This window comes from Aquila chrysaetos, chromosome 12 (assembly GCF_900496995.4).
Source record: "Aquila chrysaetos chrysaetos chromosome 12, bAquChr1.4, whole genome shotgun sequence".
In the NCBI taxonomy this organism is placed as follows: Eukaryota; Metazoa; Chordata; class Aves; order Accipitriformes; family Accipitridae; genus Aquila; species Aquila chrysaetos.
The window spans coordinates 21,795,205-21,861,483 of NC_044015.1; the positions used below are offsets into that span (position 1 = coordinate 21,795,205).

At 39.9% G+C, this 66,279-nt stretch overlaps 1 protein-coding gene across 1 annotated transcript; it reads right to left on the reverse strand.

Annotated features, from left to right (window-relative positions):
* Positions 1-17,844: 17,844 nt before the first annotated feature.
* On the reverse strand, positions 17,845-53,744 carry PLPPR4 (phospholipid phosphatase related 4). Its single transcript, XM_030032680.1, has 7 exons — positions 53,470-53,744; positions 38,295-38,480; positions 33,809-33,938; positions 31,925-32,120; positions 26,182-26,239; positions 24,709-24,882; positions 17,845-22,686 (listed from the first exon to the last, which is right to left on the reverse strand). Exons 1-7 carry the CDS (start codon positions 53,545-53,547, stop codon positions 21,349-21,351), a joined length of 2,160 nt encoding a protein of 719 aa, XP_029888540.1. The 5' UTR covers positions 53,548-53,744; the 3' UTR covers positions 17,845-21,348.
* Between the last annotated feature and the right edge of the window lie 12,535 nt (positions 53,745-66,279).

The window sequence follows — 66,279 nt, forward strand, 5'->3', positions numbered from 1 at the left end:
AGGTGATAATATGCTCACCTGTATGGCAGCTGAAATCTTTTTGCATATCCTGCTGCTCACTCAAGGACAGAGACTGGGTGATTACCTCTGGTTCTGCCTCTTCCTCCTGTTCCTGTGATGACCCTGGCTCACCTTCATCCTTTGCTAAGTGAACTGATTTTTTTGTATATTTCTTCTGTATGGGGGCAGCTGATACTGGTGCGGGTTGGTCCACTGGTTCAGTTGCAGTACCGCTTGCTGAGGTTTGGGTAGCTGCAGTGCTCATCACCAGGGCTGGAGGAACCGCAGTGCCCGTCACTGAGGTTTGAGTAGCCGCAGTGCTCGTTGCTGAGGCTGGAGGGACCGCAGTGCCCATCGCCGAGGTTTGGGTAGCCACAGTGCCTGTCATCTTGTTGTTAGATCCAGAGACCTTCTCTTCCCCTTGAGGGTACTGAGTGGTGTTGAACAGGGCTCTATAGGCATGGGCCAGGCCCCAGCACATTGCAGTAATTTGTATCTCTCTGGAGTTGCCAGGGTGACAGCATACCTTTTCCAAATATTTTACTAGTTCTTCCGGATTCTGCACTTGTTCAGAGGTGAATTTCCAAAACATTGGAGGTGTCCACAGTTCTAGGTACCTGCCCATACTACCCCACATACCCTGCCAGTCATAATTATCCAGCCTTGGGGCAGATCTCTGGGTGATCTTAAATAGTTGTTTAACCTTAAACAAGAGCTGAACCACATTCAGGAGCATGCTAATTCCTAGCAGTAGGACTAGGACCGTGCTGGTCTCAACATCCCAAGGGTATCCAAATTTTTCAAAGTTCCCAAATGCCATTGTAACTGGACCGAAGGAGAAGGGAAAGGGGAAGAAAGGGACCCCACCCATAGATTGGCTCTCCGAGGAGGAAAGGTAAATGGTGTAATTATTAAAAGTTTCCTACAGATGGCTCCTGAAGTAGAGAGGTGACAATGCTGAGTGCAAATACTGGATTAATCCCACAACCGATAACTTTATCATACCATAAACCAGTGTTACACAATACATCAAAGCGAAAACCTTAATCCACCTCCCACGGATGATAAGCAGCAGAACAGGGACTACATACAGCAGGTGAGGTGGTACATAACAGAACTTTAAAAACGAGAGCAACAACTCTAAGAACACATAAAACAACATAGTGGCCAGCAACTATTAGACCAATATAATGAATATTTGTAACAAATCTGTTTTAACAAGCTCTGGTCAGGTTTGTCGTTACCTCAACCCTTCGTGCCCCATGTTGGGCGCCAAAAAGGACTGTCATGGTTTAACCCCAGCCAGCAACTAAGCACCATGCAGCTACTCACTCCCCCACCCCCCACCCCAGCGGGATGGGGGAGAAAATTGGGAAAAGAAGTAAAACTCATGGGTTGAGATAAGAATGGTTTAAAAGAACAGAACAGAAGAAACTAGTAATGATAATGATAACACTAATAAAATGACAACAGTAATAATGAAAGGATTGGAGTGTACAAATGATGAACAGTCTAATTGCTCACCACCTGCCGATCGACACCCAGTTAGTCCCCGAGCGGCGATCCCCCCCCCCCCCACTCCCCCCAGTTCCTATATTAGATGGGACGTCCCATGGTATGGAACATCCCATTGGCCACTTCGGGTCAGCTGCCCTGGCTGTGTCCTGTGCCAACTTCTTGTGCCCCTCCAGCTTTCTTGCTGGCTGGGCATGAGAAGCTGAAACATCCTTGACTTTAGACTAAACATTACTTAGCAACAACTGAAACCATCCCTATTATCAACATTCTTCTCATACTGAACTCAAAACATAGCACTGTACCAGCTACTAGGAAGACAATTAACTCTATCCCAGCTGAAAACCAGGACAAATATTCCTCAGTGATGACTGTGGGAACAAGCTATGAGATGGAGTTTTCATTTTTATAGCAGTCATCATGCTCTCAGCCTTGTCTCTTCTTCGCTGCACCAACCCTCTGACTATGGCATAGATGCTTTAATGCAAGCCAGTCTTTAGAATGAAATGGGATTTGTAATACTCAGTGGTAGACATTTCACTATGACTAATTCATAACAGTGTCTGGGTTCTGATGGGGTCTCTCAGACTTTTGTGACTGAGTGACAAGCAAAGCCAGTATGAGAAGTGTAGGTTTGCAACAATGCAAATGCACACACTGAATAACTGTATAGAATTAATTTGGGTTCCTGTTCAAACAATTAATGATGACAAAAATATCATTGAGCTAACCAGTTTCTTGAGTTCACACAGCTTTATCCAAAATTCCTTTAAAAAGCTGTTTCCTTTGACTTCATTGGACTTTGAATTGGACCTTCTTTGATACTGAATTACCTACTTATATTGAAAGTTGAGGATTTCCACGTGATCTCTCAGTACTCCTTATGGTTTCATTCTTACAGCTGGAATGGTTGCTGTTGATTTAGCACGGCCAAATTATCATGAATCATGAGACAAATCCAGATGCATAAGAGTGGGATCATGTTTTTACAAGAGCAAAATCCTACCCTCCTACTTGACCAATGTAAAGTGACTCAGACAAGAGGAATAAACATTTTGTACTTCTGGATTTTAATGGTAGATGTTTCTTTCTTATTTGCTTTTGTAATTGCTAAATTCCATCAGATAGAAATGACAAATAGTTTTTTTTTTCCAGCTGTCAATTTCTTCATTGTTTCTAATTTAAAAACCTGAGTACTTTATGCATGAAAGAGAATTAAGACTCCTTTCTTTAAAATGTAGTGACATGTTTAAAATCTTCAAGAAAGTTGAAAATAGAAATAGCGCAGCTGACTTCAACAAGCATAACCCAAGAGAAATAGAATAAAAACCTAATAGCTTAATAATTATTACAGCTTAGTAGATACCTGTGCTACAGTAACACCTAGAAGTCTCGATAAGGCTGTCACGGTCCACTCGGTGGACTCGTGATGGTTTGTTTGCTACGATCTCGAAAGTGCAAAATTAAGGTGACTAACACCAAAGGGGATAGTAGTAATCACACAGTAAAACTTTATTATATTGCCTGTGAAGAGGCACACGATAGTTAGAGATGGGTGAAAGAAAGGAGAAAAGTAAAGTTTAGAGAGAGGAGAAAGAGAGGTTATGGCTACCACCGCTGATCTCAAGACGTCCTAACGGTCCCGGGTCCAGCTAATGCTGCGTCGTCGATCGTTGTGGTCCTTGGTGGGGAAGCTTCAAATTTCCGTTGTTCAGAAGTCGTCTTTTATGCTTAGTAACACACCTTGCTTCACCTCTGCCTCAGGAGTCTCCACCCTTCTCAGAATACAATTATCATATCTCCGCCCTTCTCGAGCGAGGCTATCAAGCAGGCGCGGGGTCAGTGTCCGAGGCGTGGTAAGTCTTGGAGGCGGGTAGCCTTCGACCAGGAGGTGTGTTTTGGTATTATAATGAAGCAAAGTTCGTCTAAAGTTCATGATTTCTTCATCGATGTTATGGCAACAGTTGCAATCCATCCTTTTTGACAGTAATTATGCGGTTATTTCTAATGGCTCTAGCCAGGTACCTTCCAGGAGCCTTGTACCGCACATTCTGTCCTTGGGATTGGCCGCTGCGCTCCAAACAGGCCGTTGTTAGGTAACGTACTGTTCATGTTCCTGATGACAATGTTGAGACAATGCTGATTTTCTGACTCCTACAAAGGCTCATGGACTCATTGTGCAAATATAAGACAGACTCTGCTCATTCTTGTTCAGAATCTAAGGACTTAACTGCAAAGGGATCTTTACACCAAAGTTTCTGTGCCTTTGCAGAGTCCCTGCCTATGCACAGAGTTCCTCTGGTGAAAATCCAGTTGCAGGGTCAAAGTTTCATGGCTCACAAGCAAACCCAAGCGCAAATGTAAGGCTTGACACAGACAAATCAAATGCAGATAACTCTGGAAAGTTCAGCAATGCTAATAAGCAATGCCAAAATACTGGCCGTGTGATGCGTCTATATATTATAGCTACGTGAATGGGAAATTAGTCTCTGTCCAATGCTTCAGATGCTGCTGCTGCTTATCTTACTGTACTTCAGTGCTCATTCTTTCATATTTATTGTGTCTCACTGCATAATGTTGTATGTATTTTATTTAATTTTTCTATACCATAAATGCCAGAACTAGACATTTATTTCATGGGTGTTTGCTTTTGCAGGCAACCTAGACTTGAAGACCTACATCTTTCTCTCAAACCTATGTTCCTACAGGTTTTTTTCTTGTTTGTTTGTTTGTTTTTTTTCCCTCCTCCATCCCAATCTGTGGTTTTAAACTGGCAGATTTCTTGCAAGTGTCACAGGAGGAGTGGGTAGTGAAAAGAAGGGGTTAGAGGCTAAGTCAGGAGTTTCTGCCCAGCTCACATGTTTTTTACCTCCTTATATTTTAATGATTGTTTTAAGTGAAAGGAGCTATTCATTTTAGATTTTTCATCAAAAACGAAAATTTCTTTGCAGAAAAGGTTGCACTGAGTTTCTGCTACTTTAAACTTTTGTCATGTGCCATATCTTTCTGCAGTGCCAGTTAAAAACTGCTGCTGTTTTCTGTATAGAGGGTTACAGTGACTTCTTCAGCAGGATTCAGAACCCTGAATTAGGTAAACTCCCTAAGGCTTCTCAGTGTTAGCTGATGATCTGCCATGATTAGTTCTGCATATCTTTTTTTTTTTTTATTGAGAGAGTGAAAACCACCATTAAGTTGAGTAATGGCTTGAAAAAGCATGGCACTAAGTTCCTAAATGGTGAGGAAATAAGACGACTTAGAATGTGGGGTTCAGTGGCAGGAAGCCACTGTGTGGCCAGTACTCCAGGATTTTTTTTTTAAATTTTTATACCAAGTGCAGCCTACATTATACCTGTGTTGAGAGTTAAGCCTCTGAACTGCAGAAGAGAAACTAAATGATCAAAGGTCTGAGAAGACCCTGTAAACATAGCAAGCCTCATAGCTATTTCTTCTTGTTTATTATGTATATATTATGTACATAGTGGTATAATGATCCTTTTTTAGCTCACCACTGTGCTGCAAGGATCAAAGAATTATGCTACTCCAGTGCTTTGAAGATGCAACGTGCTATAGACATTGTGATGTGGAATTTGTCTGTTTTCATATATGGCAGTGTGCTCCTATCAGGCAGTGTGCCCTTTGTGAGTTCGTCTTGATTTGTGTGAAGCTGTCAGTGTCACAGACAGTACGGATTTTCTTTGGTATTTTTGTTTCTAGGGTTTATCTAGAACAAGTCTAGGGATGCAGAGAGGAGTTTTACACTGTGATCCTCAAGGGCAGACAGGTATTTAGGTAGTTACTTTGGTTAAGTGTTAAGCTTTCACTCTTTTGAAGGAGGGTGTAGACATTAAGATTTCTTCAGTTGGGGAGCAATTGCGCAAATAGGGGAGCCTTTCTGCCACCACTGAGTAGGAACGGATATTGTGGCAGAGATCTCCGATACCACAGTGAAGTCGTGGGTGAAGTGAGGAAATAAGCTTGAAATTGATGCTAAAATTAGTAAATGTGGGATGGAGATGTCAAGTCTGGAGTAGTTGTAGTTCTCCGTAAATAATTTAATCCTGAAGTAATGTCTTCTGTCTGAAAATAGTTAATTGGCTATTTTATAGCAGCAGACTAACCCATTCAGAAATGGAGAAATTTGATTTTTTTACTTTGTGGTAGGTGACTCTATACTCCTTACGAATGTGTGTATATGTATGCTGAAATTAGAGTATCTAGACTCTTAATGAAATATATCCTGAATAATTTTCCACCTTTTGACTTTCTCAGAAGGAATTTAGAAACATAAGATGGAAGAGTTGCTGATATAAATGAAAGAACAGATGAAATTTTAGTTATGTAAAACTGACTCAAGTTATTAGCTCATACACTAAGGGGGAAATCAGTGCACTGCAGGCCAGGCTTGGGGATCTCTTGTAGCCAGTTGGTGCCAAGTAGATACTGAGAGTCTTGTTCACCGTGCCGTATGAGGACATTCAGACAGTTCAAAAAAGCCATGCCAGGAGCTGTATTTTGGGTTTGTTTTATAACCAGAGATACTAACAGAGTAAAGTTTTTGCTGTTGAAGGATTATAATTGCAATAACCTTATATGGAAGTCCAGGACTAACTCCTAAATGGGAGATTGGCTTTGGAACAGGGAATTTGGAACGGAGAGATAAACCAGCCTTTGACTGCTTATGAAGAAATGGATGGGAAAACTATTTCAGCTTTGTAGATGTCAATATTCTCCCTCACTTTAAAATAAACCTTAAGGCAAATCTACATAAAGTAAGTCCTGTTTTGAGTTTGAAACTGTATTTAAGAAATAATCGAGTACCTGCTTCTCTCTTCACTGGAGAGAGAGGTGATTTAACTCCTCTACAAGTCCTCAGGCAGACTACTTTGCAAAATCAACGCTTGTCACTTTAACAGTAATATACTTACAGCTGAAGTATTCCTCTGCCTTTGCCTATACAAAGCCCTCTACACATCAGTGTGATTGTGTCAATGTAAACAAGAGCAGAATCTACCTCATTCTTGATTTAATAGGAAATGCTGAATTGCTTAACAGGAATTTTTTCCTGTCTCTACTTCCCCACTACCCTGCTAGTAAATTAAGAAATTTGCTTGAAAGAATGTAAAGAGTAGCCTCATCAGCTGTAGTAAAATAAGGTACTCTGAGATTTCCTATATTGCTGGAAGAAAGAATCATTAAACCAGACTCAGTAAGAAACTCTTTGTACTGGAAAACAAAATACTGCTATGAAAACTAGTACGGAATAAAAAGACAGAACTAGCCAGTTATAGGCAGTAATACGGCATCCAAGAACAGTCTGTGTCAGGAGTAAAATTACAGAATCTTGATCACATTAGTGTGGGCATAATTATATAAGAATTCCCATGGACTGCAGTAATGTTACTTGCATATACAAATTTTTGGTCTCTTGGGCTGCTACTGGAGTGATTCCTGTAGAGACACTACTGCATCTGGGCTTTTGGTTTCATCATAACACAATGAAGGGGGTTTTAACAAAAGCCACTTCTTTTGCATGAGATCTGTATGTTTGACCTAGTGCTGTAAGAATATAGTTTTGGGGGTCCTGAGAGCATTAGCATTCAGCTGAGCCTTTCTGTTATTGATGGAACAAAGTGAAGTGGATTTTATTCGATGAGATTTTCCCCATTTTTCATGTTCTCCCTCTCCAAAGAAGTAGAGTTATGGCCTATGGCCCCAGGACCAGGAAGTATTAGCCAAGTAATTAATAACAGCAGCTGTCAATAACACAAAAATAAAGTTGGTAAATAATGTTCTTAAGGACAATACCTTTTAGTTCTGAGGGCAAATGAAGCCAGTTTGCCTTTTTATCCTTGTTGCTTTCTTTATATTTATGTGGAAACACAGACCATTTTACAACTGAATTTCCTTTGCAATATCTGCCTCATCCTGAGCACTGGAACTTGGACTTCACTCTCATTCCTCCTTCCCATGAAGTAACTTCCTTTTCTGAGGTCTGGCTGAGCCAGTTATCCAGCCAAGTGGCCCCTTTCCTCCATCAGCCAGCCGTGTATTCTCCTTCATCATTCTGGGATGCCACGTTACCTGTGCCTGGCCCTGTTGTCACATTTCTTCCACAAGGTGAAGTCCAGGCTAAGATGTGCCTTGCAGGTCTCCCATGCAGTCAGCTATATTGTCTCCTTCTCTGCTCATTTCTAGTATTTCCTCGATTGAAGTCTGTTTCCTGTTTCTAGTCTGTAGCCTTAAAGGACAAGGGAGCAAAAATAGGCTAGAGTCCTCTTAAAAATGCCCATGCAAAAGCTCCTGTTGCTGAATTCACAATACCCAGCCCAGTGAATCTTAGGAACCTGTATTCTATTGACAGCTTATGTGTTATTTCAGCTCAAATTGATTTCTTCACAAACATGGAACAGAAGCCACTAAAATGTGAAAGGAGGAAATTCTGGAATACAGATTTATTTTCTTCAGTGTAGTTTGATCCTGTTTCCATTTATTTCAGTGGCTTCAGATCAGGCCCTATTGCTAATTTCTGTTCCATTCAGTTTCCCTGGTAACGTTTTATTTTTAGCATCATTATTCTTCAGAGATCTGGCATAGAGGGTTCATTTTGAATAAGAACTGTTATAATTTTATTTTAAATGTTTAATTTCATGGGCAAAAATGGAAAAAAAACCCAAATCCTAAGCTGTTCCACAAAATATCTATAAATATCTGAAAAATGTGGCCATATCAGATGGTTAAAACCTTTATTACATTTCCCCCCGCCACCCCCCATGGCTTCAGTGGAAGATTTTGGAAGACGGGTTCTTATGCATTCATGTATTTTTAAATCTCTTAAAAATCATTATCCTTTTGTACACTAGAGGTGTGTTATTCTGATTTTTCAGATCTGCTATCATAGCAGGCCCCAAGCTGTCAGCTGCACAGTGATTCTAAAAAGAATTGATCTGGCGGAAAAGGAAAAATACTTCTCTCATTCATCTTCAGCAATAGTCACCTTCTCTCCCTGCAGATTGGCAGGACAGAAGTAAAGAAGCTGTGGAGACTGCAACTGTTTCCATTTCTAGCTTCTGTTTAATGACATATACTTGTATAGTCATCCGAGTCCCTTCCCTAAAATTTCTTCAGTCTCTATAAGGAATGAGACTAGCTGAAATTCTTAGTTAGGACACTCCAGCAATCATTACATAATGGGATTATAGTTGGAGGCTGCAGATTTTTTTTTCTTTTTTCTTCAATATTACCTGCTTGTCATTTGAAATTAACACAATGACTCTCATTAAAGAACAAGTGTAACAGTTGGTAAGAAATTTTGGGTTTGTATATTTAATTAATTAATTATGATTAGTTTTAACCTGTTCTCTCAACTGAGAGAGTGGCCAGCCTCCCTGACAAAAAGCAATGCTTGAGAACTTAGGCTGAATTTAGTGGGAATGAATATAACTCTGCTAAACATTAATAGAGTGAAAAAGTAAAAAAACCATACAAACAAACAAAACCCCCACAGTCCTGTGTCAATATGATGCTTAGAATTCAGTGATACTACCTCACTGACAAAGAAAAAAATGTAAATTTACATTTTAAAGCTTTCAGTGTTTTTCAAGGTAGTTTGGATTTAGAGTGCTATTTGCCCATTAACAGATCAAGGACTTTCTGATGATGTCTTTTCACTCAAGTTGCATAGGAAAGATGATCTGTCAGAATTTATCAGCAGATGAATAATTGTTTATCCTCTTATGTAGGCTCTTATATATAGTATTTGTCAAGCAAGTTCTCTCTTAGGGAGGGATTACGATATGAGCACTTCATGATGTGATGAAAGCCTTCCCGTACCTCAGGCTTTGTAATTTCCTTTTATCTGACATAATTGCCATAATAAGACATAAGGTCTAAAAAGCTCTTAGGGTTTTAATTGAAAGTCCTGTGCTATTCAGAAGATGCCTTGGTTACAAGCAGATGCTTCTATTTTCCGGCAATCCTGAAATCAAGGCTCTTCTATAAATGAAAAAGAACACCTCATTTTCTGTGTTGCTAGGGAGATGGTAAGAGAGAAATAATCCTTCCTCTTCCTTGAAGAAATGACCAATTAATGTCATAAAATGTGTCATTCTCAGTATTTTTAAGCTCTGTAGCTTCATTTGTCCAAACAATCTTAAGTAAGTCTGAGATAAGATAGTCTGACAAGACTTAGATGCTAATTGGGCCAATAAGATCTCATCACCATCTCTTGAGAGGTTAAGTAAAATGATGAGAAAGTAGCTAGTTATGGCCATTGGCCCATCCCAGCTGCCATACCCAAGAGTAGTTGCTAATGGGAGCTGACGGGATGCTTTCTGCCAAATTTACTTGTTCTCTTCACACAGACACATTTTTTCACTTCTTACAGTGAGCGGGAATGAAAGGCTTTCTCAAAGAAGGAATTACTGGAGCTTATATAGTACAAAGGCTCATACAAATTGCCTGTCAGTCAATTGGATTTGATGGGCAGGAAAGACAGATTGGTGAGAGAGAAGGTTAGGACATTTGCTAGGTTCCAGCTAGACTATTTCTCATTTTGAGGTTTTGAATTTCATCACTAAGGGGAAAGCTGAAATGCTGCTGCTTTCATTTGTTAGCGTGGGTTAATAATTAGCCCCTGCTTACATTGGTAGTTTTGTTAGTGCTGATTATTTGATCTGCTTTGGAAGGCACTCTCCTGTTTTGAAAGCTACGCGTGATGGTACTGCACATTATTTGCACTTCCCTTCTGTAGAATCTTTTTGTCCTTTTTTAGTAGGGAGAGAAGGAATGGAGAGCATTAAAAATAGGTACCTTGAAGCAGTATCAGCCTGCCAGAAGTGTGTGTCAGTCAGCTTTTATTTCTGTAGGCAAAGGGGCATAACGCTGCCAGTGATTCATACTGCCAATACAGTAGGACCCTATAGTGTCTCAATGGGCTGTGGTATAGCAGTGTATGTTGGGTTATGCAGTACCTTCCCTGGTGTCCTGACTGCTAGCACATAAATGCTTGGCAGAGATTAGCCTCTAGGGTCATTTTTTGACATATATATTATGGCCATCTATATAGGTTACAATCACTACTTTCTCACTGTGTGACAAACACAGGGAGAGATTCTGCTTCCCAGAACACGTGCAATCTAAGGAAAAAGAAAAGTAATGATATGATAAAAGGAAGAAATGAGTAAACACAACCTATTCTATGGAGTTGAAGTTTTTGTGAGAAAAGAAGGGAGGGTACTAGGACATAGCATCAGTGCTATGGTGAGGAGAGCTAGATATTAAAAAATTTTAAAAAATACCTGGATTTCCATTTTTCTAAGAGCATTAAAGGAGAGTGGAAGAAATTGGAGACAGCAAACGTTTCCAGACCTCGTTGTCTTCTCTTGTCCTTGTTCTGTTGCTTGTCAGCAATTTCCATGCTGGTTAATCACTGACCCCTGCTACTACTACCCCAGGTTTGTAATTTCCCAGGCTCTTATTGCTGACAATTTTCAAAGCCCAAAACCTCACACAGACTACTTATGCTGGAACAAGGAGAGCCAGGGCTGCACTGAGCTTGTGTGAATCTATGTGTTCTACATAGTCATGCTAAGCATAGTGCATGTGGTTTCTTACTGGCAGTTATCAAATAATTCCGGTAATTTCAAGGCGATGTTTCTTTTTATTTTTTAATATGTTAGAAATTAATTTAATCCACTCATCAATCATATATATATGTCCATGTGTGTGCCATATTTTGACATTATGTCATGTCAGGATTGTTTACGTGGGCAGAGCTGTAAGTGTTAACAGCAGCTATAAGATTCCTTGTTTGATTTCAGCATATGAGGTTATTTAATCTTGGGTTGAATTGACAGTATAGGTTTCCCCCAGATTTATCTGATTCCAGTCAATTCAGTGGAATTCAGATCCTGAAAACACTGAGTGATTATGATAGCTAACATACAGAGTTGCAGAAATTTTTAACATCCACTATGATAGTTAAAAGATCTTGTTCATTATAACTGGGTCTTCACTGTCCAAGAGCCACTTCATCTTCTTTTTTTTTTTAAGGTGATGTAGATGACGGTTTGAAAAGAAACAGCATACAATATACAAACCTTCTGTCCTTTTCTCTCACCTTCTTAATTAGCACTCATTACTCTGATATATACCAAGCACTCTCAAGGAGTAAAAACAAGGCCAACCCAAATGGTAGAGTTTTCTTTCTTAAGACTCCTTTCAGGCAGGTAGGAGCAGAAGACTCATAGATTTGAACTTTGTGTTCAGTGGAGAGACAATGTAGTCAACAGAGATGTGGCATAGTATGTTCCCAGAAACCAACACTGCTGAGACAAAAGGCAGTCCTTTTCTCAGCAAGGTGAAGAGTCACCAGAATCAAATGGATGCTCAGCAAAATGTCTAAAAATGTGTATTGCTTCCATATTTGGAAAGTATATGTCTTCTCAAAAAGACATAGATTGAAAGTACTTTCAACACTTTTATGCTTAACATGATATATGTGTGATATTCATATCCAGAGGCTTCTGCTTGCATAGGTTGTTCTATGGTATTGGTACCAGAGTTGTGTAAACATTGCAGATATCTAAACTCCTTGATTAATAGCTTCTTAATTCAATTGAATTTCCTGTTCTGGAAAGATGAAAGATCTTTTCATTAATGCAGGAAACGATTACTGCAGTTTACATAAGGTCAATTCATGCTTTTTAATACAAAGCAGCATTACTGTGTAAGCTGCTGCCACTGGGTACCATTATGCAGTGAAATCCATGTAGGAGTGCATTTAAATAGAACACCTTATTTTGGTCTCACAGAAGAAAGAAAAACTGAATAGTTTTCAAACATATAATTTTTTTCCCATTTAAGTGATATCATCAGAATTCTACCAGGAAGTGGCAGCACTCAGTACAGATTAATACAGTTGCAGGAGATTATAACATCTACCAAATGTCATCTTTGTGCCCTAAATATAATGCACATAACAGATATTACATCTCTCCCTGTAAGTTATTATACTACTAATTTGTTTCATGTAGTCAAATCCTTTTAAGGAAGTGAGAATCAGGTGGCCTCAGAATGCAACATATCAGCTATATATCAATGTTAACTCTCTCTGGATAATCTAATGCTGCATGGTGCCATAATTTTAAAACAGAAATACATTTGCACTTCACTATAGAATAAGAACAATGAGATACTGACTACACAGAAAAAACATTTCAGCCTTGAAGCGTTGTCATTATCATTTTTTCTAAAAGTAAACGTTAAAGTGCAGTTTCTGCAGTGATTTAGACAGTGGCTTATTTTTATTTGTTCAAAGAGTTTATTTATTCCACATAAAGTAGTTGCACTTTAGGCTGGTAAGTCTTTACAAGACTGGTGCAAGACTGGCTATAACAGAAGATGAGATGTGCAGTGTTGTAGTGTATGATTCTGGCAGCTGGATTCCTTATGTACAAGAAAGTACCATCAATTGGAATAGGAGAGATGGTCTTGCATTAGAAATATGGAATTTGAACTTCATTCTGTGGGAAATAGGTACAAAAACTGCACATGTAAAGCACCCTGTAACTGCTATAGGGGTATTGCCTGGATAAGAAATGAAGGATCAGGCACTAGAGGTTTTTTCTTAATTTTTCTGAGGATGCAAAGATTAAAGCTTCTGAATAATATTTAATTTTTTAGAGTTTTTAATCTCCAGTTTTCCACTAGTTATTAAGTCCTGTGAGAAAGTATGCCAAGTCTGTGCAGCTATGTTGTGTTATATATAATAATTGATCATCATGTATCTGTTTCAGATTTTAAATTCTTATTGAACAAAGCAAGTTAGATGCAGTTTATGGTATACTGGTGATCCATGGTTTGTCCTTAGTGTAGCAATGATGCGGTGTATCTAGCAGCTACGTTTGTTTCTATGGCAGCAGATCTCTTGCCATGTCTCTCTACATGTTTTTTCTTTATAACAACAGACCATTTATACAGTCTAACACTGCTTAGTGGCACACAACTGCTACTGCCCAACTCACCATCCTTGCTAAAAATCCACTCTGTGAGCTTGACCTGGCAATATCTTCCTCTCACAAGTTCTGAAGTATTGTAGTTGTGTTAGTTCCATGTCCAGTGTTGAATTAGCTATTTGTCTTCCTTGTAATTTTCCAAATTTTTAATCTTGAATTTCATAAAGTATTCATGTAGCTTTTGTATCACTTCACAGATTAAAACATACTCTCATCAGTCCCTTTGCTTTCTTCCCTGCCCCCTCCCAATGACAAGAGCTTGGAGGGCTTTGTAAACTAGGCACATTTTGTATCTTAACTATGGAGGAAATTAATTGTTTTACAGTGACCCCGTATTCAATTATTTGATGGATAATTGAAGAGGGATTAAGAAAGCACTGATTGTACTAATCATCTGCCTACTCTGCTTGATAAACATCATGTACAACTTTACAAATGATGATTTTGTGCTTTGCTAAGTGCTACTTAATCTTCCAGTTTGGAAAGCACCTTAAACTTTCTCCTGACTCATTGTTAGAACTTCCTCCTGGCTCGTTTTCTTGTGTAAGGGTTTTTTTTTTTTTGCTAACTTGTATCTGCATTCTTCTACTTGCATCATAAAAAAGGTTAGTGAAAGGAGGACTCTTTCATAAATCTCCTTAAAAATGAAAGCATTTTAAGACACCTCTTCCGATGGACTGCCTTGGTTTAGCAGATTAGATCAGTCTGCAATCTGTTAGGCATACGGAGCTCACAGCACTTTTGTTTTGTATTACCAAGCAGAACGTGATACATAAAGTCTTAGCTGTCCTGATCATTTAAACCACATGCTTCTCTTCCATTTTTCTGCTCATTATGAAAGGGTGGAAACCTCATTGTCTCTGGTAGTAAACCAAGGCATTAATTTGGCATCAGACACATGGTAGTTCTTGCAAAACTAAAACCTAGAATTGGCCAAAGCCTACAACTATTCCCCTGCCAGGTTGGCGCACTCTCAGTGTTGTGAAATAGGGGCTGCTGGAAACACTTCTGTGAAAACTCTCCTCCCTGATAAGAGTGAAGATAATTGTCTCAGACTGTACAGAAAGATAAGCACCAGAGGAGACTGCAACTGATACTGTGCAGAGGATTTAGCTAATACTTCTTTTGGGCCTGGGAACAGATTTTCAGCCCCTGGTGATGCTCTGCTAAAAGAAATGTACACCTGGCACTCTGCTAAGTATCCACACCTCTTCTGGTCTAAAGCAAACAAGTTCCAGGGTGACTAGCCCTCAGTGCGAATTATGTAGCTCAGACAATGAACATCACATGAATATGTATATGAAAGAACACCAAAAGGATGTGTACTGAAGACTTTGATAAACATAGGCTGTACTAACTGTAAAAACATTATAGCTAGTTTTAGGGAAAATTCAAACATGGCTATTGTTTACAAAGTGTTGATTATATTGTCATATACTTTACAGGTAAAAATGAGCAAAGCTATTGCTCCCAATTGTGTGATGTTAGTCTCTTAGCAGAGCTAGTTTTCTGGCCCTAGTACATTGTAGGAACAGACATTGTAATCAACAAGCTCAGTTTGAAGCAGGAACAGAAATAGGGAAAGAATCAAATTCTGTTGATCACATTGCACCCAGATATGCTCCAGTCTCCTTTGAATGATTTGGTGAAAGAGCAGAGCTTTCCCTTATGCATCATTTAGTAGCTGCAGAGACTTCACAGATCCACAAATCCCTATGACTCTCATTTATCTCTGAGCATCACTGGAAGAGTGATACAGTTGGAAAAATCTGAATGACAGTTGGCCTTTGAAGGTAGGGAGATTTTTCTGGGGGTGGGGAGGGGGGGAGAAAAAAAGAAAAAAATTTTTTTTCTCTTTTTTTTTTTTCCTCTCAAACTTAAGAGGTGCTTTCTAGGTCTGAGGAGACTTGCTTGAGTTCTGGATGATTTCTCATCTTATCTCTTGTTTTTTTAGCAGGGCTATGCTGGTAAAGCCATGGAATGTGCAAGTTTCCTATTATCCTTTATGGCAAACCACTGGAGGAACAGATTTCTTCCATGGGAGGTATAACCAAATGATGTTTTTATGCATATTTGGAATGCCTGAAGAGATTACTGCAGGCAAAGCAGGAAAATTTTAGAGGTAGTATTTGTAGCCTTGCCACAATTTGTTCCTTGATTTAAATTATCTGTTTAGCTTTCTCTTTCTAAAGCCTGGCTTGAGTACATTAACTTTATGTTATGTGTGCGTGTGTATGTACATGTGTGCAGCTGGAGTTCCCTTACTTTCATTTTGAATGTGCAGTATGGAGACACTTGTTAGTTTTGTCCAATGTTTGATACAGTCTGTGCTATAAGGTTTGTGAAGAGATTTTATTCACAATTTTATGAACCAGGGTTGTAATGCCTTTAAAATGTTCCTGCCAAATTAGCTGTGCACTGATCTGTCATACAAAAGGTCTTCATAAATCTATAGCAACCTGATTACGGTACAATCTTGTCTTATGTGGCTTCTTATATCAAGACCTCTGAAGGTCTTTTAAAATCCAGCACAGAATAGATTTAAATTTCAGTTTAATCACTCATACCTTTGAAAACTCCTTTGCGTGATTAGATACAGTCATCAATCTGGATCACAGTGAGCTCTCTTAATTTAGTGACAGTGTTGCTGTAGCCAGAATGGTCTAAGAGAGTAAGACGAGGTTTGTCAGTAGAGGTAGTTTCTCATCTTAGATTGAGTTTTATAATATAACCTCTACATCAAACGTATCCTTCACAGGGGGACTTAATTTTTAGCCTAACTTTAGATGTTTAAAATGTGCCTTTTAAAATGTTTGAACTCATTGTCTAGGCCCCTTTGTAGTCCATGGAAAGGGCCATTCCCAGAGGAGAAGTCATCAGATTTGTAGTAGATGTCAACTGTCAGCACAGTCATATCCTAGCAGCATCTGTTTTACTCTCTTGCAGTCCTTCCCAGGGTCTCTCTGAGCCATACCTGGCCATGGCTGCCTGTAGCTTTCCCAAGCTACCAGTATGTGTCCTAGAGGGTGGGACACCGTAACCTTGGTCCCCAGCCCTCACCCTTCACACAGCCTCATTCAAGGCAGTTGTCTGCTGTGGGAGGTAATGGGCTGCCACAGGAGCATCTGCTCCTGGCCAAAGGAGAGGCCTCTCCTGAAACTGCCTGCTCATGCAGTGGGGTCAAGACATTCTCCAGTCCCAGCCACAAGCAGAGAGCTTCTTCAGTCACCACAGAGGTAGCAGCATCATAAATGTATGTACACTTCCCTTTCTCTGAGAGACAACATACTGTTTTCCAATTCTCTTTTGCCTAAGGGCCCCCGTCTTAAATTGTCATGAAAGTCCTGGGACAGAGATTGCCAAGTGACCCAGATCTGCACCACAGCATGGGGTGACAACAGTCAACCCCAGCATGCCTTCACTGGGAGCGTGGCACATGTATGACGTTGTACCACTCAGCAGTGCAGTGCCTGGCTGGAGCCAGCAGTGCCATCAGCTGCCCAGTCCCTCCACCACCCCAGCCGAGGCAGGTCACCTGCTAGAAGGACACGCAGCTACAACGTGGCAGCCTGCACAAAGGCCCAGGCACACGTGGGAAAGCTTCTTGCAGTCCGTTTGCTTTGCTGCCATGTATTGCAGGGGCCCTGCTAGTCCCTGTCGTCCTTATTATGCCATTGGCAATGTCCATGCATGCCTCAGCTACAGCAGTGTCTTCCATCCCAGGCACTTAGGGCCCTGCTGTTGTCCTGTTTCAGGGTGTTTCAGGACAGGCTTGGAGACTGCATTTGCTGTTACATACCTTGTGTGGCTTCTAGATAAGACAGTGTTTTTGACAGCATGCTGCTATGTGTATGTTTCTCACTGTTGCCAGCAAAGGGTGTATGTCAGCTGATGAATCCTGCATCCTAACTTCTTCCCCTGGAGAGAGCCCTTCCTCTCAGGTTTGCTCCCGACATCTGCCTTGTTCTCGTTCACAAATCCAAGGTGGGCCTCACCGTGTCCGGCAGCTCTACCTAACACTAGCAAGGTGGTTTAGAGGCATTAGGGGCTTAGCAATGCAGCTGGTCCTGCAGAATGATCTAGCAGACGTGTCTTCACATGGCCTAAAGTTCCCAATTCACTTGCTTCCTTTTTTTGTAAAGTGTTTTTTGGATAGACAAGCTTGTCTGGACACTGTTCCTCATAACTTACAACTATGCAAGGTTTTCAGGTTTCCCACTGATGACCACTTTTACGTGTCATGAGATACATAATATTGAAAAATAATCTCGGGGGGAATGAGACTTTGCTTCACCACAGAGATGACTGAACATCAATGAGGAATTTTATCTTTATTTTCATGATGTTAGCACAATAAACTCACACAGTAGCATTGATCTGTACTTATTTAACAAAATACATTTATAGCAATTTACAAATTTTTTTCCATCTGAAAACATTGCATAACATTTTATTAAACACAATACTTTATATAGAGAATTCTCATTTAAAAACATATTTTATTTTTGAGTATTTTCTTTTCTCAGTAAAGCACAGCCTAACAAAGAAATTCGTGCCTGTTAGCAAGTAAGAAAATCAGAACGCTAAGAAGATGTCACCTGTCAATTTATTTGATTAATTTTAAATTAAGGTATCAGTGGAATGTAAACAAAGAGTAATTTTTACAAAAGGCTCCTTATCAAATATACATGCCGAGGTCTGAGTTCCAATGTATATATTATTACATTTCTGCTCTCTAATGTAATATAATTTGATAAGCCATTATTAAAAAGAGTAGCCTTTGGCACTTTGAGTAAAAAAGAATATATCAATATTTATGTAAAGAACACAATTTCAATGATTACACAAGAGCTTTAAAATCTTTTGTTAAGAAATAGGAAACCTTAGGAAAAATATCACACTGCACTTGAAATAGTGCAGCAAGTTTTAGAGTAATAAAAGCAACACATATGCCAATATATATCTGACTAAAACCAAGGAATAAAGAACAAACACTCCCACCAGGAATCCTGCTGTTTCCAATACAGCTAAATTGCCAGAGGGAACATTTTCTAATCTTTGCTTTATTGCCATTATTCTCCATTTCAATTTCCCATTATTTCCAGGTTCATCTACTTATGTTCTTTTCCCCTGCACTTACAAACTAACAAATGATTGCATTTTATTTCCCTGCATTGATAGGCCAACAGTGATTGTATCTTGCCCATTCCTTTAAAGCTAATCCCGCCTGCTTTATCACATACCTAGACTAAACTAAATCCAAAGGGTTTTGTTTGTGACAATCCAAGTGTTTGTAATTCCTAGGAATCTTGTACAAAATTTGATATTAAATACCAAGGACTAAAGATTCATCCTTTTAAAAAGAAAAAAACAAATCCTGACTTGTAAATACTAGAGTCTGAGAACATATTTCTAAAAAATTACTCTTTTTTTTTTTTTTTCCGCCCTGGCATCTATGATTATTTTTCCCAGCTAATGTGCCTTAAACTCCACTTCAACATACTGTGCCTTTAACATACACAATATGCTGCAACCCTACTGGTTAGCTTCTTACATGTAACCTGCAGAATACTTCCTTCCAATCACCAAATGTATGATGGGGTTGTCTTCTATTACTAGCAGGAAAAGTGCAGTCATTTCCTCTAAGGACCAACACTTTTCCACAGCACTGGGTGACGGGCACGTGAGGGAAGCATTGCTTGACAGGGTTGGCTGACAGCACTCAGCTAAGCCTGGAGCACCTGTATAACTGGGAAGGTATATAAAGCTTTCTATTGGCTCTGAATCCCTTCTTCTATACAGATTAGCAAACACCATCCTCATACTTCTGAAATTACTTAGAATTGGGGGTGGGTTTGGGATTTTGTTTTGGTTTTGAGGCTTTTTTGTGGGTTTTGGAGGTTTTGGGTTGGGGTTTTTTGTTTTGGTTTGTTTTGGGTTTTTTTGGTCTGTATGTGTTGTGCTATTTATCTTCTTGGGATGGGATGATTCTTTCTTCTACCTCCTACTTGGCTGGGGTAGGGTGGGCTTTTCATCATAGTTCTGTGGGGTAGGGTCTGTAGACGGGTCCTGACTATGTAGTATGTATCTGGTTCTCTGAAACCCTACATCAGAAGAGGACTTAAGAGCAAAACACTCCTCTCGAGAAGCCAGAGAACAGACCTGATCTGCTACTACTTATTCTGTGAGGGGACTGCTAAGCCATTCCCTCCCCCTCCTAGCAGGGGAGCTGGGAGGTGTCTGACTGTAGTTCTCTTTCAGGTGGAAATTATGTAGGAGGGAATGAGGAGCTGCACTGGGCGAACACTGCCTGTGGCTTCCTTCATGGTTTAAGTTATTTAAGTCAGAGCCAATTGTAATGAGGCATTTCTTCTAGCATGCCTGGGACATGCTATGCTTATTCCTTTCAGAGCTTATCCTTTCAACATTTTTTGGCAATGGAGATTTTTAGCAGGCAAGTTCTTTCATTATATCCAAAGCTCAATTTACTAAAATAATCCATGTTCTCTCAGGTGCAGAGACCCTCCATATTCTTAAGTGGCAGTGGTGGGGAAAAAAAAAATAATGCTTAAGAAGGCTCTGGAGGGTGTCTCAAGGGAGGTGAACAGTAGTAGTGGCACAATGCAACACTCATTCAGTGATTCTGCAATACTGAGGCATTCCATTTTTAAAGCGAAGCATAAATCCCCTAAATGATGGTGATTGGGGTGAAACTTGTGATTGTTCTTGTGGCATACTAAGCAAGTGAGGTGAATGACTGCTTCTAAGTGTGAGCTATGATATTAATTACTGTCTCCTTGGAAGCCGGTCAGGAAAGTGGCCATTTATTTTTATTTACTCAGGGCTCATCTTTCACATTTGCACATCTTGCAGTTATTGGTGTCCTGCATTATAAGGTTAAAAACTAATAGAAAAATGGAAGGGTTGCTGAAGGACAGGATAAGAGGTTTAAAAATGTAAAATGTGAATTACTTGTAGTACTTTAAAAGACCCCTTAAAAAACATAATTTAAAACAATTCTACAAGTTAGCCCACTAAGAAGCAGCCTCTTCATTAGTAGCACCTGTTCTTAAACAAAAGTTGAGCAGTAGCAGCAAAACTATTCAAAATAGATAGTTATTCCATTCTAATGGAATGGCACCCACACATTTTTTGTTGCAGTAGACATCTTAAAGAACTACACAAAACCTTTGCAATCTTTGAATGTGACAGATCCACTATAACAAAGCTGTAAATATTTTCTATGCTAAATGAATGCAGCCAGCATCATCATAGTATTAGCAATATTACTTTTAAAGTAACTGCACATCAATATGTCATGTGTTTGTAGAATCTAATAAGTATGCAATTTTTCAAAACATGTAAAGTTATCATCAGCACCATCCTGTAGTAAAGATTTGGTGCAAATTCTGCAAAGGTGAATATATACCACTGATACAGCCTTTGCTGTGAAAAATTCAGTCGATTTTGGACACAAATATAAATAAAAAAGTTGGCACATTCAGGAAATAAAGTGTCTGTGTTCAAGACCATTGTTTTGATTGACATCATCACCCTCAGATAAATGTTTTGAGTCTGAAGAAACAAGTTTCATGAAAATGTTTCACATTAGTTAGGTTCTGGCATTGTGCTTTTCCCCCCACCACATGCTTTCCACAGGCTCATGCACATTGCACATCAGCAGTGTTCAACAACATTTGGGCTGCTGGTCAATAATTTGGCACATCAAAGCTAACTATCAGCTCAAAACAAAGAGAGCAGAACCTGTGTCAAGATGTGTTTACTTTGTGGTGGTACGGACCAGCTGATATGTTTCCTCTCAGTCCTTGTATGCTCGTGTGGGGGATGTGCCTTTATAGAAGATGTTTCTGGTGTTCTCTGGACTGCTCCCTCTCTCAGGGATTAAAATGATGTTACCTTTTCTTCGAAGTGTTGAGTCCCGGCTAGAAGAAATGGACAGAGTCTCTGAGCCAATCTCACTTCCCTCCACTGGCGTGACTCTTATCGTAGTGATTCCATGATGGTGATGCTCACTGTTGTCTATGTTGCTCCTTTTCCTGTCACCTGAACCATAACTGTCTTTTAAGGAGTCACAGCTCTCAGAGTCCCTGTTAAGATCATTTAGCTCATATGTCTGACGAAGGGTGACTTTTTCAGGACCTTTCCATTTCCATGACCCACTTCCTTCACCTTCTGATGGCATCTGAATTACAGGTCTGTTATTTTCTGGATGGGCCTCAACTCTGACAATGCTACTTGGCTCATGGTCTGTCAAGGTTTTATATCTGATGGCTCCTGTACAGGTGACTGTGCTTCCCTCTGAACTCTTTGGACTGCCCTGAAGCACTCCTTGCTGCTTAGACATGGCTATTACTTGCATGATTCTTGGCTGGCTATTGCTTCTACATGCAACACTCTTCTCAGCAGCTTTCAGCCATTTAGCTCTAGCTGAACTACTTTTGGGCGATGTGTTCACATTCTCCTGAGTCTCTTCAGGAATATGTACTAGCTGGGATGAGCCAGGACGTGACTGAATAGAGACCCTTGGCCCTCCAGAAAGACCTGAGTTGTTACAACCTGGTACGCTGCCAGGTTGAATTTTCAGGTATTGGCTAGTTGGGCCATGATGATCACCATTTACACCCACTCTGGAGGGTTCTGAGCTTGACCTCATTTCAATAGCCCTTGGTGGTGACTGGCCAGATTCAGTCTCTATTACTTGCAGTGACAACTTTCGACTTTCATTCTTGTTCTTCCACTGGGAAAGCAGCTGTTTGGAACGGGCAGAATCCATTGATGCATGTATTGTTGCATTTCGTCTTGCTGGATCTTCCAAGGATGGTGTGTTGACTCTTGGCAAAGTGTTGCTGAAAGTAACCATATTTTCCTTTCCCATTGGGCTTCGTGGTGTTATTATTTCTACATCAGCATTTGCTCTCTTGATATTGGTTAGAGACCCTGAATCTCTGTGGTTTCTATTCAGGATACTTTCTGTACGGTGAGAGACAATGCCATCACTGCTGCTACCATTTTTGCCTGGCAGGATTCTGTTAGCATCTTGACTGAGGTCTGTCAAAGACCTTAGAGGTTCTCTGTGAAAATTTGGGTGAAACACATTCTCGTCACTTGGTAAGAAATTCCCCACAGCATACAGGCCCTGATATTTGAACAGAAGCATCAGCAATCAGTTATGGAAAAAAGAGACATTTTAAGGTATTTTAATTATATTCTTCTGCCTTTAAATAAATATTGAGTGATAGAATTAGTCCAGCTTAACTGACAAGGTATGCTCACTTTCCTTTCCTCACCAGTATATCGTTACTCCAAATTCTGTCCTCAGTCTGGTACATCTAGATATGTATGCAGTAGGCTCAGTAGGACAACTAGGGCACATAGTTCATGGCAATAGATAGTTGAGGAAAAGATTTAGCCTCCTTCAGTTTTCTTCATTTTATAAAGCAACAGATACAGCTGAAGAAAGAACGTTTTGTTATGTAAATAACAAAGTAAATGTTTGCAGTCTTCTAGGCAAAGCTATTGTACAGCTACACTACTGTCTGCTCTGATTTACTGAACCTTGATACAGCTTGAGTTGTTCTCTGCTCTGTGATTCTGCCCTTTCTACTGCATAATAACCATGTAATACAATATCTACATGATAGAACAATATATCAACTTTAAATCCATTGCTTTCCAAGCTGTGCAGAACTGTAACAAGATTTAGTCATACAGCCTCTTCTTATTCAGCACTCACTATAAAATGCTGTCATTTTAAAAAGGCTCTACTGAGAGAGAATATTCCATGAAAGGGTCAAATGCCTGACTCAATCACTTAGGTTACTTGTTCTTTACACTCCTTTCAGAGTTATTTGTAGTTTCACATGATTTCCCCTCCCCTTCCTCTTATTGGTGTGTAGTTTTCAGGGCAGATTTACTGACTACGGGATATCCAGGACAATGTACTCTCTGATGTATGTTGTCATGCAACAGTATATGGAGAAGACCTAACAAAGAGCATACTTGTTTGTGGATTTCAAACATGGGAACAACGGCTCCATTTATGAGAGTCTACAACAGCTTAATCATTTGAAATAATATTCTCAACAGAGTGCCTTTCTGCTCACAGTGCAATCATAGAAACTGACTTTAGTAGCTCATGGGGTTTCTATTATCTACCCTGGTTGCTTTTTCTTCTGCCACTGTGAAAGCCATTTTCCCCCAGTCACCTTTGTAGACTCTTTGCATGTACCTTAGATTATCTTATCACAGAAAAAATGGGGATAGGATATGACCTTATTTTAGTATTATACTAAAATTCATCATTGTCTTCTTGGGGTCAAAAACATCCCACTGGCTGTTAAGACTCTTCTGTACACCTGCCCACACTAGAGCAAAAATGTTGTCAGTAGAAGTTCCTGACTGCTCACAGGCACCTGGGTTGACACTGTGCTGAACAGCTAGGGCAGCAGCAGTCATGTTGGAGGCATACTGAGAGCAGCAAGCAAAAGCAAATGCTGGATGAGCTTCCTACTGACAGACACAAACAGGCCTATCCTACTACTCCCTTACAGGACCCTTCCGAGGTGCTCCACCTGTTTCAACCAAGTACAGAGGAAAAGCATAGGAATAACCTGGCTTGGGCATCCTATTTCCCCTGCATAATTTCCCGAAGAGCTCCAAAAAATCATAAGGGTGTAACATTGCCTTTGATTTCTTGTAGGTTCAGCAATTTACTCAGCTGAGTTGCTGCATATTAATTCAACCATTTTTTTGAGATCATAAAGCTAACATTGGCAATATAAACTCAGGCTGGCAACAAATACCAATTAATCCAATATTTTTCTTGTGTTATGCTTGTAAATGTGGAGTAGAAAAGATGAGTATCTTTAAGTATTTAATGAAGCACATAATGTCAGAGCTGTTTCTGTATACAATGCCAGATCATTATATACCACTTTATGCACTGTTATGGCACTTTAAATTGAAAAACATATTTGCTTTTTCCTGTTTATTTTTAAAGCGATTACCCCTAACATCATCATCTTCAACACATTTTGACTGTATTTTTAATTATGGCATATGACCGTGATGAAAAGTTTTCATAAAAAATATCAGTACTCTTATTACAGCCCTGTCAGTTTTATTTGCTAAAACTTAACTACATGACTATTATATTTACCAAATAGAGAGCAATTCCTCCTCCTATGAGAAAGCCACAGTAAACATCAACTGGATGATTCTTATACTGAGTGATACGAGTCAGACCACATATAATTCCACAGATGATAAAAGCAAAGACCAAGAGTGGTTTCAGAAGTTTTGAGGAGTCTGTTAACGTAGAATTGAAGTACATCTTGAAAAAAGAAAGAAATGAAGAAGCAGTTGAAGAAACTTAAATTTACCTAAGAGGATATTAATTTCTCGCATTCAATGTTTCTTTCACACATAGATCACTATTACACAGTAATATTGCAAATGATAACTTTGATTTTATTTTACAGCCCTGTTAAAATTTGCTCACTTACTGTAGGAAGATCTGAAATCACAAGGAATGGATTTCCAGAAATAGGCAGTGTTGCTTATTGACATCAATTAGGATAAGGATTTTATGCCTAAATACTGTTCACAGTCAGAACCTAAATGTTCTGTAAATGTGACTAAGGAGCCACCGCTTCTGAAATACAGAAGCCAGATGTCATGCCAGATGAAAGCAATAACCTCTTCTAACAAAAGCTACTACCAGATGCTTTAGAGCCATTTCTCAACTGGGGGCCATGATGTCAGGGAGGTCACAAAAATTAAGTGGAGGTGGTTCATCAGTATTATTCCAGATTTTGGCCTTTCCCTGGGCAGAATAAATAGTGGCAAGCTCCGAGTACACGCACAATTCCATTATCTAATTTGATTAAGTGGTTGTCATTGTTGTTGTTTTCCTCTGATTTTTACAGCACGTGTGATGGAATCACTTTTTTTCTTTTTTTTTTTTTTTTTTTTATTTTATTTAAACTTCAATTTGAGTGGTCACTCATGCAAACAGTGTACCCCATACTGAAGAAATGTCATTGGTCAGATGTGGAAAATCAGCTGTGATCGCTGCAGCATGTCCTACAATTCCCTGCTAGTTAGTGATGGTTTTTATTCACTTGCATTGCAGTAGCGCCTTGGAGGCCTCTGGGAGTGATTGTGCCAGTTCATCCATGCTGCAATTCTATGGAGGTCAAATGAAACTACATCACATAAATGTTTGTTCCTTAATGCCTGAAGTTTAAAAGCAGTGAGTCAAGTAAAGATGGCAATAAAGAAAAGGCAGAACATATAAAGGTTAATTGGAATGGTAAGTTAAAATATCACCCTGTAAGACAGATAAGCACTACATTTTATATGTGAATAATATGAGGCATCAAATATACTTTAACATTACACTTTTTGTTGCTTCTTAACAAAGGATGTGAAGCAGTTGAATCTTTTCTGTATTCTTAATAGAGCTGTTTTTATTTCAGCTGTTAGTAGTTTTATTTTGCTTTCAAACTGGGAGGATAAAAACTTTTATCTATCCAGGATATCCAGGCAAGAGATCACTTTACAATATACAGCAAATGACTTTCTGACTTTTGTCTTGTATAAATGAAAATGAACAGAGTTGGTTACTCACCGAAATGTACACTGCTGCAAAGGCTGCCAGGGTGGCATGTTGAGAAGGGAATGACTTTCTGCCAAGGAAGGACACTCAAATTATGCTTCTCAGTTCAAATACAGTGTGCTAGTGTTCACTTGAAAAAAACACTGGGTGGTACAATCATTTTCAGCTTACACTTCCTAAGCAATATATGATCTATCAGAAACATTTAATTTCTAAATTTCTTTTCTATAATCTGGAGAAAGGACCAATGTTAATGAAATTCTCTGTTTTGAAGTAAATATTTAGCATGAAATTCTTTTTGTGTACTAAGAGAACAGTAGGAATGAGCTAAAGACAATGCTTGATTGAGAGAAATATCTATGAATTTATTTCGATAAATAAATTTCCATAATAACTTTTCAGTAAGTACCTAATTATATAACTTATTTAATGCATGAACCTTGATCTTATGATTATTCTCACTGACTTCACTTGGACTCTTTTCAAAGTAAGGACTCATACACTTCAATAATCAGGCCCTAACTTCAGCAACTGAATTAATCATGTTCTTGCTCCTGCTTTGTTGCTCTAATAATGGGGGGATGACAGGGTGACATTCTTCTCAGAGAGGCAAACTACATCTTTATTTGCTATGTCTTCAGGTTTATTTTTTAGATTTCAGCACTTTATTACACGATAGGAGTGAACGGAGCACAAGAACATGGAGAGGACATTTTAAGAGTTACCGGGCCCCTTCCAGAAGCCCAGAATAAGAGGGTAAATGAAAATACGTCCAAACTGTGTGAGGCAGTAGGGAATATCAGGTCTATTCTTGAAATTGCTGAGGGCCTTCTGCTCCCATTCAAAACCCGGGGACTTGAATAATGTGGACTGGGTCTTGAGTCAGAAACTGCATATATGAAAATTAAAAGTGACAGCTTAGCTTCTACTTCTCTGACCAAGAAAAGGAGGTGTTGTGTAAGTTGCAGCTACACAGAACCATCACGAGGCCCTCTAACATTTTAACGTTGTTCTTCTTATAGACCCATTTCAGTCCTCTAAAACAAAAAAAAAAAGTGATGGGAACATGAAGGAGAGATTTTTACACAGTAGGGGAGAAAACAGCTGGGGCTGGATTCAGTAACACATCTTCTATGGCGGACATCTAGTTCGTAGCTTGTAGAAGCCCTAAAAAACTTTGATGACCTCTGAGCTCTAAGAGCGAGTAAGATGCAGTGAAGATGTATAACAGTTTATATCTGAACATTTATCTCCTTAAAATGGCATGGACATGTAATGTGCTGGCTGTCTTGGTGAAGAAGGGTATGTCTATCTTGCAGCCACTTTCACCTGAGAAAGCTCAGCTTGGGATAAAAACTTGAACAATCATTCAGCTTCGCAGGTGGGTCTTGCTGCCCTAACTGGGCTCCAAGTATAGCCATTCTCCTAGCAGCACCTGAGTTAGCTAGTTTAAAATAGCAAAGACTGAAACATAGTCCTTTACGTTTAGACAAAGATGTTTTTCTGCAAAGCAGCAGAGCCTAAATTCTTTCTAAATTTCTTTCCTATGCAGTTTGCCTTGTCTGCTCTAAATAATTCATTGGCAATTAAATGTGTCATGTAGTTCAGTGTGAATGCCACACTGCTGACCTGAATTTGAGCCCATGGTTCCAGCAGGTTCATGACTGGCCATGATGAAATCAGCATGATTCCTTTTTCATTTGTAAAGACAGACCTAAATTATTATTATTATTCTTTTTTTCCTCCTCCCCCCATGCACCCCCGAACAAACCTTTCACAAAGAGTATCTGTGGGGAACAAGTTCAGGGTTGAGGACAGGAGGATGAAGACATTAAAAAAAAGTAAATGTTCATATTGGCTAATCAACTCCTTTACCCTGTGCAGCTTTTAGTGGAAGCATAAATCTACTTACGGTCTCTGTGGAGCTAATGTGTAGATTTGATTCTATGAACTTTAGTACAACTCAGAACTTCCTTAATTTGATGGCATTTTTATAGTATATAAGGTGTGTCACTATGCTACAGTCAATTTTCTCTTTATTCTTTTTTCTGTTCATATGCTTTCAGGGCAAGCACAGCATGTTACAGACTACGTGCACTCTGTGTACTCTCTAATGGTGACACTGCTTTTGTTCCTCTATTTGTTATCTTTTAATCTAAAATTAAAATAATTCAAGCTAAAAATATGTAGCCTTTTTGTATGGCTCTGTATTGAAAAGGTGAACAAAGGTCTCAAAGAAAACATGTCCTGAACTCAGATGACTGTGTATCATTCTAAATGCTCATGCATGAGGATGTGTAGAGGGGGAATAACGATGAGAAAGAGTCATGCTGAGAGAGAGAGTCATACTGAGTCAGAACATCAGAAATTACAGGGGATAGAGAACTCACTGGAGATCTGAATAGAAATTACTGAAAAGGCTCTTTGAGGATAAATAGACGAAAAGATGGACAAAGGAAACCACTGGATATTTGGGGATGTTGCACAAAATTACTTCATATAATCAGCTGGATAATTATGTGTGTTCTTCTCTATTACTTTTCATAGAGGAGTCTAGAGGCAAATTTCTGGAACCAAAGTTTCTGGGAAGTACAAATAAAAAATGAAGGCCATTAGCAATCCCAGAAGAACAAGTCTTTTACAAGCTGAAATTATTGAAGTCAAATTAACCTCCTGGGCTGGAGAAGTTATACCATAACTCCTATAGTAGATGACTGAAGGAAGTATTGAACCAGTAGCAAGTGCTGATCACTTTGGTGAAGTTGAGACAGGCATAAGAAAGCAACAGTTTAATAAAGGGAAAATGCAGTAAAATTGAATTAAGGAGAAACTGAGGGTGGTGCCAGAATATTATAGATCACCAAATGTATCCTCTATGATGGGAATCAATTTGAGATATCAATATATGATCATCTACCTAAAGAAACAGAAATACACAAAACCTGATTGGTTAGTCTTAATATGTTACAACTAATTTCACTGTTTTTTGGAAGTGATGATATTTAAACTTAGGAGTGATTCCATTTTTGGAATGGCTACAGGCAGTCAATTTAGAGCAGTAGGCATCATATTTGAGATGATAATGAAATGAGTGAGATGTAATCATGAATATTTTTCTGCCTGCTCGTGTAAAGCTACACCGATTTCCCTGGGCCACCACGTAGGTGCAACACACTGCTTGCAAACGTCAGGCTTCAGTGGCAGTATCCCAGTAACAGCAAATGGTTATGGGAAAAGAGACAGGGAGGCGAAGGCTGATGTAGTAATTCTGGTTACGCCTTTCACCAAAATTATTGTCACCAAATTATTTGGGCCAAATAGAGCTACAATCCTTCATTCCAGCTCTGGATCATGCCCACATATATAAATGGAAAAGATACGGCAAATTAATCAATGCTAATTATGAGTCTTAGCCCACTAGACATTTTTAAGACCAAATACATCAAACAATTTAGGGTCTTTAAACATCAGTGAAATTGGTTTGTCCCAGTGAAAGGGGACAGATTATGACATTTGCTGGAAGATACTTACAAAGTGAGTGATTTCATGATTCCCAAGTGTGTCGTCCATTGAAATAAATGGAAAGCAAACAAACTGGGGGAGAAGTGCCTTAATACATAGACAGAACATTTTAATAATAGCCATGTGACAAAAATGTAATGCCATGAGGCATAAAGTTAAAACAGAAGCTAGCATCTGGGGCTGTATACAGAACAAAAAAGGAGTGCAAAGCTTTAGTGAAGTGGATGTGACAGAAGTAACACAGCTTCATGTCTGCTAATCAGGTACACAGAGAAATTATGCAGCTGAGTCAGAGACAGAAATTGTAGTCATTTCAAGCATTCTATAATTTTGCTGTAACTTTTTTGGAGAGCAGGAGATTTGAAAAAAGCACCAAAATTTTGAAGGACTGCAAAACATTCAGATATTCAATGACTAACAGGCAATAAAGGTTAACCTGGTGTGGAAAAGATATCGAAGACTACTATTGTAGTCAGTGAAGATCTTCACGATTTCTCAGTAGTGTAGTGCTTATATTTAGGTCACTTCATACTAATGAAGTCTTTGAACTAACGAGTAGCAGATGTATTTGAACAGTACATCTTATTGACTTACACCTTCAGATTCCATGTTTAAATCTATGACCTGTCATCAGTAATTGAATTATCACTATTTTATCACATCAGACTTGTTTAAAGTAAAATATATAGTCTGGTTTATATCTCAACTGATATGCATGTCCAAAATCTGCTATTATAAACAATATTAATTTCTCTCCTGGCTATCTAAGTAGGGAAGCTAAAGACTAAATGATCAGGGAGGATAAACCACCAGTTAGAAATACCATGATAGAAAAGGCATGTGTTTGGGAACACAGAAATTTGCACTGTTGTGGCTTTTCCCCTAATAAAGGGATTTTTTCAATGCTGTCAATGTAAAAAATTTAATCAACTAAAGAAATAGAAAACAAATAAAATCCTCCCACAAATCCCGAAACCAAGCCTCACAAACTAAGACCAAAATGCCAGAACAGTAATGTATGTTAGTCAGAGGTCTCAGATAAAGTACTTGGGTGACTTCTTCCCCTGCCTGTTATGGGGAAGTTACCCAGGTCCCACTGGGAAAAGAAGTAGAAGCTATACATATTAGTAATTGTATAGGAAATTGAAAATAACTAGCTACTAACGACTGTGCTTCGGAATCTGACAAAGTCTTCCAAAGCCCACTGTTGGCTTAATATCTGTGAGAGACTGAAAGAGTTAATGTCTCAAACATTGTGGTGGGGCAAGTTCTGCTTAAAGACAAACCCTGCACAGCAAGGAACCAAGGTGAAAAGCCCAACAGCTCAGACATCAGCAACAGGAGGGGGAGGGCATGCTGGAGGGTGCGCAGCTCCCTGTTCTGATACAAAGATCAAACAATGGCAGTGTCTGCAAGGAAGGAGAAGTTACTCCCCAAACGACCCCCAAGCCCAAAGGCTCACAAACTGCTCATTAGCCTGACGAGTTCGGGTGCCTGCCTGAAGGAGGGGCAAGGATGATAAAAGGACACAAACTGAAGCCCCAGATGCGCAAGCCCACCAGAACTGGACCCCTCAGCTGACTGAACCAACGGTGGACCCAGGACCGGTGAAATCTTTCTCTCTTCCTTTTTCTCTCTCTGTTGTCTTCTCTCTTTTCTTTTCCATTTCCACAATCCCTACACCTCATCCCTTTAAGACATAAAACCGTTGACCAAGTCTGGGACTAAGAGTGGATCCAGCCGCCCCTGGGCCCTTCTCTGAGGAGGAGTCTAGAAAGCAAGGGGGTCTGCTCTGAACCTCGTGACTCAACGGGAGGGATCTCCTTATTCCCTGAATTGATGTATGTGGTTACCCTGGGTTATACAGTTTACAGAAGTAGTCTTATGCCAATTCCTGTTGTGAGAAACCCTGCCACCTACTATCATGCCTCCCCAGTTCAGTTTGCTTCTGTCATGAATAAAATCTTTAACTGATCATTTGGTGTCGTTTCACCTTAATTTAGCCCAAAGGAATTTCGAATTAAACATGACTTCGTGGTCTGTCCAGTCTGGGTCATGACAGTATCTTTCTACAGAAAATTGAACATCACTAAAAAGGCACTTTTGCTCTCACCTTTGTTATAAAAAACTGACAAAATCATTCAGACTTTTATCTAGGAAAAAAATCCTGAAACTGGGACAGAAAATAAAAAATGAATACTTAAGAATGTACACAATGAAGGATAGAACCAACCTTCCAGCATTGATAATATTGAGATCAGCTCCTGAGCAAATATCTTCCACAACATATGAATTCTCTGAGCAGGATACATTTAAGGATGTATAGTTAGGCTTGCAAACAGTCAGGAAATATGGTGCCTGATATCCTGTTGATAGCTGTATAATATCAGTAACGAGAGCAGTAGAACAAAGACCAAACACATGAACACCTAGGAAAGAAATCAGTAGCGCTTGTTAACTTTATTATATGCATAAGTTAGATTAATTCATTGTGACAGAATACATTCAATGGAATTCTGGTCGCTTGTGTCATTGGCCTTGGGAGAATTTAACTGAAGAATAAGATGGGTTTTTTTTAAGAAAACTTATTGCAAAGTTGAATTCTTTAATGTAAAAAATTAAGATTATTTATGCTTGTTTTCTTCCTGTTGATACTTAACATTTCATTTTGATGGCTTGATGTCCTCCAACATCTTTTCATAAAAGTGAACTACACTGGAGCTGCTTCAATTTGGAGAGGAGTTTTCTGAACTGACTAAAGGACAGCCAACTCTTTGAGGAGAGCATATGTGCTTATCCAGTACTTGGATTTGCCCACTGGGATACAGGCTTTTAATAACATGGACAGCTGCCCATTAGATCGCTGCTCTGAGGACCTGTTCTCTTTCTACCACCAGGGACTCATCAGCTGGCAATAACTTTGGCTACCTTCATACCTCTGATATTTCTTGAGTACCAAGTCCTTGCCATGAACACAAATATTTAAGTCTTTTTGGTAATTGATCAATGTTTCTGTCTGGTTAACAATGCCAAATTCACAAGGCAGTTGAAGTAAATGCAACTGTTTCACTGAGCATTTTCAACTGCTTTTCCCCTAAAGATTTACCTCTAATTCCCTACTTGTATTCATATAAATAAATTTATTTTTCACCTTAACATTGAAAGAATGCTAAGGTCATTAAAATATGAAAGAAACTGCAAATTCAGAGTATGAATCAGGAATTAAATCTATGCATCTTTGAGCTTGTCTTTTTTGGTGTTGGAATGGGATGCCGTACAGGAGAAGAAGTGGAGAGCATGGGCTATCTTTACAGTCCTTCTTGCTGATATTTTAATCTGCCATCCCTTCTGCTGACTTCCTCACTGCTGCTCTTAAGAGGATGCTTTACTGGTCATATATATATATGTATAACCTCTCCTGTCATTACCTCCCTGCTTGCCAGAATACAGAATGCTAGTGTATAGTCCTCCTACCAGATTTTCAGTCCTGCAGGTTGTCTTAGCCTAGGCTGCTGTCTCTAATGAAAGATTTCTGGAACAGAGAAAACCTTCGCTTTAGCCACTCATTGGTAGAGGAAATTAACTGCAAGAAGGGGAACAAAGTCCAGTTGCCTTTTCAAGTTCATTTTTCATAAATGACAACTAAGTAAAATAAAATAATTCAACATGACCCTATCTAGATTCTAGCCCTTTTTCAAGAGGTAGATATACACATCCCAGAAAAAGAATGTCAAATCTACTGAGAGTTTCTAACAAGTTTTTACTGTTGTGCTGAATACTGTGTCAGGTGGGTTGAATCCTTATGAAGACAAGCAGGGGAAGCTATACACTGAAACCATTAAAAGGAAACCAGCTCAAGGTGGGCAGAGAAGGAAAAACAAATTATTCTTTTAGAAACACTGACAACAGTACAGGAGAGGAAAGGTAAAATGGAGAGTGTAGATGCTGCATTACTGAGTATGGGGCTGCTCTGCTCTTCTTATGTTTTCTGGCAGAAGATCTATGCCAGTGACAGCCCTGCACTGTTCTGAAAGGCTGTTTCAGAGAAAGAAACCTGCATGGTGAAAACTGAATGTATATGGAAAGCTCTTCTTTGTGACTAACATTTGAAACCCACCAACAAATCTGACAGCTCTTCTAAGAAAAGAATTGAAGTTGCATCCTCCTGCATTAATATTGGCCTCTGTTCCAATCCCATTTCTTCTTTTGGACAGGCAACAGTAGAGAATTCCTTCTCCTATCATTATCTGCAATGACAAAGGAGCCGTTAAATTAAATGTAGCAGTTACTCAGAAGACACTGATTGAATTTAAAGGGCTGAAATATAACTACACCGCAACCAATGTCATCCACTGACAGGTACTCGCCTTTAGAAGATTTGTATCAATATGTAAACATTCAGTAATACACCTTAGCTTGAGTGAAGGCAGGCAAGAAGGTGGCATTAAAATTAAACACAAGTGGCTTACAGTATACAGTGCTCAATGGAATCGGGGTCTTGATCCACAGCTGAAATTTGATTCTTCTACAATAAAAAAGTAATAATTAGAAAATCTCGCCTCTAAAATAATCCAGAGCCACCGCAATATCTTAGTGCTCCTGAGGTGGTTTTAGCACTCAGCCTTGGCCTCAAGCCTAGCAATCCCTAGCAGTTTCTAATTACATGGCAGCCCGCTCTTCTGTATTTATTTAATTTGGCTTGGGTTTTAACCAGATCCACAGCAGTAGAAAAAGGTCTCTCCTTATGGTCCCTCTGAATACACCAAGCAAAACAGATTATGACTGAAGCCCTAGATGAGAGTTTATAACAGAAATAAAGAGAAGAATAGAAATGAAAAATGGTGTTAAAAATCCAGATCCGTTTATACATTTGCAGTCTCAGGTTTGATTGTTTTCCTTGTTGAATAGTGCAACAACTTGGAAATCTGTACAGAGCTTGTACAGAGTTCAGAATAAGGGTCGGGCTGAAATATTGAAATTAATGAGGCCGTTCTCACCACTAAGAGGGGAGTCACCTTGTCTCTCCGCAGATGGATTGAAAACTAATATATGAAATGCACAAAGCTTACAATGCAATGAGATGCTAAAGCATCTGAATTATGCTGAATCTGCTGTAATTACCAGTGAAGTTTGTGCATGCTAAGACCCCTTACCCTAGCAGAAGGGAGATACAATGGAAAAGCTTAGTCTAACTTTTTTAGCTAAAGGTTTAATAAATTGAAATTTCCTTTCTTTGCCAGAAAAATTGAAGTAGTGAAGCTTGTCTCATTACATGGAAAAGTCAGTGGTAAGGGTTATTTAAGGAATTTTAATTAGATGTGAACTATAGTCACTATTATCTGTCTCTATTCGATCAGTTTACAGCTGAAACTTCCTGGAGAAATCAGTAGTATTTCAAACTTAAAAAACAGAGAAACTCTAATAGTTTTTCGCTAAGCTCTAGCAAATGTCTGGCACAGGGAAAAAGACCAGAGAGACGGATTAGCTTGTGTGATAGAGGAGAAAATTGGGAAACAGCAAGGCCTATGTCAAGGAAAATTCAGAGGCTGGTATTTCCAAGGAAACAAACTCCCACAGTAGAGGAGGCCGTAGGACTGAAACTGCCAGCAGTGAATTTCTCTCCTTGCGAATTGATTTCCCAAATCAGTGTGATCTAATTTCCTGGTGATCTCTGTTAGAAAGCACATTGTTACCTTTAAGTAGGTTTTTAGTCAGTGGCTGATAAGGGTTTGAACCTACACTGATATGATTAAATAACTGGTCCTAACATTTTTGAATGAATAACTAGAGAGAAAATATGTCAGAGGATCAGATTCAGAGTTCTTTGAAGCAAATGGAAATCATGTTGCAATTCAGGTATATTTATATTCCAGACATAAAATATCCATACAAGTCCAGTTGTTCCACACTGAAGTCTCCTGTGGTTTATGAATACATATAGAATGTTTTTACATATAGAATGTATTGACATACATATGTCAATAATACAGGTAGCAATTTTCTGTAGCACTTCAGGGCTACAGAACAGACCTAGTTAAAGCAGTGGCTGCTCACTAATAATGAGCAAAACCCCCCCAAACATTAAAGCACCTGATCCACAGAGATCCTTCTGCAATAATGGCTTTGGAAAATAAATTACAAAATGCTAGATTTGTTGTAAAAAAATTTACTGTAAAGTGAACAGATTTACTATGTTCTCCAGTCTTGGGAAAAAACGAGTATATCAACAAAAATAACACAGGAACAAAAATTAAGTCCTATTCTAATATTTAAATGAGGCTTTAAGGAGGGATTGAGACTGGAATTTGCTTGTCGACTTCACCTCCCCCCCCCCCCCCCCCTTTTTTAAAATTTTTTCTTATTTACACTCTTTGGTAATATTTAAAATGTGGCTTAATTACACCTGTATTTTATTGAGTCTTGATGACCTGCCTCATACTGCAGTACGTGAACTGCAGACAGAGGCTAGCATATGCTATGCTACTGGAGATCTTCAGTTCCTCACATAGCTCATGCTTTCTCTTCTATATTTTACAGGTTTTATAAAGTGTGTAATTCATTGAAATGTTAATGAAAACTAAATTATAAAATGCTAAACTCTACAAGATGACAATGACACAATTGTCATCTTTTTGCATTGAGCTTCATTGGCCTATTTTTCCAAAGAAAAAGGGAAGAATTGAACAAATAAACCCCCCTAGTTTTTTTACTTCAGAAGTGGTATTGAATAATAAACAGCTGATGCTCTACACCATCTTCAGTGCCTTTTATTAAAGGAGGTTGTGTATTTCACACTATCAGAGCCCATTATCCAACTAATACAAGCATCGCATTCGTGCTCACACTAATACAAAAGAACGACACCTTCCTAAGGCTTGCAGCTTTTAAGCAGTTGTGCTTTGAAGCTTCAAGATTTACTTTCTTTACCAATCTTATATTTGATAGACATGCTCAAGTGTGGGTTTGAGTTCCTCACATGGCATGGTTTTGGTTAGTTGTCTGTACTGCTGGTAGGAGAATGATTCAAGCAAGAATATTTTCTATTGCAAAATTTCATGCAATGCTGAAATAATTTAGCTGTAATCAAAGTCCTTAATAAACACTCCGTAATGAAATGGGCATCTTTCATCTCAGTTGAAGATGTTTGATATTACCTAGGCTTGACATAGACTCTCTGAAGTAAAAATCAGCTTTTACCCCCTACTGTGGCCCAAGTGAGTCTATATAGATTCCTTCTATGGTTGTTTCAGGGAAGTGCACTTTGTTGTTATCAGAAACACTGTCTAGACTTAAGAAACCCAGCCAAACTGCAATACAAACAAGTTTCATTTTTATCACAGTATTTGGTGTTTGCTGCAAGCATCTGCACCAGGAACACTGAGAGTCTTAGCTCCCAGTTCCTAAATGAGTACAATTTTTAGCCTGATGGTTGCACAAAATCCTTCAAAAATGGTTTCTAAAGCAACCAGAATCAAACACAGTAAAAAGAGTTCAGTTTAAAAAAAGACAAACAAAAAACATCCTGGAAAGCAAAGAGAGAACAAGACTTGATTTTTTTATGGGCATCACATTTTACTGATTTTGTAATTGCAAATTGGCTAGTATTATAAAGGAACGAACTGGTTGAGTTTAAGGGAATTCAGAGGAGCTGGCAGCAGAGATACATTTGCAGCTGGCCTTAGAGAAGTGCCTAACCGAGATGCGCAGTCATCGCTGTCAGGGGAGAGAAGAGACCCTTTCAGAAGGTTGATTCAGCTTTTTAGGTGCATGGAATCACCCACTCAAGGTGAATTTCTCTCTCCATTTGCCCAACAGGAGTAGTATGAGAATAAGGCTCCTGTCTGAGCTGCCTAAAACCAGACACAATGAATTCCCTTTAGTATATATATAAAGGTAAAGTCTTTAGTTTCATTTTACTTGCACACAGCAATTCCAGCAGTGACAATACTCACCTGTATCAGACCATTTATATATTTTTTTTTCTGTAAAATAGTGGCCAAACTGCTCATATTCTGACAGGACATTTCTGTTCTGCTGAAATCATCTTCTCCCTTTGGGTGAATGATTAAACCAGCTTCCTTTTGCCTGCTCTTAATGACTAACTCACCATTTAGAGGAGTCCCAGTGCTATTTGGGAAAGTGTAATTGATTTCACTGACACGGTTGATACACCTTCTCACTGAATGAAGCTAGTTCTAATAAAAGTTGCATGTTCAGGGCTGTAAATGGAAGGCTTCTATTTCCATCAAAATCTTGAATTTTTGGTGTATCTCAGAGTGTGGAGATGGTCCTGTCTGTAAAAGTTCAAATATTTGTACAGCATAACAGAATGATTCAGGCTATTCTTACCCAACAGTAGATGCTGTTTCTTAACATTAATGCCCACAATCAGCATAGTGTGAGTAGATGAAGTGCTACAGGGAATGTTTTAAGGAGTGTGTCTCCTTCTGTTATAGAAGAATAAAAGATGAATTTAAAATCCTAAAGTAATTAGCCTGGATGACACTGTGCAGCCTAAGTGAAACCAAAGGAGCTATTTTCTTTATGCCAACTGAAACTTTGTTCAAAATCTTTAATAAGTCACAATGGCACCTCAAACTTACCGTAATTGACGGTCCAGCAAAAACCAGACTAAGCAACATCAAGAAGGGAACAGACTCTTGTGTAGGTTCAATGTATGGCATACTCAGACTCTTGTCATAGCAATTAAATCCAGAGTGAACTGGCTTGAAGACATCAGTAAGTTCAAGAAAATAGAGGCTAACCACAGAAGATGCCAATATGGGCAACTAGAAGAGAAGAAAGTAACAAATTACTGTTTGGAAATGGAATAGCAATGCTTTTGCAAAGACAACATAGTTTGTTAATAAATCTCTGTGATGTTCGCTATTTACATCTCTCTGCTCCTTGTCATATCCATTTTACCATCTTTAAATAATTAATTCTCTAGAGACAGGATACTATTCAGTTGATACCAAATAACCCTGTTGTCTACCAAGCTAGTCAAAACACTCAATCCCATCTTCAGCCCACATAATTTAGCCTTTTCATCTATGAATCATTAATAGACAAACTTTGATTTTTTTTTTTTTTTTTTTTTAAAGGATGTAGCAGGACTGCAGTCTCCCATGTGGGACTTTAGCATTATGTTGTTCATTAGGACCCTTTTTGGTCCTTTAGCAACTCTGTGTCATGTATATGACACTGTTTATATTAAAGCCAGTTTGCATTAAGATTCAAAGTAACAGTTAATGAAAAACAGTAACCAGTGCTGCCCTAGAATCTAAATACCTGATAATACAGTGTTCTGCCTTTGCACATTCATTTTGTAATTCTATCAAAAAAACAATTAACTTTGGCAAGACTCAGTCTGTTTAGAACCATGATGACTATGGCTTACAATTCTGTTATCCTCTAGCTGTTTAGTGATTTTACCCTTCGCAATTACTTCCAGTAATTTATTAAGAGCAAAGTTGGCCCCTCTGGGGATAAACTCACCCCAGCTTGCCACCAGCTCCTGAAAGCACAGATTCAACGAATAACCCTCTGTGGAAGGAAGTCATTCAAGAGAATAGCAAAAAGGCATTTTGAAGCCATTGGTTTATAAGTGAACAGAGGGGGCAGCCCTCCCCCCAGGGTGGGCATTGGGGCATTCAGAGGTGACCAGCAGCATATGATTATTCTCTGTATCCTCTTAGTAAATGCTCAGAAATGTTTTTTGTTTGTTATTTCCCAGAGTCCTCACTGAACAAGGCAACATTAGAACAACTGCCTGCTCCTCCACTGAGATGCAATGACTCTTTCCCTGTGTCTCTACTGCAATGAAGGTACCTATGGATAATATGATATGAACTGCCTACCTGCTTCCTTTTCTTTTTTTCTTTTTAAGATGGTTATCACATTAACTTTTCCTCACTGTTAGCTGCAGCTGAAAAGTAAAAGCTTGCAACTACTAAATAGATTCACTTAGACAGACAAAATCATAAAAATTTGATAAAGGTGTATCACATCTCTTGAGGAAAAAACCCTCCTTTACATCAAGCACCTCACATTATGAGAAATAGGGATTGTCCTAACATAATTTGGGGCATACTTAGATTATATTATTCTTGCAATATTCAGTACACATTTAAAAAAATATTTGATTGATTAAAATCAATGTCATTCATCCCATTCTACAATGGAATAAAAAAGTAGAGGTAAAACTGAATAAATATGTATATTGGGAAAATGATGAATAAAACCTGCTATATATGGCAGAGGGACAATGGTTTCTTGCATTAACTGGCCATTTTCAGATTTTTAAACACTGGGCTTTTAAATTGCAGACTTTTTGTGCATAAAATGTGATTCTGGGTGGTTAAAGAAGGAGGGTTCTAGGTAAATTTCACTGAAACACTTTTTAATATGACTTAATTTTTGTTTGAAAAGAACAGCTTATCTTTGATGTGCTGACGGACAGAGTTGAAGAAGGTAAGTTGTATCTTCAAAGCGTTCTAAGCAAAATCTGTAGAAGGTGGAGAATGGAAGAATTCTGCCTGTCTCGTTATCTGTGTTGATTGCATTATAATGTTGCATAGTATAGAGGCTGTGATTGTATAGAAAGGGAGGAAATGTGTATTGGCATCCCTAAGTGCTATGAGCATTACAAAAATAACACCAGGCATCTGTAAGTTTGCTTCAGTGAGTAGTGTGTGTGTATACAAATATATAAACCCCAAACATATATGTATATTTGCACTTACATACTATATTACACATATATATTATGTATAGCATATAACATACACAATATGTAATACATATTATGTGAATACATAACTATTATATAATCTGACATATACTATGTATGGAATAATTATATAAAATGTAACTAAATTGAGTCCTGCTTCCTGCCTATCACAGGAAGAAGTCCAATTCTTTAGCTGGATGCATTAGATAATACTACTTCTCACTTCCTGCTGGATGCAGTCCTTGATTTACTATAGTGCAAGCATACATGATTCGTCAACATGGGCTAGACTGTTTCTAGTCATTATACAGATGTGCAGGGATGAAAGAGGACTTCCCTCAAGTCTTCATACTCTGGGAATAATTAAGATTGTTGTGGAACTGGGTGCCCTTCTCTCCACACCTGCCTGCACAGGGACTGTGGAGCTGTTTGGGCTAACTGGCCTCTTGACCAGAAGGCTGGCACAGTGCATGCTGCCCGGCTGTGCAGGGAGCTTGCACTGAGTCTCTGCTGCTCTTGCTGGGACACTGAAATTCTGCACAGCATTTAACTCTTGAAACATTTGCAATGTCTTTTATTATTAACTGTTTAAAAGTCATACCTAATGACTTAGCCAGGGTCCAGATCCCATGGGGCAAAGCATCTTATAACAGGACACAAACCTATTCCAATGAGCTAAAAGGACAAAACAGGCAAAGTGCCTATTGCCCTTCTTTTCAGAAATTATGCCCTTTTATCTAGATGTCCCCAAAGATTCATTTCCTAGAATGGAAACACAGAGCAGGCAGACTTACGGAACACTTTCCACTCAGAGTTTCATCTTCACTGTGTATTTTTGTATTTCTCTAATGTCAATAAAAGGAAAGCCTGTCCTTGAACAACAGGGTCTGCATTACCCACAAGTCCACCTCTACTTGGATTATGGTATTCTTAGGCAGGCAACTGTTTTAAGTGGCAATATTGAACTATCAAAAATAGGTGATGTATGAAGTGATATTTTATTGTGAGACACTAAAATAGAAGATGTGGATATCTTTTTTAAACTACTGTATGCAAGCTATAATTTTATTGTTAATTACAAAATCAAGGAATCGTATTAATTCCATTTTACTGTCTTATGACTTCACTACAGGACTCCCGTATTATTTCTGACTGTAATTACCCATTCTGCTAAAAGAAAAGAAATAATTCTAAAGGACTATGAATCTCCAACATAACTGCTTACAATACTAATGAATGGGTTTATAATCAATTTGCTATATGTAGTATGTCAGATCCCACAGGACATTTTTCTTCCTATCTTTTTAAAAACACAAATATAAGATGTGTCTTCTAAAAGTCTAATGTTTCTAAAAAAAAAGCAAATGTTTCTAAAATCTTCTGAACAGTATAACTGGCTATTTAATATATGAATATTTATGCAGTGTTCTGCTTAAGGCAGCAGTAGTTCTGTAATTACAGACTTCAGCTCCCAACACCTTGAAAATGTCAAATATAATTAGATGGTGGAATGTGCATTGTTTTAATTACAAAATGGAATAGGAATTTTCCTGTTCCTAATTAGAATAATAAAACTCCCAGCCTCAGTTCACATATCTTGACTAATAAGTCCTTCCACTCTTCCTTCCTTGGTTGGCTAATGGAGAAAGATCCCTGTTTAGCTTGTAATTTAGACCTGTAAGTGTAAAGTTTGACCCAACTGGTCAAACTCTGTTTGGCTTAGAGTCTTAAAGTCAGGACCACAATCAGCATAGCTGCTGAAAAGGTTTGATTTGGGGTTTATTTATTCTTCTAAAAAAGATTTTTTTTTTCTTTTTCCTGTTATTTTCTTAAACTGTAAGAGCCTTTATTAAGCTATAGGACTTTGCTATTAATAATAATTAATGTTATTAGTATTTAAAAAGATTTTTCTGTCTTGAGCTAGGAATTGGCAAGCCTGAGAAAAGACGATCTCTATTCCCAAGAGCTCAATAAGAATGTAAATACCTAGAGATCTTGTAAGGAGAAAAATGAAAGGTGACAACCTCCTGTGTGTTACGTAGTGCAGGACAAACCAAAAGAGCATTCAGTATCACAATAACTTCTCTGAACTGATGGGATATGTAACAAATCTTCCTTCTGGCCAAGAGCCACAAGACAGTTATCGCATATTGCAGAGAACTGAAAGAAGACAGCTGTGAGACTTCAGAGGTGGAAGATAACAGTTCTTCAGGTTGCCCATCACTCTTCTGTAGGACATGCTATGATTGCTCCTGGGGCTGTTTTGGGGTGCTCCTGGTTTACTTGTGAGGATTAAGATTACCCACACTGCCAGCACAATTTGTTATTGGTCATATAATATAGCCTACACATGGAAGCCATGCTGGTCCTGCCCCAAACCCACAAGTTGGCTACCCCTTAACCACCAGGCCCAAACTTGCTGGGGTACTCCCAGGTAGATGGAAATGCTTCTGTTAAACTTCCCTATGATTAGTTTTCCATGGCTTCAAATGCACAAAAAGAGGAACCTGTAGAGCTGTAGCCCACTAAATACAGTATTGTCATTGCTACTAACAAGCCACAGATTTTGTACAGAGTTTGCAAGGACTCAGGACTGGGGCTTATCAAACATGCTTTGTCTGTACTTGTCTTGACCTGCCTGGAGCTTTGTTTTTGTTTGGCTCAATTGCAACAGCAGTTTTTCTAATGATCTTAGAAATTAGGTTCTGCCTAATTTGTTTTACTTTCACCTTTCTTTGTATGGTACAACTCTGCATGATTTTTGTATCAATATCTACTAGTAACAAGTAGTTATTCTGTATAAAATGAGCTATTTATGACTCTAGTGTAGGGCATCTCAGATCCTTTGTCAGGAGCAGTATGATATTGATGATGATTCTTCCTCACTCTAGGAACCACATGGCTTCATTTTTATGTTTGCTAATGTGCTTTCACACCTTGCTCTTTCTCTTTTGGTCTGTCTGCACATTACATCCCAATTTACTATATGCAGCATGGTTTACGTATGTTGGATGCTTGTTCTTTGTACTCTTTGTTACCCCAAAACCAGTTTTGCCAGCTGCAGTTCTGCATTTCCTTATCTGACCATTGGGTGAGTTGTTCATAGCCTTGAAGTCTCCAGTACCAGCATATGCCCTATCTCTTATCCTACACCTGTAACTCCTCCACATTGCACCCTCTGTAATGCAGGAATACAGGTCTGGTACGACAGCAGAGGTCTTGCAAATGGGGCAGTGGAAGGCCAAGCCTTAGTGGGAAAATCTTATTGGAGTGTATGAAACCATAAATAGCACAAGGCTGTCCTTTGGATAGCTCAGCGTCTCGAGCACTGACTTTTGTCTCCGGCCTTCCGCCAGGCATACAACCTGTTGTTATGAAAGAAACACTGAACTGCTTGCTCTTGACTTAAAATGTAGGACCTTTAACTTTACTATTCCACAGGCTCTCTGCAGAGCCCTAAATTTCTAATTCAAGGTGGTCCCTGGAGAATTTCCAAATAATGAACTTCACTAAAACCACATTCTCTCTGCAAGCATTACAGGCAAGTCAGTAGCAATCAGATATTGATGGTTTCTTAAATGACACTGGAGACAGTGAGGCTCAAACCAAAAGAGAGGCAACAAATAAGCACACCCCCCACCCCCCAGTTTCTCTCTTACCTTGAAAGAATATGCAACTGGATACATACATAATTCAAAACTCTCTGGGAATCAGTAGCTTCTATAAATTCCCTTTCTCTAAAACTGTACACTGGTAGTTACATATCTAACTCTCATATTTGCCAGCCCTTAACTAAGCAAAGAGTCCATATTTATCTTCAGGAAAATAACATCTTAAAATCCATGGGCTTTGTGAGAGTGCAACCATGAAGTGTCACATACTCAAATGTCTGAACCTGTTTCTGTAGGTTGCAGTCATGTGACCTCTCTTTGCTTTGCTAAAATGCACTACAGGTGTTATCTCTTATCGTGAACTCATATCCAGATCCTGTGGTGGTGTTGTATTGGGCTGTGTTGGTGGCTACCAGCAGACACTCTTTAAATATGGTGTCGTGGTTTCAGCCCAGCTGGTAACAAAGGACCACGCAGCCGCTCGCTCACTCCTCCCGCCCCCCTCCGGTGGGATAGGGGGGGAGACGGAGGAGAGGAAAAAACCCTGGAACCTCGAGGATTGAGATAAGGGCAGTTTACTGGGACAACGCAAAAAAAAGTTACAACAACAACGACGGTACTAATGAAAGAGTATACAGAAAAGAGTGATGCACAGTGCAACTGCTCACCACCCGGGACCCGACGCTCCGCCACTTCCCCCACCGAAAGTCGAGAGAGAGAGCAGGAGAGCCCTCCCCCCGGCCCACTCCCTATTTATATACTGAGCATGATGTCACATGGTATGGAATAGCTCCTTGGCTAGTTCAGGTCAGCTGCCCCGGCTATGCCCCCCCACCTCCCAGGTTCCTGTAAAAATTAACTCTATCCCAGCTGAACCCAGGACATATGGGTTACAAATTGATTAGCCTGGGCTATATTTCAGTCAGGCTAAGTAGGGGGGAAAATGAAAAGCCTCTCTTGTAATTATAGTTGAATATTGAAGTCACTGCTCAGTGTGCTGGCTGGAATGACTTGAGTGATCTTCCTTGAGACTGGATGCAAATACAAAGGCTGTGGAATTATTAGTTTTACCTGCCTGTATAAAAGACAAGCAGAAAAGAGAGAATCAGTATATATGTAGCTTTCAGAGGAAGTCAAGACATGATTAGCCAGATGCAGAATAAAGATAGTATGACTAGTCCACCTGTCAAAAAGGGTTAAGGGATGCCTGATACACTATTTGGATCTTTTATATTTTGTAAATAATTTTTAGACTTGGATGGCTTGGGAATTCTTAGATCCTGAGGTCATTCTGCAACCCCTCCGCAGCAAGCAAGGAGCTCCTGAGCATGGGAGCTGCCTCCTGGCATTTCTCTTGTTTTCCGGGAATCAGGGAATCTTTGTAAGCTATCGAGTAAATAAACAGGATTGCCTCAAAGAGATAGCTAATGAATATTGATAAAAATACCAGCGAGGTACTTGGGAGAAGGTTGCTCTATTTAATAGCTATGTTGTGTTCGCACTGCAAGGCTGTGGCATTGTGGAAGATTCTATTAAAATGTATCATAAATGTCAGTCCTTGTGCCAAATAATTCATGGTCTAAATGACAAGGCCCAACAGATGGATGAGACAAAAAAGAGGGCTGTGGTGGGTTGGAGGAGACAAGGTATTCCTATTCTTAGCCAACTACTAACAGTGATTGCAGCTTTCAACCGCCCTGGTTGTTGTCCTGTTGTACTTTGCTGTGAGATTCACAAAAGACAGGAGGAGAGACTGGAAGGAGGACAGGTCTCTTTTATGCTGGCAGGAATGAATACTGAGGTCATGACTATGATTGAATACCTTCCAGAAATAGGTCAGGAAGAAGAAATGGTATCAGCCCAAATTCTGCCATTTTCTCTTGTTTTTGAGAACACATGGCTCCTGCTTAGCTACACCAGTGCTGTACCTTCACCCTCGGTGAGACTGCTGTGCAGGACTGGGATTAAGACCAAGTACAAGCTCAAATGCATTGTAAACTGGGCTGTCATGAGGACTTTTGAGAGATAGTACTAAGCACAGGATGGCTGGAGAGCAGGGAACTTGCTTGACCTAAAAGTCAGATTTGCAGATTTTTTTATGTTCTAAACTTAATTCTTAAATGCCTCAGGCTTATAAGAGAAGGCATTCAGGCTTTTCAGAAGTCGTAAGTTTTGCATCTGTATAAAGGCGTTTTGCTTTTCTCTCTGAACACAAGTTTCTGCTGTTTCTTGTCCCTTTTTTTGGATGCAGGTTTCATCTGGCCCAAAGCCATAGGAACTGATCTTTTCTCTAAAGGATTTTTACCTCACCATTGTCTAAGTTTTATGGAAACTAATTGCAGAGACATGATATGATGGTCTTCCTTCTCCTAGATTTAACACTATTGGATTTAATTTCAACTCACAGTTTAATATCAAATCCCAGCTGTCACTGAAAGCTATTATCATTACAATTTTGGAAAATTAAGTTATCCTTATTTCCAGCATTGATTTTAGAGTTTAATTTAATTGTTTGGTGACTGCCAATTAGAGTCTAGCTTTAGAAATACAAAGATACCTTCGTGCAGCTCCTCAAACCTCTTGATCTTTTGCCAAATCTTAATAGAAAACCTCTCAGTATGTGTAAGACCAGAAATAGAGCTGATACATCACTGATAAAATTCCTATTTATTTCAGAAATCTCGAAGTCATGCTGAACGCATGGTAATCCTAACAGTGCTTATTTCCTTTTTTTTTTTTTATAAATGTAAGTGAAGCAGCAATTACACAGGGAGAGACCAACAGAATAAAAATTGTTTAACAAAAATATTCTCAGGCAGGAATAATCTAAAAATACTTTAAAAATACTTCTTTTTAATTAAGTATATGTGCTTAAATAGAAAGCAAATCCTTAGGCAGAAATTTTACAACACAAAAAATACCATTAATGCATTTCTTTTCAGTGTGACTTCAAACATAATTGATGATTCATTAATTATTATTACAATTAATTATGATTATTGATTAATTAAATCAATGATTAGTTATAATCAATGAATAACTACAAACAATGAGATTTAGGATATTGCACATACTGTTGATTATGAAACTTCTTTTATGCTCCTGCTGCAAGGTAAATCAAGCACAGCAACATATCAAAAAAAGGTGGTTGTTTTCGGGTCAGAGTGTTACCAAACTTCAGCTAGAAGTTTCCTCAAAAACCCCATCTCTAGGGAACAAAGCTGCCAGTCCCTACACAACACTACAATTTATTCTACTCTCTAAAACACACTGGTTTCCATACATACATTAAAAAAAAAAATAATTCTGTGGGTGCCAACCCTTCTCCAGTGGCCTACTCCCATGATGTTTTGCCACTTCTGAACTCCCTTCCTACAAACTGGACTTTTAAGGGACAAGATCGTCAGTCAAGATACAATGTTTGTTAACAGCTCAGCTCCCGTGTATGTAAGGTTCCACAATAGGCTGTTCTTTATTAATTTTGGCTGCAAAGTAACAGATTTTTAACAATTATATAAGAAAATCACAGAGAGGGGTAAAAATTTTTGGAAGAGGTAATAATTTGACAAATTTAATATCCTTTAATTTCTAACATATTCAGGCCTCCTTTTACTACTGGGGTATTAGGTCAGGAGGATGGTGCAGGACTGAAAAGGGAGCAGGGCCTTCTTTCACTATGAACAACTCAAACTCTACACTTGCCAAGCAAGTAGCCAAACACAGAGAGAGATCTGACATGTGGTATTTGCATTTTTTTCTCCCAGGACAGCCTTGGCACAGGCCTGACACCTCCCTTTTTGTTCCCCTTTTCTGTTCATCATCTGCTAAAAGCTGGTGGGATGCAGGCTGTATGGCTCTTCTGTAAAAGCATAGAAGTGATGTGAAGGATGTAACGTTGATGACTTGGCCAATGAACTATATAGCTGCTTTGAATGCATAGCAGCCTCCTCAGGCCTCAGATAGCCCCTTAATATTTTGGGGATGCTGGTCTCTAATGCACATGTATCCTCTGTAAGTCAGCCACATGACAAGGTCAGCTCAATGAGCAGACTGTTAAGTGTATTTTTCCTTTTTCCCCTCCCCTCACACATGGTTGACTCCTTTGAGAGAAAAAGCAATGTATTTGGAAAGTATTATGCTACTTCCACAGTATGGGGATAATTTCATCTTCTGCAGTTCAGGTTTTTTGTTGGTTATTTCCCCCCCCTCCCCAAGGCTAATTTAAGCATAACAGAAAACCTATCTAGAGAGAAATGTGACTATACTATGCCTCCAAGACACAGCGGTATAGTTTAACTCTTACACTGAATCCGAAAATCCTGTTCTTAGGAAGAAAGATTTGGCCCTATAGCCTACTCTCCCTCTGCTCTTATTCTAATCGGTGCACTCCCTTGGCTTTTTGTGTCTCTTGCAGTCACACCCATACGTGACTTGCAGGTGACAAAGTGCATAAATGTGGTGGGTCATGCATGGCTGAATAGCTGAAAAAAATGCCAGATGTGACTGAGAAGTGGCACTGAGCTACCAAGTGATGTGTACAAACATTTGACATTTCAAACCTAGCTCTGTCAGTGTATGTTAGAAGCAAAAGGAAATAAAGCATCTGGTGCTGAGACACCGTGAACATTCTCTACATACACTTATTTCAATGGAAGCTGATGACCTCCTGCATTTTGCAGCCTGGAGTCCTACAATGATAACTGATTTTTGTGCTTTCTGCTGGTGAGAATTCCAGCTCCTTTGGGGAACGAGAAAAGTAAGTGGTCTTCCAGTACTGAAAGAAGCGTTTCAAAACAATCCTGATGTTATTAACTCCTGGCTGCACTCTGGAAAACCTAGAAAAAAGAAGCTACCTATATCTGTATGCATGCATCATACACAAGAGTCTAGAAGATAACGTAAGGAAAAAATTTAACTGTACAAGGGACATTGTCTGAAATGTCTCCCATTTTAGTCCCTGGAAGTTAAGCAACCAACAGATGAAGGCTGTGGCACCGGAACACAATTTAGGTGGAGAATAAGTGCATCAAGTCACTCAGATTGACAACACCTTGGCCTTTTGCCTTCCCACATCTGGGGCACCAGATGAAGCAATAGTGCCACAGAAGTCGAAGGCAAAATTCATAGTGACTTCTGTGAAGCCAGGATTTAAACCAGCAGTTTTTTATGTGGAATAGCATGGGTGAAGACAGTCTTTTTCCTCCACCAAGAAGAAATTTGTCTGTGTGTCCTGCCTCTAAAGTATGACCGTTCTGCCAGGAACAGAAACTACATAACCCTGGAAGATTTCCAGATTCATATTAAAATGCGAGACATCCGTATTTCATCTGTAAGTGAATATACTTATGATATACTCTGAATATGCTGAAAAGAAAGTCAGTTAACAAAAAGCAAAACTTATTCCAGGAATACTCATTTTCAGTATCTCCCAGAGGCATGTAGACTTTTTACCATGAAAATGAATTCCCGCTAGACCAGAGGGACTGTGAGTTTTCATGGCAAGTTTTGTCTTTCTCAGCTGTGCAAATGAAGCTCAGATAACCCATACAGTCTACAGAACCCTAAAATGCCACAAGCATAATTAGGAATAAAACAGGCCAAACTGCCTGGCAGTGCTGATTACCACGTGCTTCAGGTAAGCACGATGCACAAGGCAATCTAAAACTATTCAGCTGTCAGGAGCGTGTGCTGATCACAGGCTCTGCTAAGCAGAAGTATTACCAGTGTTTTAAAATAACCTCTAAAACATTCTTATGATACAAGTTATTTTATTTTATGAATCATGAAACTTCAAAATATGTAATTGAAAATGTGTTAAGATTTATTTCATAATGCTCATTTGTTTGCCTCTGATGTTTTTAGAGAATGACCCATCCACATTTTTCAGAAGCTCCATCTCTTAATTTCATTTCTTTTTCATTTCTATGTCTTCCAAAGCTCTAGCCTGGTTCTCCTTTTGCTTTTGCTGTGTAAATGAAGAGTAGCTCTAGTGATAACAATGATCTCAAGAGGGGCATATTGGGTTTATGTTTTAACTCTGTTGTTGATAAAATCTGCTAGTTTGAATTATTCTTAAATTAGACTGAAACCAAAATCAGGCCCAGAGTATTTCTTTTGAAGTTAACCATCCGTTGGCCTGCATACATTCTATGTAATCATATTTTATGCAATCCTGAAAGTTGCTGCCACCAAACACGTTTGTTTACAGGAGTTAGTCTCATTCATAACACATTCTTAAGGATCTTAATAGCAGAAAACCCTCAGTGTCAGAACTGTACTTGTTTGCTGCTATTTCTGAAGATAAGGTCCTTCTGAAGCACGGAATCTGTCTGTCTTTACTTGTTCTGCATGACTGAATTATATTAGTTATTACAGGTAATTTTTCCACTCTCTAACTATATATTTCATTTGTATACACATGAACACGTCCCTTTCCTACCGCTTTGGAATTTTGACTTCCTCCTTGACCCAACATCCTTTTTTCCATGTCTTTCCTTTTGTCTAGTGTTTGAGAGAAAAAACAGCACTTTTTGTAATGTATTTTCTAAACAATCTGCTTTTCTTTTGGCCTAGACCTCCTAGGTCTTGATACAAAGTGGATGACAGCAAACCCAAATTTTCTTGTTTGAAGGTGCAAACTTAATGAGCTCTGGTTTTCTTATTGCAATTCAGGGTGGAGAGGGACTGTCTGCTATGAATGGGACATGGAAAATTAAAGTTAGTGAGTGGCAGAAGAAAAAAAACATAAAAGAATTGACAGCATTCAGAGGAGAGAGGTTGGAAGCCTGTTTCCCATCATGCATTCAACCACTATTCATGAAAGTAAAAGCTTTAAAATTCAGAGAGCCTTAATTAAATTGGGTAAGTTTTGTTTTTAAGTAGTTGGATCACATTAGGAGCTTACCTCCTGCTTACAAAGGAAATCAGTATTAGATAGTAATGCCAGTCAACCACACTGGATGATTCCTCTATCCCTTATACTTGTGAACTTCTCATTGCAATTAAATTATCTTTGATGAAATCTCTCTTTATGAGGTGCAACTCAGTCTTTGGTTCTCCTTGAGCCAATCACAATGGAAGAATCTAAGCCATCATGTCCTTTTTCTGATGCTGTTGAAGTGCTGGCATCTGCCTGTGCTACAAAGCTCTAGAAAGGCATTCTCATTAGTCTTATTAGAATTAGTGCACATGCGGGTAAATGCAGGGTGGGTGTACGTAACTAACACATGCCAAGTGTTTCTTTCTAAATATCACAAAAATCGTTGTCACCTTTTCACTCAAGTGATATGACTACTCAACTAAAATGTGGGAAATGGTTTCAAATCCTGCTGCAGTGTAATGGGAGAGGGCTGACAACTCACCAAAGAGTTTCCTAATTGATGTTTAAGCTCAGGTGTATTGCATCAGTTTTTTCTCTTGATGTTGCTTTTACTTGTACTGAATACCTACATGTTCATCAGTTCAATAATTAGAACTTGCTCCTGGGGGAGAAGGGCTCGCACAGGCTCTGGACTCTGCTCCTGCAACTGAATAACATGTAAGTCCTAGAAGTTCATTAGGACACCATTCTTTTAAGCGAGAACTCTGACTCCCTCTCAGAGCAGGTGGGTGTTGAAGAGATCTCCACCGCTTTAGATCTAGATGTAAAGGACTTGCTGAAGGTCTTAGAAGTCCACACCAGAGTGGAGAACTCGCCTGCTTCATGTGGGAACTGTACACAGAGCTCAGTCTAAGTTCTTCATTGCTCACAGAATCCTTTGCCTTATTCCTTGTAACAGCTACAGGGAGCTTCTAGGAGAACTACAACTATGCAATTAATATTATGTAAGGCAACTCTTTTGAGTAGCAGGCTCACGTTCTGTGCTGCTGCTCTGTGTTTCATCCCATCTTGCTGCAAGCCAAAGCCAAGCCCACCAAACAGCACAGTTCTGTTGTGTCTTGCAGGATCTCTACATTGTCCCCTGCATTAGAGTTATGCCCAAGCTGAAGTCCAGCAATCTCTTGTCTTGTTTGGATTCCCAAAGCAACAAAGATGGCACAGAGATTGAGGAAGCCCCTACATTTTTTTAGGGGCTTCTCCAAGCTTGAGCTCTCCCTCCTATGCAAAGCTAGTGTAAGATACATGGCACAGCAAGTGCCTTCCATCAAAAGGCTTTTCTTGAGCAGGCCTAATTGCATTGATAGGATGTGTCGGATACTTCCATATAACCAGCTTCTGCAAAGCTTTCCAGTTGGTGCAGCTTACTTTGGGTTAGCTCCTGACCATGTCCCGGTGCTTGGGGAGCACAGTGGACAGAGACACTCCACTGTTATCTAAAACTCCTTCTCAACCTGACCCCTTCTACCTCCTAGAGAACCTCCCAAGCCCTTCAAGTGCACCTGAAAGAAAATAATTTTTGTTTTATATTTCAGCCAATGTTTATATTTTAGAGTTTTGTATATTAAGCATTGTATGTATTTTTTATGTTTTTATTCAGCACACCCATTATAGTTAACTTACACCATATTTTACCACCGAGTTGTTCATATTATTTTCACAATCTCTCTCTGAGGTAAGTTACATGGTGCCTCAAAGTGCCTCAGTCACTTCCCTGTGAGTGGGGTCACCTGAAACACTTTGCTCAATCCATAAAACATTCTTACCTCCTTCTTACTGCCGTGCCATTAAACAAATTAACATCACGCCAATGTCTTTAAGCTTAAACTGTGTCTACTCATATCTTATAGAAGTACTTAAGTGACTGTACTTTCCAGGGGGGCTAAATACCTCCGAGAGACACACCAAGCAGCTAGTGCCCCTGCAACTCCACCTGCTACCAGCTGAGCAGCCATAGCAGGTTTTGCTCTTTAAGATGTGCCGAGAACCTCATTCCATCTTCAAACCAGACATTTTTAGCTCTGTTAGAGGAAGCACATAATCCAGAGGTTGGTAGAAACAGATGCCACTGATTATCATTTTGAGAACATTTCTGTTTCCCTAAGCATTCCCTTACGAAAGTGATTTTTATTCTACTAAAGCAACACGAGCGGCGTTTGCCTAGAAGCCAGCCCTTCTTGAAACATGTCTTCCTCCCGAGAGGTTCCTGTGCACATAGCATGATTTAGTTGAGCAACCCTTTCGTTTGCTGAGTAATTCCTAGAAATAATTCGCACTTGAAAAGACTGCAAAGAAGAGATTCATTTACGCCTGCTCCTTATGGGGGGCTTCGATGCCGATTTCGGTAAGGCGAAGCATCACGTAGGGATTTTGCATCAGACGGTGCGGGAGCAGTGCCGAGGCGAGCTCCCTCCCCGCGGGGAAAGCGGCATTCCCCGCGGAAAGGCTCCGAGGCGCGCCGCTCCCCGCGCCCGCCGCCAGCCCCCCGCGCCCGCCGCCGGCCCCGCCGCCCCCGCGGCTGCTCCCGAGGGGCCCGCTCGGCCGGGTCGGCCACTCACCTCCACGAAGTAGAAGCAGGGCAGGAGGGTGACGCTGTCCTTGGTCACTTTGCCCTTCTGCCGCTCCTTCGCGGACATGCTGGCGGCGGCTGCGGGCGGCGGCCCCGCGGCAGCGCGCTCCCCCGGCCGCTCGCAGCCGCCCGCCGCGGGTCTCCTCCGCCCGCCGCCGCCGCGCCGCGCCGAGCCGCACGCTAGCGCGTCCCCTGCGCCGTGCGCGGGGCTGACGTCAGGAGGCTGCTCGGCGGCGGGGGGAAGGGGCCCGGCCCCGGCGGCGGGCGTGCGGGCGGCGGGGGTCCCGGCCGCCTTAACCCCTTCGCGCCGGCGCTACGCGGAGCGTCAGAGCAACCGGGGGTGAAGGGGACGCCCCGGGGCGGCGCGCTCAGAACTGGGGGAGCTGTGGCTGCAGCAAGCGATTTGCGAATGTGCACGTACAGGCCTGAGACACCCGAACAGGATCCCTGCAGGCGTGAGGGTGTACGGGGCGCTCCAGGGGGAGTTTGGGGCTTTTATCTTGCTTCTGGGAAATCTTTCTCTGAAACGGGAGTACTGGAACGGCCCTGGGAATACCGTTCCTGTATGGCCAGTGTTCTCTTGCAGGGGTACTCTTTTTGAGATCGAACTGCTAATGACAGCTTACCGCAGCCTCAGCGCCAGGCAGGGGGGAGTGGTGTGACTGGGACGGAGCAGAGCCCAGCTCCTCAACCCCGTGTGCGATACTGAGGCATGTGGTTTCTCTAGTCCGTGAAGCGTCTGGTGCAGTTCCTGCTACAATCTTAAAGAGAACAGAACTAATCTGAACAATTGTTTCCATGGTGAAATGTGTTATTTCGAGATCCTATTTATGGATCAAAGTTTGCAGCCTTTTCTCAGGCAAGCTCCTGTTGATGTGAGTGAGAGGTACCACGGATGAGGCCTGCAGGAGTTCCCTGTATGGGATAGCATTTTCATTCTTTCTAGCACATTAAGGTTGTCTTGTGCCTGTAAGCTTATTCTTGCATTGTGGTGTGTAGCTTTAATGTTCAAGGAGAGAAGTGTGACACAAACAGTCATCGTTTATTTCCTGTCCCTCCTTTTTGGGAGGGACATGGGAAATAACCCACTGCTCTTGTTCAGATGTTTGCTGGTATTTTGGCTGCTGTAGCCAGTGTGCTATGGCAATGGAGGTGAAGATTCTCACCAGCCCCTTTTCTTTTCTAGCTGTTCTCCTTTCATTTACCCACAGAGGATGTGCCAATCCATGGTCTGCACTGAGCAGACAGGCAAAAAAGTTTCATAAGAGGGTAAAAGCAAAAATGTACTCCATGCCTGCAGGCAGGTGTGGAAGGCAACTCTGTAGTCGGACTCCAAATCATTGAAAAAGACTTTTCAGAGCTGCAACAGGTTGCAAGTGTTGCCACGCCAACACATAATCTTGTCCTAACCCTGTTAGGAACGATTCCCAGGGTTTCTGCTGACTCAGGGGTACAGGGGACTCATTGGTGCCCCTGTGAAAGGGAGGTGGGGGGCTCCAGGCAGCAGAGGTGGCCAGGAGGGCTTCTGGGAGTAGAGGAGCTGTAAGCAGAGGAGGTTTGTGATTGACTATCAGCACCAAATTCCAGGAAATTATTTTGGGCGGTGTGGGGGTGTCTGGTAGTTGTTCCTACCCATCAGTGGTCTAGCCTTTAAGTAAAAAACGTCCCCTATTGTTAGCCTTGCTGCTGGGTTATTCTAAGCAAAACAGTAAGAGCTGAGGAGCTGTAGCCAGACTTTGCTGCTGCCAAATATGTAACTATTATTGGGGAGAGTGGTTAATGAGCGATGGCCACTTAGAGTTGCATTTACTGTATCAGCCTTGCTTGTTCTGAAATCTTGAATCTGGCTTGAAAATCATTAGCGCACACCATTAAAAATTACTCAGAGTGCTTTGTCTGCCTCCGTTTCACACATGATTGCTTCATTCTGGAAGAGTAGAGGGATTAGGGTGCTTCTCTGGCAAAATGAACCAAGAAACTCACATCGTGATGTAACTTCAGAAACTGGCAAAAACCCAGCTATTAATTATATTTTATTATTGTACTGCCTAAAGGCCAATTAAGAGTGCAGCAGTGATAGTTAGGTACAGTAAAACGCAGAGTAGCAACCTGTCCCTATTCTACAAATTCTTACTATAAATGTCTGTCGTGGTTTAACCCAGCTGAAACGAGGACAATGTCTGGTGGGAAGGATGCAATGCAAGCTGTGTGACTGCTGTAAGGGCAGGAAGAGCTGTGCTAATTCTCTGGTTTTGTTTCTCCCTATTTGGTGAATGTACTGATAGAGGGAGTTAGGAGAGGAGTTATATATGATTTTGCTGAAGTGAAGCAATTACTTTTTTGTCAGTAACAGACCTTGACAAGAACTCCTGCCCTTAATCTAGTCAAATAGAGGAAAATGATCATCAATGCCTGGGTCCCAGAGTGTGGCAGGTCTGCCTCGCACTAGTCTTAATGGTGGTACAGATGGGCAAGTATGGACATGGCTAGGGTGCATTTCCCACCCTTCTCTCTGGGCTTTCACTTGTTCTCTGTTGAGACTCAGCTATAGCAACCACTTTGTCAAGAGTAAGTAACCAAGGTACAGCTAAAGTGCCACTTCATCATTTCACCCTTGCTGTGGTGCCAGCAATGCATTCCTAGCTTCTGCCTTACCTGCTCGAGCCTCAGAGGGTAGCACCTGACCGACTCTATGCAGAGGCTCTGTATCTCTCTTCATCTTGCAGTATCCAGAGGGGGCTGCAGTCATTTGGACCTTATGTCCTGAACTAACATAATGGCGTAAGAATATTTCTTCTCCACTTCTCAACACTGACATTTAGGTTACTGTGTGTCCTCTTTCAAGCACATGAATATTGATGGAAAAAGGGAAGAAGCCCTTGCTGAGTGTAGTGATATGGCTTTTGGACTAAGGGATTCATCTATATATTAACACCTGGAAACACAGAAGTCCCCCCCATTGCAGTTGCATTCAGCTCTTTTGACAGTTAGTTGTTAGAAATTATGGGATTGATTCCCATTTACATAAAAACATTGATAGAACAGTGTGAAATGTCTTTTGTGTAAATGAGTGTATTGGGTTTGCATGGCAAGGTTTTGGTAGCAGAGGGGCTATAGGGGTGGCTTCTATGAGAAGCTGCTAGAAGTTTCCTCTGTGTTCAATAGAGCCAGTGCCAGCTGGCTCCAAGACGGACCCATGGCTGGCCAAGGCCGAGCCCATCAGCAGTGGTGGTAGTGCCTCTGGGATAACATACTTAAGAAGGGGGAAAAATTGCTGCACAGCAGCAATTGCAGCTGAAGAGAGGAGTGAGAATATGTGAGAGAAAGAACTCTACAGATGCCAAGGTCAGTGAAGAAGGAGGGGGAGGAGGTGCTCTAGGTGCCAGAGCAGAGATTCCCCTGCAGCCCGTGGTGAAGACCATGGTGAGGCAGGCTGTCCCCCTGCAGCCCATGGAGGTCCACGGTGGAGCAGATACCCACCTGCAGCCCGGGGAGGACCCCACACTGGAGCAGGTGGATGCCTGAAGGAGGCTGTGACCCTGTGGGAAGCCTGTGCTGGAGCAGGCTCCTGGCAGGACCTGTGAACCTGTGCAGAGAGGAGCCCACACTGGAGCAGGTTTGCTGGGAGGACTTGTGACCCTATGGGGGACCTGCACTGGAGCAGTCTGTGCCTGAAGGACTGCGCGCCATGGAAGGGACCCACGCTGGAGCAGTTCATGAAGAACTGCAGCCCATGGGAAGGACTCACATTGGAGAAGTTAATGGAGGACTGTCTGCCGTGGGAGGGACCCCATGCTGGAGCAGGGGAAGAGTGTGAGGAGTCCTCCCCCTGAGGAGGAAGGAGTGGCAGAGACAATGTGTGATATACTGACTGCAACCCCCATTCCCCATCCCCCTGTGCTGCTGTGGGGGGAGGAGGTAGAGAATTGAGGAGTAAAGTTAAGCCTGGGAAGAAGGGAGGGGTGGGGGGAAGGTGTTTTAAGATTTGGTTTTATTTTTTGTTATCCTACTCTGCTTTGATTGGTATAAATTAAACTAATTTCCCAAGTCGAGTCTATTTTGCCCATGACTGTATTTCCTGAGTGATCTCTCCCTGTCCTTATCTCAACCCATGAGCCTTTTGTTATATTTTCTCTCCCCTGTCCAGTTGAGGAGGGGAGTGATTGAGTGGCTTTGGTGGGCACCTGGCATCCAGCCTGGGTCAACCCACCACAATGAGTATCTCATCTATACAATCTCCTAAAGGAAAATTTGTTAGTGGTAAAAAATTCAGAAAACACCTCCTGTCCATTTCAATCAAGATAATCTTACAAGGAAGTGTGGTGATGCATGACTTATGAATGCCTATTATCTATGTGCAGGCTAGTCATATGTACAGGATCTGCACTAATGCTGACAGCTTTTTTTACCCACCTTCAAGCAATCTCTGTAACAGGAAAGTGTCATGGAAACATATTAGCATAAAGTATAAAACTGTTTGTTTATGCTTTGCTTCAGCAAAACCAATCAAGTTAATGGAAAAATTTTAAGAACTTGGGGAACTAAAAGATAAAATTCATAGACCTGGAGTATAGGCCTCTTCTGACTCATCTGGAATAAGATTTTACGAAGAGATATTTATTCTTCCTTCAACAAAAAGAAAACTTGGCCATCAGTGGGTGCCCCTGGTGAGTCCAAGCTGATTTTTAAGAGATCAGCTTGACACAAAACATTGCCCCCACTGAAGAATTATTATTGGTGGAGCTTCTTTAGGTGAAGAAAGCACCTTTCTTTGCACTTGTCAGGCAGATAGCAGCTGCCACAGTTATTAGAAACATGATTTGAAATTATTTTCCGGCATAGTCTAGTGTGTTGGTAAAGCTGCACTGTATAAAATGTGACTGCAGGTCATCATCTCTTTATCCAGGAGCTCTCTTCCCTCTGCAGCAAAGTCTGCCTTTACTCCCAGGCTTTGGTTAAGTGCTGGACACAGGCAATGGCTGTGGTTTCACTGCTTCCATGGGAACAGAAAGCACACTGTGTAAGCAGGGACCTGTGCTATATCACTGAATAAACCCCCTTGTAAAAGCAGTATGAAATAATTTGGGAAAGAATTAGAATTGGCTGAGAGCCGGTGGGTCTGTGGCTGTGCAGATCTACTGGTCAGACAATTGCACTGGGGGGTTTCTAGCAAGCAGAAGTTTGGCCAGAGGCTGCATGCAGCAGCAGCTGCAGTTGCAGTTACTGTTGCTTAGTAGCCTAAGAAAACCTGCTCTCCTCTGGTCACCACACAATTTCCCTGCACAAAGGCCATTTCTGAGACTGTGGGTATGGATCAGGGTTAACTCTTTCATATTATATAGATGGATTTTTTGGTTTTGTTTTGCCCACTGAGTGTGGAATAGATGATGTGAACTCAGCATATTAATACAGTAATCCTCTTCTGGAAAAAGAGTGGCATATGGGAGCTGGGCTCTTCTGTGTGGAACTGACAGATGATTTTTGTTCTGCTTTGCTTGCCATATCAGAATTCAGAAATGCAGCAGTGTGTGTGTGCACATATATATATATTATTCTTTCTCCCCCACTAGTCCCTCAGGAAAATGTCTGTTTGGGGGAATTTGCTGTGTGTATTGAATTCCCATGTTATTCCATAAGTAAATCTGCGCTGAGCAAGTGAGAGGACATTGCTTGTTTTACAGTCATCCATTTAAAAGATTGTTGTGGTCATAACACAGATAAATTTTTACAAATATTTCATGAACAGGCTTTCTAATCTTTGGTGCAACTACTTTAATATAATCTGTTACTGGAGAAAAGAAAATGGTCACTCCCAGGACAAAGTCCATGTCAGACAACAAGGCAACATCTTTTCTAGCATCCTAACAAGGTGGCCTACATATAAACCTGGTAAATGTGATGAAAGGGAAAAATGATAGGATACAGTAAAATTGGATAGCTGAATGATATCAAGGACGTCCCCTTAATTATTAATACTTGCATTAGCTTTTCACAAGTGCAAGTTTATTTTTTCCTTACTTATTCATGTCAGGGCAAAATTTTCCTCTTTGACCCATCTGTAGCTCCCATGTGAGCAGCACATAGCGCTCTTGGATAGATGGCATGTGACAGCACTGGGAGATTCATAGTGGAACAAGTTCAAAACATACAAAAGAGACCCACAGTGCAGATGGGAGAGTTAAATTCTGCTTTAAAGTTGTAATTTAATGAATGCATGTCAGCTAAAAATGACTGCAATTCCACAATAGCACTCAATATATATCAGCATTAACTATTTATACTGTATAGCACCAGAGAACTTTATCACTGAACTAACAGAAAAGCAATTGTTTCTCCACTATGCCTAATAATCTCCTGTTGCTGTAAAGCTCTGTCTTCTAATGTCTTTTCTTTGGCTATTAGATGTAGGTCACAGCTTTAAAGTAGCAGATGACTTTGATTCCTGGCTTTTCTGCTGCCTTTTACACTGCACCGTTTGGTCTAGAAAATGAATTTTGCATGTTTTGCATGAGTCATGCTAGAACCATTCTTCTGAATCTGTGGCTTTAAATACTACCTATGAACACATCTACATAGTATTTTGCAGACATACATGCCTGGCCTTAGGTGAATTTGGGGTTGCAAGTTATGTGGCTGCAGAAGCATAGCGCTGGACTGCGGTTTGTATGAACTGTTTCCCCTTAAGTCAGACATAGCACTGGGCTGAGTGGTTATGTGGCTTTTAGTGAAGCTGCCTTGTGGCTGGCTGATGTAGAATATGGGAAAAGGAGTTTATGTTTGTTATGTATTATACCCACTATGCTTTTATTTTGATGCTGATAATGGCATATTCTTGGTTACCTGCATACATCTGGATTTAAGATCTTAGTTACAGGCATGAAGGCATGAAAATGTCAGAATGTGAAAATCCCAGACTGTTTCTGGGATATCAATGGCTCTTTAAAGCAACTTTCTGTATATATCAGTAAGGCACAAATCTGGATTTTTATGCGGTGACCTGTCACAGAGATTTTACTTGAATCTGGGCAAGTTGGTTATCAGCAGCTAATTAAACACCAGCCATTTGGTGCATGAGCTGAGGCAGAGGTCAAGTGAGAAACTGCAGTCATGTAATTAACAGTAGTACCCATTTGTCTGAATGGAAATGCAGGACAGTCCTGTTTGTATTTTATAAAAACATGACAGCAGAAATCCTGTTTGCCCTGCAGTCTGTATGAAATACCATGTCAGAAAAGGGCTGATGTACACATCTGACATTTTGAGGAGTACTGCTACAATAGCCTGTTGATATTAATCTGTCCCTTTCTAACCACTGCACATATTTGCATCTGAGCTTAGTTTTGCCATTTCCAAGACTCTGATGTCATGTTTTTCTGACTTAAATAACCTCCTTCTCAAAATTTTTTTTCTTAAAGTAATATGCCTAAACACAATATTATTCAATACATTTTAATGAAAAATGTATGCTTCAAATTCTGTGAACAAGACAAACTGCGTGCATGGCTTTGAGAAGGAAATTTAGCAAGTGAATGGTAAAAGCACAAGATGGTGACTTATTCATTGGAGGTGGCAGGAAAAATGTCTAAAATACTGAAATATGTATTTTTCAGAGTGTTCTTAGATGTTCCAAATTCACAAGAGACAAAAATCTTTTATTTTTGCAATATTGAAGTCCAATGTTAACTTTCTTATGAGAACATCAATTACTTTGGAAGTTGATAATCATAGTGCTGTTGGTTGTCAAGGGCACAAATTAGGTGACCTCAGGACTGAAGATAACTCCTGTCCCCCACCATTAAATACTCATTTTCACTGTTAGTTATTAAAACCAAGGCATAAGAACCTACCCTATATGTACATATGCATATAAATATGTTTTTACGTACTTAGGAGGTCTTAAGGCTTAGGTGCAATGTGGCAATTTAATGAATGCATGTCAGCTAAAAATGACTGCAATTCCACAATAGCACTCAATATATATCAGCATTAACTATTTATACTGTATAGCACCAGAGAACTTTATCACTGAACTAACAGAAAAAGGAAAACCATGAAATGCGTATTTTATTATTTGTATAACATTTTCCTTGAAAAAATTCTACATCATCAGGCAGCAGAAAAACTCATTATCAATAAATGTTGTGCAGAAATAGCACAGCACAAGAATCAGTCCTATCATCGTGTTAGACTAAAAATGAAAAAACTGATCTGTGATTAAGTTGAGTAGAAATAGCTTGATTGTGAAAACTGGTTGAATATTCACAAAGAGAATGTTCTTTACAAAATTAACAGTCAGGCAAAAATATAAGAGGCTATACAATCATTTTGTATCTTGGTTCTGTAATGTGAGACTGAAGAGCTGTCAGGTGGCTTTCAGCCCCTTTGTGATCATGCTTAGAAAGCTGTTAAAATCAACCATTGCTAAATTAAATGTGGAAAAGTTTGTTAATAGTGGGAATGTAGATGCAAACAGTCAACAGGTGTTCACCATAGAAAGGGAACAGTAACTGAGTAATTATTCCTTGATGTAGATAAAGATATAACTGTACAGTTTGCATTATCATTGGTGAAAATAACTGAGGATTTAGCACTTGATGTTAAAAAATTATGTCTAGCAATAGTGCCTGCATAGCAGAGGAATGCCAAATAGGCATGCTTCTTACATATACCCTGATGCTCTGGATAGTTTCTAGCACAGAACATAAAATGACAGTGGCAGAAATGGATATGTAGCTTTCCAAATAGTTAAAGCTACAATGCTCAGTCTTCTTCCGATGACATGAGAAGTTGCAAATTGCAATCCTTCTCTTATCACATGATGGAATCTACATATATTTTACCATCTATCTGCACACGTTCAGTAGCTGCAGTGCTTCCAAGGAGTGTGGATTTACCACACACACGGAGATCAGTAATACTGCCCTTTCACAGTAGGTGTAGTCTTATGGACCAAAGCTGTGCACACAGTTAATTGGATGCACTCTGGTTTTTATACATTCCCAATAAATAAAGGCCTATGCAGCCAGTTAAATACTTTCTTTATTCTACACCAAGTAATTTGTTTCTATGTGACAAGTTCATTGTTTGTAGAAACTTCTGGACTTCTGTCTGACAGAAGTATATTGCTGAAGTTCAGAGTGCAAATCCTGAACAGAGGTGTTACACCCATGCAGTTGTTCCAAACGCTGTAAGCCTGTATTTTCTACCACTTCAATTTTTCTAATACAGTTGTTCCTGACTTTGAAACTGAAAGGAATGTGTTTTTCAAGATGTAGTTATGATTGCCTGTATTTTCATTGATTGCTGATATTTTGGTTTCTGAAATAATTGAGCTTTTTTTCTCCTTTTATCTATTATTCTATTATTTCAAATATTTTAGGAAAAAGCAACAAATGAGGCCTTATATAAAAAAGGAGCTGCATATAGTTAGAAAAATATCACTGGGCATTTAGGAATGAGTTTCCATTGGTATTTGAATAAAAAGTTAGTACTTTGCTTATGTAGAGGACACAAAGTGGGGTGGTTGATAAACATTCAAATTCATTGCAAATTCAAATGCAGTGGTTCTGAACCAGTTCTTCTCAACAACATCTGTGTGACATTGTTATAGTCAAACGGGTTCTAAGAGGAAGTAATTTGGCTCTATGAGTTTGGCTTTGGAATTTCCTTAAAGTGAGTCAAAATGTTCTTTTGTTGATCTGAACATTCCTAGGGTGGGCAGGACAATATCAATCTTTGTTCTCAATTCCTATGTATGAATTTGCCCTTGTACAATTATGCTTCTGCAGAGAAGCACACGAGCTCATAACACGCATACAGTTAGTTTATTCTTACCTAAAATGTGGCTTCAGTGGAAATACTGTATAGTTTACAATAATACAGGGTTGAAATTCTTTGCAATATAGTGATTACTCTCAGCCTACTGAAGTCAACCGGAAGTGAAAGACTTGAGTGACAAGTACACTGGGCTTGCTTTTGATCTCGGTAAGCAGAGAGCTCTGGTTTTTCATGTTCAGTATCGGGGTTTTTATGATTATTCATCTAAAATACTGAGTTAGCTTATCACAGTAAATGAGCACCTCATAATTTAAGATACTTATCCTTATTTTGTAACTGAGAAAATAAAATATGAAAGACTAAGACCTTAACAAGACCTTAGCTTTGCTGGAATAGCTCTTTGATTAGACGTACCTGGCATAGTTAGACTAGTAAGGGCTCAATATAGATTCAGTGATATTGACAGAAAAATTCTCTTTAACGCTTTTCACTTGGAGAACAGGAATACAGTATCCTAGTTATGAGACTTACTTTGTAAAATACAACTATCTTTAAGGCTCCTGAAGTAAAAAAGTCACACTTTCCTCAACACAGTTACACAATCAAATTCTGTAAGCTGTGCCATGGCGATTTGCCTGAAGGGAAGCCGAGAGCTGAACTAGTATCTTCTGAGTCTGCCAGTGCCTTAAACCACTGGACCAAGCTTCCATTTCTTCCTGTGCCAAAAACTAAGGCCAAAGAATAATAAAACACAGACTGAATGAATTAGCTTAATAACTGAAGGAAAATTATCATAAGTAATGGCAACAGTAATAATGAGAAGATATCCAACATATAAGGGGATGATTTGTCTTGGTGCAATTCTTCATTTCCTCTGACTGGAATATCTTAAACACATTCAAGCCATTATGACTTTTCACTGAGTTTTAAGGATTGTAGCTATTAGGCATAACTTGCAGAAAAAAATGGAGATGCTTGCTTGTAACTTGAGTGATGTGGGTCATATTCTGCTTACAGGTGTGCCTGTACAGTATGTGCTTGAGAGTTAAATGGGTAGCATTTTCTATCATTGTACTCATTCAATAACTTGTTGGCTTTTTTGGTTTTTTTTCATTTTTTTTAATTTGTTTTTTTTTTTTTTTTTAATCAATTACTGATAATTAATTCCTTTAAGTAAATGGACTGCTTTAATAAATAGATATTTCTACACATGCTTGGGAGCATATGCATATTAGGATATATAATTTCCAAGTTGTCAACCCTGCATCTAAATTCAGCCTGTCTTCTGGTACATACCTACAAAAATCTGCAGATTTTTCCGATAGCATTTGGGAGTAGGCAGTTATTGCTGATGGTCCCAGATTCATTCCCCAGATAACTGTCCTGCAACAGCTTGTTATGTTTGCAGAATGTGTGGAAAATATAAGATGATTTTGCAATAGGGCAAGCAGAAGTGGAGGCTGTGTATCTGCTTGAGCTGTGTGCAGCTCACTCCATAGTGTGGCAGTAAGTTCTTGTTCTGTGTAGCTGCTCCAGTAAACACCAATGGTAGGATAAAAAGAAATGGGGAAGAGCAGGGAATTAGACATATCTGATGACTTAATGAATGCTTTTCACTTCATGTTCTTCCAGTTAGCACCTAGCTTTCCCTGGGTGGCTGTTCCTGAATTTGACACCATCTAGAAAAAAAATGGCTAAGTACAAAATCTGGGGAAATTAGGGCTGAAAGTGTTACCTAAGATAGACTGAAGTAGCTCAAGTGTACCTCAACTTTGTTGCCTGCAACAAGGCCCTGTGGAAGCATTCAGGAACACCAAATACTTGAAGTGCTCTAGTAACCATGGCTTCTGCAGGCCTCTGCCTTGTGGACTGGCTGGTGGAGAGTTCTCCTGCTGGTCTTATATCTCTGCAGTGTATCCCTCGGCCTACTGACATGTCTCCACAGGGAGACCTGACATCTTTATGGCTTTTGTGTAATCAGAGAACTGTAAGAAAGCCCCAAATGAGGGACAAAGGCTTTGCTCACATAACTTGAGAGGAGTTAAATATAACACCTGCATTGATTACATGGGGCCAGCATCATTTCATGGAGTTGTAAACTTTGCCTAAGTGGAAGGGTTGAGGACAGATTCTGTTGATGTTATGATCTATTCTTTCTGGAATGACAATAAACAATTTAATATGTATGGAAAGCCAATATTATATAATTGCAGACATAGTTACAGATACATACTCCAGAAGATTTGCTATATTATATATTTGCATGAAAAAAACCACAGGCCAAAGTCATCGCCTTTCATATCCCATATTTGAGCTGTAAGAGAATAAAGCTTGCCCAATGCATAATTAAATGCATTATAAGGCATTTACTGGCTCGCTTGCCTCCTTGCAGTGTGGCCCAAACCAAGCCGGTGTTGGTGCCCAGCTATCGAACATACTGCTTCTCCTGTCCTGACCACTCATCTTGACGGATGGGGAACATCTGGAGGAGTGGAAGAAGCCCATGGAATATCTATCTGTTAAAGGACAGGGATAGTAATTAACATGAATGTATAAATCTGTATGTTGGGTATAAAAGTGGTTTAAGTATGTAGTTTCAGTTGTAAGTGTTGGTAAGAAGGGATTTCAGTAATGAGAATTAAATACAATGGCGTGGTTAGCAGATACGTGTATTAAATTATGTGGGACCTGAGCATGATGCAAATGGTATGGAATAAGGGGTGAAGATTGTATTGGGTCTGGCTGAGATGGAGTTAATACTCCCCACAGCAGCCCTCGTAGTGCTGTGCTCTGCATCAGTAGCTAGAAAGGTGTTGATAACACACCAGTGTTTTGGCTACTGCTAAGCAGTGCTGGCACAGCATCAAGGTTGTCTCTCCAACATTTTTGCCCCCCCCCCTCAATGGCAGGCTGGGGCAGGGCAAGATCTTGGGAGGGGACATAACCAGGACAGCTGACCTAAACTAACCAAACAGATCTTCCATATCATATGACGTCAGCTCAGATATAAAAGCTAAGTAAA

Bases quoted from the DNA above. Each gene is read 5' to 3' on its own strand.
- PLPPR4 (XM_030032680.1), bottom strand. From the start codon at position 53,547: ATGTCCGCGAAGGAGCGGCAGAAGGGCAAAGTGACCAAGGACAGCGTC. The intron at 24,883-26,181 runs GTGAGTAACCAA...TCTTTTTTCAAG, and splicing joins TTGCAGCAGTGTACATTTCG to ATGTACTTCAATTCTACGTT. The intron at 22,687-24,708 runs GTAAATATAATA...TTCAAATATCAG, and splicing joins GAGGAATTGCTCTCTATTTG to GGCCTGTATGCTGTGGGGAA.